Here is a 72089-nt window from a genome sequence, read left to right on the forward strand (position 1 = left end):
TTGGTTAGATCACCCTGGATCATATGTGATCTAACCTTCCACACCAGCCTACCATGCATGACTATGTCAAAGGCCTTGCTAAAGATCATGTAGACATCTGCCACTCTTCCCTCATCAATCATCTCGGTCACCTCTTCAAAAAACTCAATCAAGTTCATGAGACTAAACTTCTCATGCACAAAGCTATGCTGACTATCCCTAAATAGTTTTTGCCTTGCCAAATACAGGTAGATCCTGTCCCTCAGAATCCCGTCCAGTAACTTCCCCACCACTGATGTTAAGCTCACCGGCCTGTAGTTCCCTGCCTTGTCCTTGCAGACCTTCTTAAAGGCACAACATTAGCCACCTTCCAGTATTCCAGTACCTCACCCGTGGCTAATTATGATACAAGTATCTCAGCCAGGGCCCCAGCAATTTCTCCCCTAATTTTCCCACAATGTTCTCGGATACACTTGGTCAGGGCCCAGGGATTTATCCAGCTGACCGCCAGCGCCTCCTCTTTTGTAATGTATTGTTTCAAGGCATCACTGTTCTCTTCCCTAAATTCTCTAGGCTTCCATGGCCTTCTCCACGGTAAATACAGACAAGAAATATTCATTTAAATTTCGCCCATCTCCCGTGGCTCCACGCATATATGACCACAATAATCCTTATGGGGACCTATCCTCTCCCTAGTTACCTTTTTGCTCATAGTATACCCATAGAATCTCATGAGAGTACCAATCTACCAAAGCTATCTCATGTCCTCTTTTTGCCCTCCTGATTTCCCTCTCAAGTGTACTCCTACATCCCTTATACTTCTCAAGCGATTCTCTTAGTACCAACTGCCAATCATGCCTCCTTTATCCTGACCAGAACCTCAGTATCCCTCGTCAGCCAGGTTCCCTAATCTTGCCAGCCTTGCCCTTCATTCTAATGACTTGGATGGGTGCATAGAGTGCAATTTCCAAACTTGCCAATAACACAAAACTTGGAAGCATAGTGAACTGTGAAGACAGTAATGGATTTCAAGAAGATACAGATGGATTGGTAAACTGATGGATAGGTGGCAGATGAAATGCAAATATTAAATGTTACATTTCGGTAGGAAGAATCAGAAGAGGCAGAATAAACGAGAGGCCAAACAACTAAAAAGGGAATGGGAAATGAAAGATCTGGAGTATGTGTGCATTGTTCATTGGGAGTGTAAGGGTATGTTTAGAAAGTGCTTAATCAAATGAGGTCCTCACCTTTCTGTAAAAAAGCACAAGAGTACTAGAGCAAGAAAGACATGACGAACCTGCATAAAGCACTGGTTTAGCCAGAACTACACTATTATGTCTAGTTCTAGGTGCCATATTTTGGGACAGACGGGAAGTCTTTGGAGAGGGCACAGAAAAGATTTACCACCAGAGATGATGGACTTTAGTCATAGATGGAGAAGTTGAAGCTGTTCTTGTATAAGAAATATTTAAAATCATTAAAGTTACAGACTTAGAGAAGCTGTTCTCTTTGATAGGAGGGTCAAGAATAAGGAGAGTCATAATGAGGGTGATTGGTAAATGATCCTAAAGTGACATGAGAAATAGTCTTTTTAGTTAGTGAGGGTAGGAGGGTGAGACTAACTAGATTTCTCTTACATCGAGCTGCAGTGGACTGTAAGGACCAATTGTCCACCTGTGCTATAATCATCTGATTCTTTTCAGATGCCAGCAGTCTTGCTGTGCATTTTCCTTCATTTCTGACCCCTTTTATCAACAGTCTTTCACATTTAACTGACAAAACAGCAACAAATGGGCTTCAAAGAGAATTAGTTGGTTGTAAAACATTCATTAGATGTCAGCAAGACATAATATAAACACAGTCATTTATATCAGTAGCAAATTATTCAATTTGATCAGAGATTAAATGTATAAAAAATCAAATCCCTTTGAACAGTATAAAGAAGCAGTCTCGTATAATTTTCCCTTAATACATGGTTTTCTGTAGTAAAATATTTCATTTTTAAAAAATACAAGTACTTTCTTAAATGGGTTGTTTTTGAATACAGCTTCACAAACTTCATTTTCATATTTTTTTCATTTCTGCTTATACAGTAGGATACTTCTTCATCGGTACTTTAAATACAAGGCAACAGTGGCACAGCAGCAACATATTTCATTAAACACGTGAAAACATAAAATTTAAGGCGTAACTATTCCCTCATACTATCAGTATGTATCTGTAATATACAAAAATTGAATCCTGTCCTCCTTTACTTGATTTGTAAAGTATTAAGGTGCTGCGTTGGCAGAGAAACGTTGCACAGCTTGCACTTCACACCTCTTGGGTTTCATGGTCAGTCCATACTGTGGTGTCATATCAATGTCCTGCCCCGGCTTTTTCTCAAAACGCAAATGTTGGATAAGAGTGGTGAGAAACAAGAAGACTTCTATGCGGGCAATAGACTCTCCAATGCATCTCCTTTTGCCCATGCCAAACATCAACACCTTTTCGCACTCCACTTTGTTGATACTTTTTCCGTCAGCATTTAGGAACCGCTCTGGGCGGAAAGCAAATGGGTCCTTCCAGAGTGTTCTGAAATAAGCAATAGCACAAAACAAAATTTGTTGTGACTTAAGCAGAAAATAACATGAAAGTAAATCACTTCAACTTCTTCACACTAAACATTGCAAAGACCTTAAGCCTCTTTCAACAACAAGAGAATAACGACTGTTTAAAGAACTAGAAGCAAGGATTGTTATTGAAGGCTCAATGTTGTTCAGAAGAGAAAAGAAATCATTAATACTGAGGTTGGAAACCTATCAGTTCTGAAACCTATCAAGTCTTTGCTCAAAACTATGACCTGTCCTTTTCCGACATCAGAAAGTACTCACTTCCCATAATTTTCAGTCTTCTAATGTTTTACAGTTAGCATATAAATAACATTAGTACATGGGATAAACACGACAGAAGCAGGCCATTCAGGCCAATGAGTTCATGCCAGTGGTTTTGCACCACTCAAGTATCCTCCCATATTGCTTCTATCAAACAAAAATATCCAATTTGCTTCAACCACTCCCTATGGTAGCCAGTAGTATAATCTGACCACATTTTGGTAAAATTGTTCTTCTGAATTCCTCATTGGATTTCTTGGCAACTATCTTAAATTGATGTCTCTAGTTATACTTCTTCCCACAAATGGAAATATTCTGGAAATACTCAATGAAAACATTTCATAAATTTAAAGATCTCAGTTAGGTCACCCCTCAGTTTCTCTTTTTATTTGTATATAATTCTTTTAAATCTTCTCTTCATCCTCTCTAGTACATCTATATCCTTATTAGGATATGGCAACCAGATTCTATGCAGCATCCTAGGTATACTCCAACCAAAGTTTGATAGACGTATAGTATAACTTTCCTACCTTTCACTTCTTTCCTCCAAAGATACGCCCTAGTGCTTGGTTGGTTTCCTTTAACAACTTTGCTAACCTGTGGCACAACCTTTAGTGATGGGAATATTTGTATTCAAGATCCCTTTCTCCCCCCTCAATTCTGTCCAGACTGCACCTTCCAAGTGACCCCCCCCCCCATTCTTCTGTCTTCACATTTAACTGTATTGAAATTCATTTGCTAATCAGAACTTCTTTTAAACAGAAAGTCACATTTGGCAAATTTGAAAATCAATGCTTATTGCAGGAGAGCTTTTTGCTTTGATTTTGAGCGTAATTATATAACTTTTCTCACTATTGGCACTGTTAATTAATCTTTTAATATCAAACTAAAATTGAATAAAGACAAAGATAATACTTCACTGGTCACTTGCAAGGTTGAATTCTGCTGACAATATCAGAATCCATAAGAGATATCCAGCTTTAGTATATGATCCATAGAAAATGTCTCATGTTTTTAGTTGATGGTCCGCCTTTCAAATCCCTACCCCTAAATTAAAGGTTCACATCCCCACCAAAACACAATAAAAAGACTACAACCAAAATTTACTCAACACCTGTTGTAACTAACTTTATCTTTGGGCTAGTACTATATTGAAGTGGTTACTCTTATACACTTCACCCAATTACACTGAAAGCAGTAGAAGGAAAAGTATCTATAATAAATGCCTCTGTGAAAATCACCATTGCTCTTTATCCTATCTGACCCTTTCATTCTGTTTCCGTTCTAACGCCTTGCTAAAACACCTTGGCATGTTGTTAATCCAATTCTTCTTGCAACTTTCACTTTAGAATAATGAAGTAAACTGATAAATAAATGAATATTGCCATTAATTTAAGGCCTGTCATATCTGTAAAGGGTAAGTGTCTATTGCTACTGCATCTGCAGAGGGAGCTCTGTCTGCACAGGATCTGGTGGAAGAGGTTGGCACATACTTCCATTAATGTGACCCTGCTTTACAAGATTAAAGTTTGATACTTTATCAGCCCGACATAAAAAAATATTTAACCTTTTGCACAACAAATAGATGTTTCACCAACTGTAAATAAACTGAATGAAACAATTTTGATCCAGATACCACAGCAAATAGAAGAATCCAATGTCTGTCAGTTTTGATGTTGGGAACTCTGAAGGTCCCTTTAAAGTTTACAACTAATGCCTTGCCAGCTTGTGCTTGCAGCAATTTAAAATAATGATATATAGAACATAGAACAGTACAGCACAGAACAGGCCCTTCGGTCCACAATATAGAATTTGCTTAACTGACTGTTTCCAAAAAGAAACAAGGGGACACCAATCTGTACCACAGAATCACAGAATGATTGCAGCGTGGAAGTAGGCTATTCGACCCATAAAGCCGATACCAATTATACCAGAGCAATCAATTCCTCCCACTCCCAGACCTTCTCTGCATACCCCTGCAAATTCGTTCATTCCTTATCCAAATCACTAATGAATGCTAATGACTCTCGCTCTACATTACCTCTGGCTGTACATTCCAGACCCTAGTCACTTAGTGTAATTTTATTTTCCTCTTTTCACTTCGGTTCTTTTGCTACTCAACTTCATTCTACGTGACCTATTCTTGATTACTCAGCCAATGGGAACAATTTCTCTCAATTGACTTTTTATACCCTTCAGGATTTTAAATACCTCAGATCCCCTCACAATCGCTTGTGTTCCAAGGAAAACAACCCCTGTTTCTCCCCATAATGAAGTCTCTTATCCCTGGAATCATTTTGGTAAATTTCTTTTGCACCCTTTCCAAAGCCTTCACATCTCCTAAAATACGGTGCCCAGAAATGGACATAATACTCTAGTTGCAGCTGAACCAGTCTTTTATAAGAGTTTGTCATGAATCCTTTAATCTTGTATTGTGTTTATGAAGGCCAGGATCCCATATGCTTTTTAATAACATTTTCAACCTGCCTTGCCACTTTCAATGAACTATACACGTATACCCCCCAGATCTCTCCGTTCTTGCATCCTTTTTAGAATTGTACCCTCTATATTGCCATTTCTCATTCTTCCTACCAAAATGTAACACTTAATAGTTCCCAATTAAAATTCATCTGCCATCTATCTTGCCCATTCCACAACTGTCTGTATTTCCTTGAAATCTATTACTATCCTCCTCACAGTTCACTACACCTCTAAATTTTGTGTGTTATGCAAGCTTGGAAATTATGCCCTACACACACAAGTCAAAGTCATTTGTATATTCTTTAAGTTTCAATTAAAAAAAGCAGTGGTTCCAGTACTGACCCCTGGGGAACTCCACTGAAAACCAGCTTTTCACTATTACTCTCCTTCCTGTTTCTTAGCCAATTTTCCATCCACGCTACAACAGATTCTTGCATTTTTTTTACCTTCTGTCCAAGTGGCTGCTAATCCAGTCCCTGATTGTTGTTTCTGGAACTTCCCTACCACCAAGGTTAAACAGTGTGATCTGTAGTTACTTAATATTTCCCTATACCCTTTTTGATCAAGTGTATAACATTGCAATTTTCCAATTCTCATGCATCACCCATGAATCTATAGATATTTGGAAGATTATGGTCAGTCCTCTGTAATATCCTCCTTTACTTCCATCAACAGCGAAGGATGCATCCCATCTACACTGGGTGATTTATCCACTAAATACAGATAGCGATTCTAGTAGCTTTTTATTTTTATCCCATCCAGGATCTCAATTACATTTTCCTTTGCTTATGTAAAGCACTCATTCTGTCCCTCAGCTCTGCCTTGTTCTCTGCCTCCAGGATTAAATTACCTTCTTGGTCTCTAATCAGCTGCACGTTTCATCATCACGTGAGTAAATACTTTGGACTCCCTTCCTTCCAGTCTTTTCTCATGTTCTCTCTTTCCCTCTTAGTTCCTTTTAAATTCCCCTCTGAATTCAATCCAGTTCTCATTTTTGTTAACATTCTGCTATCTGTCACAAGCTCTTTTCCATTCTATTTTACTCTTTGTCTTATCTCTCATCCACTGAACATTAGCTTTAATTTTTCTGCACTACTCCTTCATGGGAACATACCTAGTCTATAACAGAAACATTTCCACTTTAAAGGTCTCCATTGTTCAATTATAGTTCTGTCTGCCAAGCTTTGATACTAATTTACCCCACCCAGATCTGTTCTCATCCTATTGGAATTAGCTCTTCTCAAATTGACTATTTTAATTTTGAAAAGGTGTATATCCTCTTCCATAGCTATTATACACCGTAAGATGTTATGATTGCTTTTCCTAGATGTTCCCCTATTCTTACTTGGACTGGCTGATTTCCCAAAACTAAGTTTAGTAATGCGACATTCCTTGTTAAGAAACATACTGATCAAGAAAGTTCTTCTGAACACATTCAGAAATTCCTCATTTCCCATCACACACACACACACACACTTTCTCTCTTGTTATTCCAGACAATATGGAGAGTTGAAGTCTCTCATTATCACTACTCTACGGCTTTTGAAAATTTGCTCTTGAACCTCCTGCCTTACTACCTGGTGGTCAGAAGAATAGTCCTAGCTGAGTAATTGTTTCTCAATTCTAATCAGATGGATTCTGTCCTTGATCATTCAAGGATATTCTTTTCCTTCCACCACAGCAATATTCTCCCTAATCAATAGTCAGTCCCCCTCCTTACTTACCTACCCTTTTTCCCTGAACACATATCCACGAATAATGAGAACCTATTTCTACTCTTTTTTAGCTAGAGCTCCGTTACTGCCACAAGATCCTAATTCCATTGCACTAATTGCACCTGCAATTCACCAACCTTGTTTAATATACCTCTTGTGTTTACGTATGTGCACCATAGAACTATCTTAGACTTTCATGTACATTCTTTGCCTGGTCCCATCTAAAAACATTGTTTCTGTCCTGGTGCTAATAATCCCTCCAAATATTTTGAACCTTTTTCCTCCTTTCCAACAGCACCTTCCTGTTCCCAAACCTCAGCTAAAATAATTTAAACTTTTCCCCAACAGCATCATCAAGCCTTCATGCAAGAATATTGGTCACATCTCTGTAGAGGTACAATTCATCCAAACAATACAGATTCCAATGCCTCAAAAATCTAAAGCCCTGCTTCTTACACCATCTTACCAGCCATATATTTATTGTGATATCCTCCTATTTCTGTCATCACTGGCACATGGCACAGGGAGTAATCCAGAAATTACTACCTTTGAGACCCTGTTTCTTAATCCTTAAAATCTGCCTGCAGGACCTCACCCTTTTTTCTACCTTTGTCATAGGTATTGATATGGGCTATGCCAGAATGGCCTATAATTATTGCCCTCTTGATTTTCGTTCTCCCCCCCCCCCCCCCCCCCCATACATTGAAGCTGCCCATGGTGCTATAGTCTTGGCTGTGGCTGCAATCTCCAGGGTCCACTGTCATCAGAACTCAGAAATGAATACCGGTTAGACAGTCAGGTAACCTCAGACACCTTGAACTACTAGCTTGCTTATTTTTGTCCATCTAGAAGTCACCCATTCTCTCTGTGTCCGTGCTATCTTGATCTGTCATATGTCCACCTCCTGAAACATGCTGTCCACAAAACAGCCTCTTAGTTGGAATGTGGTGATATCAACTATTGCTCAAGTTCTAAAACCCAGAACTTGAGCTCCTCCAGTTGATGCCATCCCTTGCACCTGTGGTTGTCTAGGAGGCAGGAGGCATCCTGGAGTTCTCGCATAACACAGCCCAGGTCTGAGGTGGCCTGCCATGTTTCTATTTACTGGATTCACTCAACTAACAGAAAGAATATACTTTTACTATCAGATACTTGCTGTTCAACTTACTCCAAAGGAACTTCATTGATTTTCCAATCCTTTGCTTAGACCAACATTTATTTAAATTCACTCTTTTGAGCCTCCTTTTAAAGTCCCTGGGAATCTGCTTCCTACACCCCTTTTAAAGAAATTGAACTCTGCTTCCTGCTCTCCTTTAAAACATCATTTACGGTATTGGTTATAAAATCTGTTTGGATTGTCTTAATTGCCAAGCTGTAATAACAAATGAATTGGGAACTTCCTGAGAATATTATTCAATTTACCGCTTGTTATTTTTGTAATTCATAATCATTTTTGTTGTTAAAAGGTCATCTGTACTTCCACCCTTAGTATTTAATCAACTTTTAAATAAATAGTCAAATATAAAATGTAGTTCCCTAAAGACCCCCTGGGGAAATGTGCTTTTTTTGATCACCTTCATAGAAAGGTGAAAGGTGACTAATACCACAGGAATGTTGGGGAGAGAATGATTTTTCACACATTCCACTGATTTAAGTCACAGTGTGTAACTGCAGTAAAACTCTGCTGAACTAATGCCAATCCATTAAGAAGTACTTTCACATTGCCTGTGATTATGTATCCGGAACACTAATGCAATATTGAACCACACAGCAAGGGATAAAAACAAACAGCTGCCAAGCAGCCAATGCAAACAAATTGGTGTAAGAATATCTCATGTAACATCAAAAAGAGGTCATCATCTTAAGTTGGTGCCAAGGATTTTTGGATAGTTGCTGGTGGCAGTGTGCATAAATGGTAATGTGAAAAGTTAGTAGGATAATGAAGAAGTCACAACTGAACTGTTGGATGCATGAAAGTCTTGGATTCATGAGGATTTTTGAGTTTACACTTTTTAATGTTTTTAAAGCCACAAGAGCTGCTCAGACCTGTTCCCATGGTGCTAACAATTAATTGCTTGGGATAAATAGCACCATACACATTACACATGCAAAACACCTCTATCAGCAATCTCTGTGACCCACAGGGAACACTGATTGGTTTCTACAGACTGCATATTAAGCTCCATAGGGGACTGTAATATGTGTTCGAGGCTGCAATCAATAAAACTTAGAATGAATAAAGAGTAATTGGTCTAAATTAAAGTAGTTGGAATAGCAATACAAGAGTTGCATACATTCAGCTGCATGGGTTGCATGATGGCATGGTGGGTTGTGTCTGGTGTCCATATGTAAGTCCTGGAAATCTGACTGCCAACTTTATTGAGTTTATTGCAAATGGGGCACAATATTTTCACTTATAATTATGTAACTCCATCAATCCAAGAGCATTAGAGAACTTCAGAAAATCCTCAAACACATACTTCAGCAGGAGTTATCAAAGAAGTTACAGCATAAAATCACCCAATTTGCGGCCAGCAGAACTACTCACCCTAAAAAAAAGGACTTTGTTTTATTTTTCCATTTTATGGTTAAGGCTATTTAGACAAGCACATGGGAGGAGAGAAACTATAGGCTAGCAAGGCCCACATGATGCAACAGGAAGATGCCTTTCAAATTATCTGCTTACCTTATTGACCAGGAATTTTAACGGGAACCTTATTCATTGCCACTTCCCATTGCTTGCTTCATATATTAACCTCTCACCTCCCCCTACTTTATATGTGCAGATGACCTTTACAGGGGACAGGATACTATCTGCAGCATGTTTACAGTTTTTAAATAAAGTAAATTAAAAATGGTTAATCAGATTAAAACATATGAAAGCTCTATTAAACTCAGAAATTCACCTCAAGACTACTTTTATGATGAATTTCACAAACCACTTTGGATGAAGGCAAATAGAGTCCAGCTAAAATTAAATAGGACAATAATGCAACTCCTAATTTGCAATGGAAAAGTAATCAATTACTGCTGTTCAAGTACCAATCTCAACAAGTTGGGGTTTCCAAACTCCTTTCTAAAGTCTCACCACTGGAAAATGTTTAGAAAGCAAACACGAGAAGGTACTGAAGCAGTCAATTCAAATTCCATAACTAACTCCAGGAAAGGTATACTTACAAATCATGATTCACTTGCCATTGGTTCACAAAAACACACGTGTTTTTTGAGATAAAATATCCATTTAATTCTGTATCTTTTGTTGTGCTGAAATGTAAAATGGATTCATTTTAGTACTGCTGAGAACTCAATGCATCTTACTTTTCTTGGGTTAATATGCTACATTGTGAAAGTCAGTGAGGGTACTAGTGAAACCCATATGAAACCTCATCAGGACAACCTAGGTAATAGAAAGTCAAGCAAAGTGACCCTTCTCACATATCCCGGAATTATGAATGGAGGCTTTGGGCAGTCACAGAAGCAGCTCCTAACTGCCTTGCACATTTTCTTGCACAAAATAATCATAGATGAAGAGCATTGCACCAGAATTCAACCAGACATTGATTTTTTTCGCTCCTTAAATAGCAGAAGAAGAGGTGCAGACTCAGACATAAACAAATTAATGTTTAAAATATTTTGCTACAGGCTCCAGAATATAAGACTTTACATTGTGTGCCTACATGGACTGGCATGTTACATTGATAGTGCTCTGGAGCACCATGCAAAACTGTGAATCTGATTCGCAACAATCATTGCAGTTACTGAAAGCTAGCACCACAATTTTACTTACATCTTGCAAAAATACTAATCTAGCAGCATGAAAATAATCCCCAAGCATATAGTGAATTGCCAATGAAGTTACAGTAGCAACTCTCCCATCCTTTAGGCCAGTAGAACTTGTTCTATCCATAAAACAAGGATTTTATTTTATTGAAGTAATAACCTGTGTAGAATAGAATACCATTGGAGGGAACAACTCCAAACAACACTGCCAGCCACACCAATAGACCAGAGTAGTCACTTGCTGGAACATCTGGCACCAATGTGCATGCAAAAAGATCCCATAAATAGCAGTGAGGCATGTGATCATAGTATTAGTTTTAATGCTGCAGATTGAGCAAGAAATATTGATCAGGATGCCAGGAAGAACTCCACTGCTCATCTCTGAGATAGCACCACAGAGGATGAGCAGCACCGCAGCTTAAAGGCTCATCCGAAAGATGGAAGACTGAAGTTGTGGACTGGGGATTTTAGAGGGGAGTTCCAGACTGTGTGTGTCTGGGGGTGGGGAAGGGAACTGTTGGGGAGTTGGCAGGATGGTGTGGTTACAGATATAAAGAGTCTCAGTGATTGGAGTCTTCTGGACACATCCAAACACATCATCTTTCTACATCTCACCTGCAATATATTTTTGAAGAATTCTGCTGCAGGCCTGAGTTACCAGAATGCAGTGTCTAAATGAGCAGGGGAAGCAGTTTCAATAGCAATGTTTAAAAAGGAATTAGACATATACTTCCAAAGGAAGGGAGGGAAACTAACAGGCTGGCATTAATTGGAGCAACACCCACAAAATGCTGGAACTCAGCCAGTCAGGCAGCATCTATGGAGGGAAATTATCAGTTGATGTTTCAGCCCAAGACCCTTCATCAGGACTGTCCATTTCCCTCCATAGGTGCTGCCTGACCTGCTGAGTTCCTCTAACATTTTGTGGGTGTTGCTGCAGATTCCAGCATCTGCAGAATCTCTTGTGTCTGGCATTAATTGGACATTTCTTTCAAGGAGATACAATGGGCCAAATGTTGATTGTAGTTCATGCAAGAAGCTGTCTTACCAGTGAGGAATGGTGAATGGTAGGAAAGATGAGTGTCGGAAGGTCTCCATGATGAAAGCTTCAGTGTAGGGCAAAAATGGCTTGTCTGCTATCCTTGGGTTTCTGTCTTTCCCAATGTTCTCATCTAAAAGGGGGATAAAAGTCAATTGTAGCAAATGTTGAAACCAGGATGAAAAATGTCACCCCAGGGATAAAAATCAAACACCCTCAGACACACCTATTTCCTCGTGCAATTTCTTCTGAATGTCAGGATAACAGACCAGGTACATAACAGACCAGGAGAGACCAGTAGTTATGGTGTCGAAACCTACCAAGAGAAAGGGAACAAAGGCTTTTAAGTAATAGACCCTCGAGTTAGTCATTGCAGAAACCTTTAAAGGGGGTTGATTAAACTCCTATGATGTAAAGGGGTTCAGAATTGTACGCCATAATTTACCTGGGAATTAGAGGGTTGAGGATAGCCTATCATTCAAGTGAAATTAAACTGATCTGCACAAGAGATCAACTGAGCTCGGCGAAGCTGCAATCCTGAACTTCCGGCGAGCAATTTATTTCTCGGTAAGATCCTCGCTGTTCCTCCCACATCCAATCCAAAAATATGGTTCAGCACTTTCAAGAACTGAACAATCACCCCCACCCCCCCCCCCCCCCCCCGTCGGATGCAATTTCCAAAAATGCCACTCTTACCAGCTCCAAATAAATCATTCACGATGCTGACAATTTTTTCATCGGATACTTGGATATTAGCATTTTCGTCCACTTTTTTGTCCTGGCAATGTCCAATCAGCGAATCGGTTATATCCCGAATGTTGTCCTGGAGGAGAAGAAAAGAGGAAGTGCCCAGGTTAGTTGCGGTTGGAGGGACACACTTTTCACAAAGGGAACGTTTAACACTTCTAAAACGTGACCGCCAGTGTGGTCTTACCTTGTCAAAAGTGCGGTAATGCTCCGTGACAATGCTCTCAACGAAAGTCATGAATCTTTTGTTTATGGCGATAAACTTGTTCATGGTATAGTTCGGGAGGAATCTCAGGATTGGGATGAAATCGGCGGGGTTGCCCGAGGCTGCAACTTTCCCGAACTCGTCGCTCACGTCGATGATGTCGAGGAGCTCCTGGTTATCGTGGCTGTATCGCTTGCCAAAGCACAGAGCGCAGATGACATTGGCTACCGACACCACGAGGTACCTCGCTGGGTCGAAGCCGCCCCTTGTCTTCATCTGGTCGGCGAAGATCTCGACCAGGTTCTGCGCCTCGCCGCAGACATGCTCCTCTAACAGGCACGAGTGGGTGGAATTTTTACACTCCTCGGCTGAAAAGGTGCGCAGCGCATTTTGCGCCAGTTTACGGCGCAGTCTCCAGACTTCGCTGGAATCGCTGCTGAAAGTCAAGCTTTTGCCGTCGTTTATAAACTTGAAGCTATAGAGGTCTGGGCGTCCAGCAAAATCGTCCCCTTGCTTGACCAGTGCTTGCTTCAAGGTGCTCAGCCCGCTGAGGACCAGCACCGGCCGGGTACCGATCTGAATCTGGAAGATGTCTCCGTACTGCTCGGTCAGCGAGGTGAGAGTCAGGTGGGGATTTTCTCCCAACGACAGGGAGTGCCCAATGATCGGCAGGGTCGGCGGACCCGGGAGTTTCTTCAGACCCTTGGGAACTTTACTTCTGTAGGCGCGGATCAGCAGGAATACCACAGAGAAGACCGCGAACCCGATGAATACTTCGGTGACGGACACCGCCATCAGATTGGCCACCGCTAGGCTGCCAACGCTCCGCATCGTGCTACCTGTGTGAGAGCAGTGTGAGCTTCAAAAAACAAAGTACCAAGAAACACTTCCATTGCTAGTTCCCAAGTCTGCGGCATGCCGGTGCCTCCTGAATGAAACGCCCCGACTTCCCTCCCCTAACCTCTCCACCTTCTTTTAAGATGCTCGAGCTTTCGGTGATCTGTCCTGCTGTATGGTTCGACGTCAGTTTTTCTTTAATAATATTCTGTAAATGATTTGGGACGATTTTGCAAAGTTAAAGACACTATGTAATTGGAGCTATTGTTTGAGTTAGCCTGCTCCTAAACCGTGCGCATGAGCAACCAAGACCAATTCTGCAAATACTTGATTTTGTTTTTCGCACACAATAATTTCGCTGCTGTATTTTGACGTGCTGTTTCAACCAGGCGACTCAAAAAGGTGGAGGCTGGTGTCACTAACATAAGAGCAAGAAACATTTAGTACTGATGTGCGTGCACTTAAATCAATATAAGTGTTAAAATTCTTGGTAGTATCAATTATATAACATGTCTCTGTGCGTCTGCAACTGTGCGCTAGGCGTTCTGCTTCCAAACGCGACGCATCTTAGAACAACATATAAACAACATGCCAGCGGAAATTTCTGCAGAACCAGGACACCAGTCGCCTACATACAATCAGCTCGTGCCTACCTTTCCCCCTTCACAACAGAGCCACCTTGCTGGCAAAGTCTTGGCAATTGCAAGTTTGCAGCTAACGGCCAACACTGTAAGACGCTGGCACAAGTGTGAGGCATACAGTAAACGCGTGTCTTTTATATGCATCCCCCGTGCGCCTGATTGGTTGCAGGTCACATGTAGAAGTGTGATCGGACTAATTCTCTGCCAGCCCTAAGTAACTTTCGCAATTGCCAGAAAAGAAATGTATACAATTCAAAAAAGAAATAAATAACTCAGATTAACCTGAGATAATTAATGACAAGAAACAAATCAACATTTTCATTGTAACTTCGTGACCGTCCAACCTAGGTCGCTGGTCTACTTTTATATCTAAGTACCATATTCTAGGCAGTTCACATTACATTCCTTAACCAAATCATAAATTTACGGTTAATTAATCCTTAAGGTTTTCATGAGTCTGAATTAATAGTAAACCCCGGCGATCCGCAACTGGATAACGAGCAAAACTTTGGTTGTTACTCAACCTTAACCTGTCGTTCTTTCTGTTACATGCTCACTAGGTAGTTATATATTTCCAGTATTATCTACTTGTGTGGGAGATTTACATCTTCCTCGGTGTTGTCTTAAAGTCAACAGCTGTGAATAGATGAAGTATTCCCTTTACAGAATTCCCATCCTGCGTGGGCGCAGTTTAAAATCGAAAAGAAAACGGATTGAGATGAGACACAAGAGATTCTGCAGATACTGGAATCTGGAGCAACACACAAAAAAATGTTGGAGGAACTCAGCAGGTCGACGTTTCGGATCGAGACCCTTCATCAGGACTGGCAGTGGACTGTTTATTTCCCTCCATAGATGCTGCCTGACCTGCTGAGTTCCTCCACCATTTTCTGTGGATTGAGATGAGATTTTGTTTTTCACCCAGAGGATAGCGAATCTTTAGAATTTTCAACCCAAGAGGGTTCTGGAGTTTCAGTCGCTGAGTATAGTCGTGACAGAGATCGGTAGAATTTTGGATATTCGGAGAATCAAGAGATTCTTGTGGAGTGGCAGACAAGGTGCGAGGGGTGGCTTGGTCTCTCCTGTTTCCATTGCTTATGTTGTTACATTCTAGCCTTGTAGGAAATACTAAATTATACAATAGTTTCATCAAATGTAAATATATTGTATATATTACATATCTATGTACGTATATGCTGTATATCTACAGTATATAAAACTATAAATGTATAAGCAATGTTTTTACATGATCTACATCTATCTTTTATGAACCTGTTACAAAACATTATCTATATTTGTTTACAACTCTGTATTTATATGTATATATGCCTGTACAGACAATTATTCTTCACTGATGGTCCCTTGAGTTTGAGGATAACTTGCATCCAGTCAGTGGATCCTGAGGTGGCCCATGAGTCCCATATGAAATCTACAGATTCTGCCACAGGAGAGGCTGGTGTGCTTGGCAAGGCAGGTGAGTGGATGGTTTGAGCTGCTGGATGTTCCTTCTGCTGTTTGTGCTTGGTTTCCACATGCTCTCGTTGAAGGGCCTTGAAGTGCGTAGCACCTTCTGAATGCTTCACCTCCAGTTTGAGAAGTCTTGGGCCAAAGACTCCCAGAAGTTCATGATAATATCGCATTTATCAACAAGGTTTTGGGCATATCCTTGAAGTGTTTTCTCTGTCCTGGTGATCACTTGCCTGAAGAGAGGACTTGTTTTGAGAGTCTTGTTTCACCCAGATGGACAATGTGGCCCAGCTAGAGGAGATGACTAGTGTGATCTGTAGCTCAATGGCTGGAACAGTTGGCCTGAGAGACAAAACTGGCATTGGATCACTGTCTTCCCAATGGATTTGGAAGACTTTTCTGGTGGTAATTTTCTGGTCCATTAAATGTGCGCGCACGCACACACACACACACACACACACACACACACACGCACGCACATTTATACCAACAAATACAAAAGGGTTGTGGTGGAGGGAGTGCATTCAGATTGGAGAGCTGTGACTAGTGGTGTCCCACAAGGATCGGTTCTGGGACCTCTACTTTTCATGATATTTATTAATGACTTGGATGAGGGGGTAGAAGGGTGGGTTAGCAAGTTTGCAAATGACACAAATGTCGGTGGTGTTGTGGATAGTGTGGAGGACTGTCGAAGCTTGCAGAGGGATGTTGATAGGATGCAGAGCTGGGCTGAGAAGTGGCAGATAGAGTTCGATCCGGAGAAATGTGAGATGGTACATTTTGGAAGGACAAACTCCAAGGTGGAGTACAAAGTTAATGGCAGGATTCTGGGCGGTGTGGAGGAGCAGAGGGATCTGGGGGTTCATATCCACAGATCACTGAAAGTTGCCTCACAGGTGGGTAGGGTAGTTAAGAAAGCTTATGGGATGTTAGCTTTCATAAGTCGTGGATCGAGTTTAAGAGCCGCGAGGTAATGATGCAGCTCTACAAAACTCTGGTTAGACCACACTTGGAGTACTGTGTCCAGTTCTGGTCGCCTCATTATAGGAAGGATGTGGAAGCATTGGAAAGGGTGCAGAGAAGATTTACCAGCATGTTGCCTGGATTGGAGAGTATGGATTATGAGGAGAGACTAAGGGAGCTAGGGCTTTACTCTTTGGAGAGAAGGAGGATGAGGGGAGACATGATAGAGGTATACAAAATATTGAGGAATAGAGTAGACAGCCAACGCCTCTTTCCCAGGGCACCAATGCTCAATACAAAAGGGCATGGCTTTAAAGTAATGGGTGGGAAGTTCAAGGGAGATATCAGAGGAAGGTTTTTCACCCAGAGAGTGGTTGGTGCATGGAATGCACTGCCTGGGGTAGTGGTGGAGGCAGATATGTTGGTCAAGTTCAAGAGATTGTTAGATAAGCATATGGAGGAATTTAAAATAGGGGGATATATGGGAGGAAGGGGTTAGATAGTCTTAGGTGAGGTTTAAAGGTCGGCACAACATGGTGGGCCAAAGGGCCTGTATTGTGCTGTATTGTCCTATGGTTCTATGGTTCTAAATACAAATGCCTACACGTGCATACATATCAATATACATGCATCTGCAAACATATATGAGGTGATATAAAATAAGTGGAAAAATTTCTAAAATGAATACAAAAACAGAAAAATGTGGGGGTATATGTAAATAGTTCATTCAAAGTGGCAGTGCTGGTTTAGAGAGTGGTTCAAAAGGCTTTGGGGTTACTGGGCTTTAGAAACAGAAGCAGTAAGTCCAAGAACTAGGAAAACAGGATGAACCTTTATAAAACGTTGGTTTGGCTGCTACCTGTTGAGCCCAGTCTGGGCAACAAATTTTGGGAAGGATAGAACATAGAACAGGAACAGGCCCTTCAACCTGCAATGTCTGTGTCAAACATGATGCCAAATTAAACTACATCTCTTCTGCCTGCACATGATCCATATCCCTCCATTCCCTATCTAAAAGCCTCTTAAATGCCACTATCGTATCTGCTTCCACCACCAACCCCGGCAGCTGTTCCAGGCACTCACCACTCAAGTAAAAAACTCGCCCCGCACATCTCCCTTAAACTTCTCCCCCCCCCCCCCCCCCCCCCACCTTAAATGAATGTCCTCTAGTATTTGGCATTGGCATTTCTTCCCTGGGAAAAAGGTTCTAACTGTCTACCCCATCTATATCTTTTATAGTTTTATAAAGATATGAAGACTTTGGGAAGTGATTTACCAAAACGATTCCAGGGATGATGGACTATAGTTACATGGATAGACTGGAGAAACTGGCAGAGGGGAGGTTGCAACGAAATCTGGTTGAGGTCATGAAGGACTTAGACAGAGTGAATGTGTAAAAACTGTTCCCATTAACCAAGGGTCCAGAACATGGAATGAAGGTGATTGGTAAAAGAAGCACATGTAACATGGGGAGATTTTCAAGTAGCGAATGGTATGGGTCTAGAAAGCACTGTCAGGAGTATCAGTGAGGCAGATTCAACTGCAAGGTTTAGAAGGGAACAGGATAGATGTCAGAATTTGCAGGGGAGGAGGACAAGCTGGAATGAGCCGGTACAAACTCCACAGGGCGAGTGGCCTCTTCTGTCCTAGAACCGTTCCGAGATTCTGTTATTAAATGTGAATCGACCATTTCACGAGACTGCTTTAAATGCAGTGTTTAGTAACGCGTATACGGATACCAGGAGGTGGATGGGAATGGGTGGAGTGCATGCGGAGGTAAGGGCCTGGTCTGTTGCCGGGGCAGTGACCTGTAATTCTTTCCAATTTGATTTCGCACGCTGAGTCAGTTACCACCAATTAGCATCAGGTACCTGAGCAGAGCAGTGTGGAGGTTATTTGGGGCTAATTATGGTTGGGAATTTTAAACTTTTGTACGTCCCTTGTTCACAAAATTTAATTGCACTCCTCTTGCCCTCGGGATCTCACCGTGTTATATCAGTAAGACCATCATTTTATCATAAGGGTTCTCGATTAGTTGTGGTGGGGGCAGATTGTGTGAGAGGAATTGCCCCGGGAAAAGCTGGAGCAGACAAATTCAGGGCGAGGGTGGTGAGTTCAATGCAATCAATAAATGCCATATTCCAACTCCATAGAGTTACTCTTCGTGCATCATTCATACAACTTGCATATTATTCGCATCAAGTCAAATTGTATTAAAGGAATCTGCTCAATCTCTAATACGGATATTTACGTTGCCTCTCCCCTTCCCTTGGACCGAAAGTATTATTATCTCTGCCAACATAATTAAAACCTATTCATTGCGGACGTTAACTAAAACAATTCCGCTTCATATGTGAAAATCGAACTTAATTATGCAATAAAGTTACATTTCTTTACTTGTGCAGTTTACATTTGCCTTCGGAAGTCCTCTTTAATGCTAATTTTGAGAAGATTTCCGTTCATAATGCTATATTTTTTTTAATCTATTGGACATTCGCAAAATGTACACCTGTTCGCCCGGAGTAATCGCGTGACTGCCATTATGTGTAACCACACATGAGTTTTAAAAGAGGCGGGGGCTTGGCACGGTGAACGATCATTACAAGTTTCAGCACTGGAGAGGGTGAAAGGTTAACATAGTTCTGCTGACCCCGGTGAGATGGTATGTTACGTGCGGCTGAGAGGCAGAATACACTTGCGTGCGAAATGGAGATGAAGATACGGGATGTCATAGGAGCGGGGAAGGACAGCTTCAGGTCTCTTGCGTCCAGTCACGCAATAGACCAAGGCTAACACAGTTGAGTCCCATGAGATCAAAACACAAAGGGGTTTGGAATGTATTACAGAACAAGAACGGTTATTACTTTCAAACTACATTTCATTTTAAATCAATTCTATTATCATTTCCAAACACATTACTTTAAATGCTGAATGTTTGCGTACTGCCCATTTAAAAAAAATATTTTGATCTAGGTAATGAATCAAGTCTAAATTTGAGGTATTTTCGTGTGAAAGTATACACTAAAAGTTGAAAGAAAATACTAGCTTCCCTCGGTGACAGCAGTGAGCTGCTGTTAGATTCACATTTTACTGGACTGTTAAAAGCTAGCGGGCGGGTTTTCAATAAAGAGAACTCGGATAGTAGCGGCGGTGGGGGGTGCTTAATTAATTTGTAGAAAGCTACTTATTCCAAATGATTTAAAGCCAGTTAAGTATGCACTGGCCGAACCGTGCAAACCTTTATATTTCCATTCAGTTTAATTGGTCTTTTAAAAAAGTGCACCGGGACATTTATTTTCTTTACAAGATTGCGTGGCGAGCGTTAGAACTACGAAGATTTTCCCTCTGCTTGACCCATGGAAAACATTCCGTGTCTTTTGTGCAAAGATAATGTGTCATCGGGCTGTTCACGCGCTTAACTGGTGTCTATCCTCATAACCTTTCAATCAATCCTCGGGTCAGGAGGTTACCGTTAATATCCAGGTAGCGAGTGTGCAGTCACGCAAGGGAGAGACTAATTAACGTCTCATCCACGAAAGACAAGAGGAGTTAGACTTTATAAAAATTCCCCTGAGATTGTGGTGTTGCCGTCTTAAACTGCGCAAGGGGACAGGCGGGCACAGGGCAGACCAAAGTACTATTTTATTTTTAAAAGAATACACTTTTCACGCCATTCGCTTGTTTAAACAACTACTCTACCTTTGAGAACGAACAGTACTTAGGTAAGGGACCACTCTCGTCCAAACAGTTTAGCTCCCGCTCCCCTTTTTGTTGCACGAGTTTAATTAATTCATAAATAAATAAATAGATTTGTTTTCGGGACCATTTTAATACCCAGGAGAGAAAAAAAGAACAGATCCCAACACTATTAGAAATGCGTGAGAAATGTAAATAAACAGATTTTGTTTTAACAATCCAAGAGTCTTAAACCTTAGCAAATCATTAGCTTTGCATGCGATGTTCAAGTAATCACAACAGCAACCCTATATTACTTCACGCAAAGTGAGGCATCTCACGACTTCGCTCGACAAGATGTTTACTGCAAATTCCAGTCAAGCCAAAGATTGGCGCTTTCATTCTGCACGAAGAGCAGGCCGGTCGAAACGATGCCACAATAACAATTAAACAAGAAGAACAGCGACGGGAAAATTAATTGCAAAAAAAAATGCAATGCTGGAAATTTAAACCAAAACAGAAAATACCGAAAAGACTATATTTGTATGTGTGTTATGTGCGTTGCTTATCCAGGTGGGCAGCACCTGGCAGGTTCTGACACACTTGAAATAAGGTTACCCTGGAGATATTAAGTTTGAAGGGGGTCCCTTGACATAGACTGACATTGTTTAATAAGGGGCGCCTTGACAGATACTGACGCATACGAAAGAGGTCTTGGCAGACGAATTTAAGCTTAAACCCTGAAGATTCTGGAAGTCTGCAACAAAAACTGAAATTATTGGAAGCAGTCAGCAGGTCAGGCAGTTTCTGTGGAAAGAGAAAGCGCGTTGACCTTTCAGATCGAAGTATCTTCATTAGAACCTTTATCAACATTTTTAATCGAGCTCCCTGGTAAATATTGATACAGTTTAAATCGAGTTTCCTTGGCAGATATTAACACGCATGCATTTATAGTGGAGACAGTTTAAAGAGAATGACTCTTGAAATGGAGCTCAGGGGATTTTAGAAGAACGAGAGGTGATCTTATTGATAAATGTGCGATTCTGAAGGGGCTGAACAGGGTAGATGCTCAGAGATTTCAGAATTAGTGGTCGCCCATTTAAGGTAGAGGCGAAGAGCAATTTTTGCCTTCCATTTCTAGCCGACTCCTGCTCCCATTCCTTATAATCTCATGAAAAGGAATTCCTTGGTAAATATTGCCAACTCCGAGAAAACGTGGTCTACCTATACAGATACGTATTTAAGTCCTCCTTAGTCTCTTGAAAGAAATCTGTACCACAATTGCAGACCATGTTGTGCAAAGAAATTACTAGAAAGTCACCCTTGGAGATATTTCTGGTTGTCAGGTTGATAGACTTCTGACACCTTGCGTGTGTTTGGGGTCCAGTTGGAAAGTCTTTCCATCAGTGGGATGTAATACGGTTTAAGTTTTCCTTTACCTGAAAACAATACGGAGATCCCAAATGTACTGTAAACACCGGTACCATGAGTATAAATACTTTATTTATAAAATACTATATTTATAAAATACTTTATAAATACTTTATATAAATAAATTACTTTATTGGACCATGTTGTGAAAGGATTTAAAAGTTTACTGTGTTGCGAGCATATATAACCTACATTAAATGATGTCCCACGATTGCGTGCAAAACGGCAATCTGCTCAGCTAGGGCGAGGTGTTAAGGAAGAGAAAAAAAAGCATCTACCCGCTGAGGACGTGTCGAATGTAACGTATAGAGATTGCGTGAGAACCAACTATAAATCGTGCAAGCCTCCCTCGCCGAGCACTGATATGGTAATAGTCAGTCTGAAGACGTTTGCACGCTTGCCTGCAAGGGGTTTAGCGGAACCTGGAAAAGACACGCAGCTGAGTTCCGCCTTTCAGTTTTCAGTCTGATGTCCTGAGATTAAACACATTGAAATAGTTCTAAAAGGTGAGAGGAGAAACATAAAGGCAGATAACTATGGTAGCCTCTAATCTTATTAAGGTACAATGAAAATGTAGGTTTCAACAGAGCTGTGCTCCTTTGACCCAACAAAGTCTGGTTGTGGTGATTCATTTTCCCCATTCCCATACCAACAATTTCTCTTCAAAATAAAAATAGATTGCACGGGAAATAATTCTGCGCGTCTTTCTCGTGCAGGGGGCTTTATATGAAGGATGAGTTTGAATTCCAAATGATACTTTAACATAAGGAGCAAGAAATGGCTACACATCCCCTTGAGTCTTCTTCGCCTTTCAGTAAGATCATGGATGTCCTTCCAGCTCAACGCCATGTTTCCACTCGATCCAACATCCATTAATTCCAAAATTCTGTTGAAAAGAAAACTGAACCTTTGAACATCTACAACTCTCTGCGGCAGAAAGTTCCAGATTCACAATTCCCTGAATGTACTTCCCTCGATCTGAGTGCCAAATGACCGCTCCCTCAACTTGAATTTATTCCCTCTGGTTAAACACTCAAACCAAGGAGAACGTTTTGCCAGCATAGGGAATTAAAACAAAAACTGCTGGAAATATTCAGAAGTCATGCAACATCTGTGGAGAAAGAACAATTAAAGTTTCCAGTCAATGACCTTTCATTAGAACTAGGAAAAGTTTTCAAAGTCAATGTCGAGTGTACTGTCAGATACACAAGTACATGTACGCACAGGTGTAATGAAAAACTTGCAGCGGCATCACAGGCACACGGCATCATATATGCAGCATTCACAAAAACATAAACTGTACATAAATTAAACAATTTAGAACAAAAAAAACAACGAAGTCCACTTTAGTGCAAGGTGGTCAGTGGTCATAGTGTTGCTAAACTTATAGTGATTAGGGTTGTGCTGGCTGGTTCAAGAACCGAATGGTTGAAGGGAAGTAGCTGTCCCTGAACCTGGTGGTGTAGGACTTCAGGCTTCTGTACCTCCTGCCCGATGGGAGCTGCGAGAAGATGGCATGGCCCTAATGGTGGGGATCTTTGATGATGGATGTTGCCTTCTTGAGGCAGCACCTCCTGTAGATACTACTGATGGTGGGGAGGGATGTGCCTGTGATGTATTGGGCAGAGTCCGCTACCCTCTGCAGCTTCTTATGTTCCTACACATTCAAATTGCCGTACCAGACCATGATGCAACCAGCCATGATACTCTCAACAGTATATCTTGGCCACATACAGCTGTGGAGGCCCGATCATTGGGGGTGTTTAAGGAGGAGATTGATAGGTATCTAATTAGTCAGGGTATCAAGGGATATGGGGAAAAGGCCGGAAATTGGGGCTAGATAGGAATAGTTTAGCTCATGGAGCAGACTCGATGGGCCGAATAGCCTACTTCTGCTCCTTTGTCTTGTGATCTTGTGAAACCTGTTAGAGTGTTCGGTGACATGCTGAACCTCCTTAACCTCCTAAGAAAGTAGAGACGCTGCCGCTCATTCCTTGTGATTGTGAGTTAGAAAGAATGTCTTAACTTGTAGAGAAGGGGAAGGTGTGGCAGGAACAAGGGGGGGGGTGTTTGCGATCAGATGGAAACCAAGAGAAACTGAATGACACAAGTGGTGCTGGTGCAAGCTGGAAGAGGGTGGTGAGGTTTGTTAATCACAGGTGATCTGCTGGAGGAGATGGATGAGGATGGGGAATGGGTGGATGGGGAGAGAAAGTTATAGTGCTGGACCTGTGAGATACAAAATACTACACTTCCTGCTCATCTGAAATACAAGAGAATGCTGGAAGTACACAGCAGATCAGACAGCATCTGATGAGAGAGAGAACAGAGTTAAGATTACTGGTTAATGACCTTCCATCACAACCAGCCTTTCTGATACAAATTGAAAAGGCTAGTTATCAGAAACAGTTGGATTCAATGTTAAGTCCTGAAGGCTATAACATGTCTAGTTGGAAGATCAGATGCTGTCCCTTAAGCTTATGTTGGGCTTCACTGGAGCAGTGTCAAAGCCCAAAGACAGAGAAGTAATAATGGGAATGAAGTAGAAAATTAAAGTGTCAGCAAGCTCAGGGCCACCCTTGTAAGTTGAAAGGACATATTGTGCAATGCAGTCACCCAATCTGAATTTGTTTTCTACAGTGTAGTGAAGACCACATTATGAGCACAAAATACAGGGCACTATACTGGAAGAAATGAATTGCTGCTTCACATGGAAGGATTGTTTGGATCCCAGAACAAAGAGAAATAAGAGCAAAAAAAAAGGCAGCTGCATAGGAAGGTGTCTCGAAAAAGAAAGTAGTTGGTGGAAAAAATAAGCCATGGGATTAGGTAGTGAACAGTCCCTTTGGAAAGTGAGAGGGGATGGGTGGAGAAAGTGTGTCTGATGGTGGCATTGCATTGAAGATGGTGGAAATTAAGGATGATGATCCATTGTATGTGGAAGCTGTTGGTGTGGAAGGTGAGGACAAGAGAACCATCTACTTGCAGTGGATGAGAGGAGAGTATAGAGAGCAGAGGTGTGGGAACTGGGATGGACAAGATTGAGACAAAATGCTGGAGGAACTCAGCAGGTCAGGCAGCATCTTTGGAGGGAAATAAACAGTCGGTGTTTGGGGTCATGACCCTTCAAAAGGACTGGAAAGAAAGAGGGCAGAAGCCAGAATAAAAAGGTCAGGGGAGGGGGAGGAGCACAAGCTGGCAGGTGACGGGGGAAGGTAGGTGGCTGGTTGATTGAGAGCCTGAACGTCTATGGTGGGGAGCAAGCCAAGGTTAAGGAGAAAAGGAGACATCTCAGAAGTGCTGATGTTGGAAGTGTCATCAAGACAATCTGGATGGAGCCACTGAAACTGGAAGAACAGAATGGAGTCCTTATTCGAAGCGGCTAAGAGGAGGTGTAGTCAAGATACTTCTGGGTGTCTGTGGAATTGTAATGGATATGGGTCACCAACGTTTCCCATGAGGAGGAGACAGAGAAGTCAAGAAAAGGAAGAATTAGAGATGGGCTATGTGAAATGAAGAACACAGAGACATTTGCAGAGATGAAATTCTTGCATTTTGTCCAAAAGCAGGAAGCATTATCAATACAGTTATCATTCTACTGTAAACAGATGAGGGAGTAGGACTGAATCAAGAGACAGAACACCTTGGACTCGTGTGTTCTCAAAGCTATGCTTTTCATTTGGAAGAAGTGAATGAAATTTTATAAAAAGTTTTCAATGTGGAAAAGAATTCAGCCGCGTGAAGGAAGGAGTGGACAGGTTGGGTCTCTGTTCAAAGAAAAAAGATCAGAGGACACTCAGACTATCCTAGTGTGGGATTGGACGTCCGTGTTGAAAATGAAACTGCTGGACCAGGAAACTAGAAACAGTTAAAGTGGTGGAGGGCATTAGAGGGACTAATTAGGAAGAGACTGAAGAAGCATAAAATAGGGTGAAGGTAAGAAGGATAAGTTCTATGCAACAAGAACTTACAACCTGAAGCAACAGGTCTACTAGGACAGTCCTGCTTGAGAACATCAGGGAGGAGATAGAGAAGGGCTGTCAGTGAGTGAGGAACCTTGAGCATGCAGTCTATCGAGTATGTGGTCTATCAAACTCGCTCCATCAACATGTTTCAATGAGAGCACTTCAGATGAAGAAGGGTGATCCCATTTAATCGTTTTGGTCATTTCAGAGATGGGATTGTGCCTTCCGGGTAAGGGGATGAAGGGGAGCTGGAATATTAACGTACTCTTCCCGCCCTTCCGCCATTACAAGATGACACCACTGAGGAGATACTTCCCTTTCCCGGGAAGAGAAATTGGGTCGAGAGTCTATAGTCAAGTTTTGCCGTTCAGACCTTTACTCTCATATCAACAAGAGAAAATAAAATACCGGCTAAAGACAAGAAGATAGATAAGATGTATCACGTCCTTGCAATTCTGCAATATCTCTACCCTTTGCACGTATTTATTACCTTTGTAAACTATCTTCAGTTTTGATCCCGTTACCCGATAGTTCTGTGTACATAGTTTTTTTTTCTATCAATTAATGTAGTCTAACTCAAAAAACTTGCTTGGTTTTCACGAAAGATCTACTGCACTATCCTTCAAATTTTCACTAATTGCTAAACAGTTTTAACTACCATATTAAAATACATTTTCTACACGCCACGTGGGTGTATTAGAAATTCTTCCACCTGCCCGCAGAGTCCTTCATTTAACAAGTGTAATTTACTGATCATCAACGTTCTAGCTCAATAATAGCGAACCTGCATTTATTTGCGACAACACGAAGAGCGAAAATAATTACAGGTGCAATCAATTTTTTGACGGGAAAAGAGACGAGCTTAAATTCTGAAATATAAATCCGACTTCGTTTCTCCAGTGGGTTTTGAACACTTTCAATTACATCAAATGATTATTCTCAAGCGGTCAATAGTTGATCGAATTTTTACTCAATTTGCTTGTTTTCAGGTGATTTTATGTTTTAAAACAATGAAACCTGTTTAACTAGCAGGGCCCAGTCACGTTCACATTTGGGTGTTCGCTGCTAATTTCAATATATAGGTAAGAGATCAATATTTTTCCATCTACGCCCAGTCATTTGTGATTCTTCCTTTCTCGCCAGCTTTGAGATGAAATGGTTGACTGTTATTACGTCGTGTAATTTTCAAGTCACCTCAGAGTATCCACGCCTAGTTGAAGTCCATTTATCAAATTTTCAGGTGAGTGGAATATCTCAGTGTGTGCATCAAACAACACAAATTAATAGCTCAGTGATATAATTACGCCAATCTGTAACTTGTACAAAGATTTCAATATTGATGAAAATGTCGCGCGAAGATGAATTTCGGTCACCTAAGATTGTTCTCTACAGAGTTTTGACAAGCACTAGAAGTCCGTAAATCATTTAGACTACCTCCGCAAAATATGTTTACAAATTTATTTTATTTTTGGGGGCCTTCTGGATAAAAAAAAATTGAAGAAATAAGTGACAATAAGATATACCAAACTTCTGACAAGTGTCTCCATTTTTACGTCGTTCTTCTTGGTCACAAGTTCCTCGCAATTAAACTCCCGTGCGGGTTTGCAAATTATTCTCTCAGTTAAACGAAATGTGATTATCTCTAGGTGTGCGCGATATTTTTTCACTCGTTTTAAACTTGGGGACTGGTGGATTCCTGTTAAATGACCCATTTTCTTAGTAATCTTTTGTCGGAGTGATTTATTTTACACAAGTCTCTATCCCTGCACATGTAAGCTCTACAGAGTAGGCATATAACAGAGGTTGTAATAGGAGAAATTCACTACCTCCTGTACTCAGAGCATTAAAGAAAATGATATCAACTTCGGTTGCCCTCGAGAAAGTGGTGATGAGCTGTCTTATTAAACCGCTACAGTCTGTCCCGTTGCCTAGTTGGGTGGAGAGTTCCAGGATTTTAACCCAGCCATTATGAAGGAAAATAATGATGTGTTTCCAATTGCCTGACTTGGACGAGGTCATGGAGGTGCTGGTGCTTCCATACACCCGTTGCCCTTGTCCTTCAAGATGGTGGAGGTTGACAGTTTAGGAGGTGCTGTCAAAGGAGCTACAGCAAGTTGCTTCAGTATATGGAACACATTGCAGTGCACAGTACGACAAGGTAGGAGGAAGTGGGCTTCTTTTTCCTGGATGGTGTGATGTCTCTCAAGAATTATTGGAACTACATTCATCCAGGTAACATGAGAGTGAGAGTATTTCATTGCATCCTTGACTTGTGAAAACCAGATGAGATGGAAAAACTTTAGGAGTGAAGAGGTGAATCATTCAATGCAAAATAGCCAGGCTCTGACCCAGTCTGATGGTGACAATATTTATGAGGCTGGTTGAATTATGGTTCTGGCCAAAGCTGTGGCCCACACCACGTCACTCCACAAAACATTGGTACTGGGGGATTTGATGTAATGTTGGAAGGGGGGTAGATAGTTTCTGTTGTTGGCAATGGTATTTGCCTGCTACTACTTCAGTATGAATGTTACTTGCCACCTTTCAGGGCAGGCCTATATACTGTCTGGGTCTTGTTACATCTGGTCATGGCCTGCTTCATTTGAATCTTAATTTCATTATCATTAATGATGTAATGTCACAATTGTCTGCATTGTTTGGTTCATAAGGGTAGTGTAAAAAGAGCCACAGTTGAGTTTGTTCCATTTTGGTTTCACTTAGGCAACACAACATTGTATCCTACGCATGACTGGGGGAGGTCCCAGCCCATTGAGAGCACCTGTGATAGCTGGGTACCATGGAGTCCGGATTCCAGAGATACCGGAGAAAATTGACTTGGTTGGAAAGATTTTATTTTGCTTCCGTTTAGTATATTTTCCACTAAGCTTCAATTAGCCATTCTCATATCAGCAGTGCCCAAAAAAGTTTGTTTTGCTGATTCATATTTGGTGATCCTAGAGCAACCAAGTTGGATCTTCATTCTTCAATCAATTAAGGCTTAGTCTATTAAGACTGTATATTAGCAAGGCACATTTGAGTTGGGGGGAAATAAAAGACAGGAAAAGTAAAAATATAACTGCAATTGAAAATCTGTTGGGGATACCCCACTCGTATCTAGTCCTACACATGTATTGCATATTTATAGCCACTGTGACTGGGTGTAATTGGAGCCTCACTGCTGGCAATGTTGGTCTGGGAGAGGATACTGACATTGGTTTGCTTATCCTGCCAGTGGATTTGGAGGTCTTTGCAGGCACAGCTGCAGTGATATCCTTCTGATACTTGGTGATGTCTGCTGTAAGAAGTCTCTCTGAACACTACGGAAGGGCAAGGCTTTGTGCCAGCCTTGATCCTCAAGCACTCTTTTCCTCAGACTCTGGCACAATGAAATCAAAGGTGAATTTCATCATCAATGTCTGTTTTCACTGAGAGGCAGCTCCAAAGTGGTGAAGTAATTAGTGTTTTCCAGTGTCTCTTCTTGGACTTTTATTGTTTGAGAGCAATGTTGTACTGTGGGGGCTGGTTGATTGAGGACCTTTTGTTTTGCAGACCCATCCTCCTGTGCATTGGTGAATGAATTGTTGAAGACTCAGAGCTTTGTCTCCAAATGTGTCCATTAGCAAGCATCTTGTGTGCATTGCAGCTCTCTTAGAGTGACCTTGATTCTAGAGTGGAGATAACATAGATTGAATAGCCTCCCATTTGTCCTGTCTATTAAGTGTACTTCAGTGAGAAACTTGGAGGGTGAGGCAAAGATTTATGGCAAGGAAGACTGAGGAAAAATGTTGGAGTGATGATGTAGTCTTGCTTGATCTCAGTCTGCACTGAGATCAGGTCTGTTGTGGACTCAGTTAAGACACAGTGGACAGGCTGTGTCATTCTCATTGCCTGACACCAGTCTCCTGAAGCAACCACTCTATACTGTGCTCCATCACAATAAGAAAATATCAGATTAGCAGAGGAAAGGATTCAAGGACTTCTCAAAACTTTGAAAAGATGTAACAATTTATAGGAATCTCAGGCCCATGACTGTTATATGCTGAGGGACTTCCTGGGGGAAGAAGGGGAGCATCTTGAACCAACATGTTTGTTTTCATCAAAATGCTTTTGGACAAGAGATGCTGAATACCAAATCTGGGAATGTAACCGCGTGGAAATGTTGGGTTTTGAATGGTTCATGTTAATGAAGTGGTGGATAAAGTCAGAGAAATTGAAAGGAATGCTTGAACATTCTGCCAGTCGTAATAATGCAATGCATGTAAATGGCCTGACATCAACTGGATCCTTGACTTCCTTATTGGGAGACCACATTCAGTGCGGATCAGTAATAACATCTCCTCACAGACTATCAACACAGATGCACCTCAAGGTTGTGTGCTTAGACCACTACTCTACTCTCTACACTCATGACTGTGTGGCTAGGCACAGAACAAACACCATCTATAATTTTGCCAATGACACTGTTGGCAGAATCTCAGATGACAATGAGAAGGCGGACAGGAGTGAGGTAGATCGGCTGGTTGAGTGGTGTCACAACAACCTCACTCAATGTCAGCAAGGCCAAGGAACTGATTGTGGACTTCGGGAAGGGGAGATCTGGAGACCACACACCAGTCCTCATTGAGGGGGTCAGTGGTGGAAAGGGTGAGCAGCTTCATGTTCCTGGGTGTCAACATCTCAGGATCTTTCTAGGGTCAAACACATTGATGCAATCACAAAGAAGGCAGGCCGGCATTTGAGGACATTTGGTATGTCACCAAAGACTCTTGCAAATTTCTATTGGTGTATGGCAGAGAACATTCTGACTGGTTGCATCACAGCCTGGTATGGAGGCTCCAATGCACAGGATTGAAAGAGGCTGCAGAGGGTTGCACTGCCTCTGCTGCACCTACTCCCATGTTGAGGCTTTCCATTCTAGGACATCTGAGATGTCCAACTTCATTTCTAACTGGGGCTTCCCCCTGACTGATCGAGGGAGCTCACACCCATATCTCTGTCATTTCCCACACCACTGCTCTAACCCCCACCGTCCCAGACCCAACAGGGATAGCGTCCCCTTTGTCCGCTCATTTCACCCCACCAGCCTATGTATCCAACATATCATTCTCCACCACTTCTGCCATCTCCAACAGGGCCCAACCACCAAGCATATCTTTCCCCTCTCCACCCCTTTTGCAGGGACTGCTCTCTCTGCAACTCCCTCATTCACTCCTCCATCCCCACCCGCCATCACCATCCTGTGCCCACCCCACCTCCCTTTTTTTGTCCGCCTATCATTGCTCTGCTTTTCTCTCCTATGTGTTGGGCTTCCCCTTTTCCTATCTTCAGTCCTGAAGAAGGGTCCTGACCCGAAATATTGACCACCTGCTTTTCTCCACGGATGCTGCCTGGCCTGCTGAGTTCCTCCAGTATCATTGTGTTTTTCATCTAGATTCCAGCATCTGCAGTCCTTTGTTTCTCTGCAGAGGGTTGTAGAGGCCAGCTCCATTATGGACACAACCCTCCATGCCATTGAGGACATCTTCAAGAAGGCAGCATCCATTATTAAGGACCCTCACCATTTGGGACATGCCCACTTCATGTTGCTACCATCAAGGACAAGGTACAGGAGCCTGAAGACCCACACTCAACATTTTAGGAACAGCTTCTTCCCCTCCACCATCAGGTTTCTGAATGGTTCATGAACACTACCTTGTTTTTTTTTGCACTTTTTAAATTTATTTTTGTAACTTGCAGTATTTTTTGTCTTGCACTGCACTGTTGCTGTAAAACAACAAATTTCATGACATGTCAGTGATAATAAATCTGATTCTGAACATCCATTAAGAAGCTAATTGTATTTGCCAACAATGCAAATCAATTTCACTGATTCTTCCCTGTGTTCTATTGATAACGGCCCAAGCATTCATAATTGGGTAAAAATGTGGTTTAAATGGTGAATAGCTTTTTGAGTTTTAGTTCTTGTACAACTCAATAACTTACAATAATCCCATATTTGTAGAAAATGGAAAAATCTTCAATACTATGACATTGTAAAGTTATAGTATTTATAAGCAATATCTAACCACCATGTAAAATAACAATGGGACTGAGTTGATGGTGGTGAATAATTTCATAGATGCTGTACACAGATTGAGGTGTATTCTATCCACCTGTTAAGAACTGTGAAATACTTTTTTGTGATTTCAACACCGGGGAAACTTGATCTGCATCAAAACTGTCACCAAGTCTATTAGTTACTTAGCTGATATAATTCCTTTTGAATGTAAGTGCTGGGATTGTTTATGCTCTGTCATCACATCTGCCAGTGTCAGAATAATTTCAATACCTTATTTGTAATCTCTGCAGAAGCTGTGAAACTTTGTACTTCTATACTTCCAGAAAGTAAAGATTTCTTTTTACTTTAATGTCATTTGTAAATGTTCTTCACATGAGAAATGAAATGCAGAAGAAAGCTATGTACCCATTGAACTATGTTTAATAGATTGTGGATGTTCAGGTCATTATGCATGCAGCATAAGGTAAAATCAGTAGACATGTTGCTGGCAGATATATTTAGTATTTTAAGGCTGAATTATGACATATTATTGAAGTTTCAGGTCCCGATTAGATTCTGAAACAACAGATCAGAATATTGCCAGAGCATGGATTGTTTTCTTGCCTTTTTGACTAAGGTCTCATACTTCACTACAACATTGTGATTGGCAGAGCTTTGTGCACAGAGGGTCTTGTCTCAGGAACTTCCACTTAATACGTTTTTGGCTTTACCCCCTACCCCTTTAAAATTTAGCAGCATAACATGTAACTTTTCTATCCCATTATATTCCATGATTTTACATTCATTATCTTGTGTATTTTCTCACCATGCATTGAAATTTTGATCAAAGATGCTATTTAAAAACTTGGTCTACACAATATTTTAGTGGATATCATTAATATCCCCCATTAGATTTACAATTGTACCAGTTTGTTTAAATGTTTCCCACAATTGCTAGAAATGCAAACTGAGAGCAATGGGTCAATTGAGAGCTTAGTAATTGAAGAGACAAAGGCTTTCTTAATCTTTTGATTGGAGAAACAAATTTGAAATTCATGTCAAACTAGGCACAAACAGAAGGATAGAATGATGGTTCATCTGAGCTGCACATTGATATTGATCCAGACAAGTGGGAAATAGAACCTTTTGGTGGATGGCAGCTGATTAAAACACATGCTCAATAAATGAAGTAGCGAGAAGTACAGGACCTTTTCAAGAGCCTGTCTGTAGGTGCATAAAAGTAACTGGATGGATAGTTGAAGGTAAATAGGTACTTGCACTTATTGGCTGAAGAATGGAATGCAAGAACAATGATGTCATCCACTCAAACTATAAATGGGGGACCGAGGTAGAGACTGAAGGAGGGAGGGAACCAAGGTAGAATGGTACAGAGGAAGAGGCCAAGGGAAAAGATGTTGGCAAGATTATCTGTAGGTATCTGCATAAGAGTGGACTGAGCCTGTGCAATAGAGCTTGGTCTCTAATTATCTTGGACTTCCTTGCCATTAGACCAAGACCTCACTCTGTCTATGGAGCTGGAGTCCAACAGCTACACCACCTATAAAATAATTCATGCACAGGTATGTTCCATTGGCTCTTAAACTGAATGCCTTGTCTTGACAATTTCTCTTCAATCCCCCACCCCCCAATGAATCAATATTTTCAATGGTGGTGAAGCGCAAAATAACTCCATTCATAAATCTGAGTTGATAATGAGGCAACATCAATTAAAGCTCAAATGAGTACAGTGGCAATCTTCAATTGCATCTCCTGCAATATAATTCGTGAAGTCATAAAGTGTTCTGACAGTTACAGAAGCAGAGTGAGAATGCTTCTGAAGGGAAGGAAAGAAATCTACAGAAAAATACATCTTTTAAAGGAAAATGGAAGGGAATGAAATTAATTGATGGCTGTTTCAGAGAGCAGATGATTTTAAATACTTTGAAAAGTTTATGAACAGCAGCTTGACACCACTATGTGCAGTGTGAAATATGAAGATTTGGCCAATGTAAGTACTGAATTCAAACTGCATATGGAGAAATTGGTAGTTTGATGCATTTCATGTGAAGTAGAATTGACGTGTGTGATATGCCATGTCCTGATGATAACTGAAGTACTTTTATCTACATTTTTTCAGAAGCAGTTCACATGCTTCACTTTGTAACACAATGTTATTTCTATGTTAGAACTCAGTAAATGTTTCCTTTTTGGACGACAGCCTCGGCTAATAATGACAAAAAGGGTTTGTTGTGAGTTAAGGCAATCCCAAAAAAAATTACAAATGACCCAGTGATGAGTTAACTGTTAAATATATCACCATGTCCAAAACAAACACAGATTTGTAGTAGGCAGCCAAGTAAAAACTTCTGAAAACAAGTCCGAAGGTAATGAAGGCTGGCACTTTCACTAGCAGATGAGCTGAGGCTGAGTTGGCATTGGGTATTATGAGGGGGAAAGAATTCTTTAAATTCACTCTTAAGCCTGATCACTGGGGATGTGAGGATGGGCCTCTACAACATTAAAAACAACTTTATTTGGCAGTTGGTGTTCAGGTTCACTTTATAGCAAGAACAACATAAGCCAGCACTGTGATGAGCCAAGATCATGCTTCAACCCCTTTTAGCACAAACAGACTGTTGCTTGTCCACTGTGGACTAGAAATTAAACTGCACATAAAAATAAATAAATAAATTTGTGCCAACATGGTGTGTTTCATATGGGACTGAAGGGAGTGATTCATGGACAAGGAAGATCTAAATATTAGGCCCCTACTGTGCTGGGTCATCTGACTCACTCTTGCTGCTTTGGGTATTCATCTCAGCCATTCCTGGGGCCTGCCCTCTGCACCCTACAGCCCCCCAGACTCTCTGCATAGACACCCCACCACCCAAACTAATCACATCATGGATTGGACCAAAGAACTGCAAGGCACTAAGAAACATGCACAAAAAAAATTAGGATTCAATTGTATGACACAATCAGATTTTAAGCTGTTTGTCCCACCCCTGAATAAATATGCCCACTGACTTTTGCTAATTAAATCAAGTAATTATTAATTCTGCAATTTTGTCCATTTTGCCTGCAATGTGGTCACTTTAAGTTTGCCTCTCATTATAGGTAGGTCCTTCTTCATGGGCTTCCCATGCAGTAGGACCAGGTATAATTTTGAGTTCCAAACTTGTATTCACAGCTGCAGGTTTTAAACCAGTAGTTTTACTTTGGAATTGCTGCCTTGGGTTGAAGAGTACCAGCATGGACATTAGAGCCGGCAACTCATTTCTCTGACCCTCAAATGGACCTTGTGCCAGCAGAGGTGCATAGATGTTGAGAGGACTGTGCTGGAGTTGACACAGAAATGGGGTCTTTGGAGTGTCGATCATCAAGCACTCATTCACACTTAAGCCCATTCTGCCCATGTTCCCATCAACTTTGCCACTCACCTGCACATCAGGAGCAACTTACAGTGGCTGACTAACATACCAATCTCCACTTTGGGAGGTGGAAGGAAACCCACATGGTCACAGGAAGAACATGCAAACTCCACACAAACAGCACTGGAGGTAGGGATTGAACCCAGGACTCATGGGCTGTGATACTGCAGCTCTAGCACCTGCACCACTGCCTTGCATCCACCTCAATAAAGTAGGTCTCTCCCTTAACACATAAAGAGCTGGTCTATTGCACTATCAGAGCTGAATAACTTGGAGCACATAACATCTGTCCCTTAAGGTGTGCTCCAATGGATCTGCTTCCTTCTGTTATTTTTCTATTTGAGGCCCACACTGTTTCCTGATTTGGAAGTGTGCAATCCAAAGTCATAACACATTTCATCAATGATTTTTTTTCACTTGGGTGTTTGCAGTGTAACTGAATTTCCCGGGTCGTATGTTGGCCATGGGTGACTATTTTCCCACTTGGCACAATGTACTTCTACCAATAACACCAAATTATTGTTTAGTATCAGGCAGGTGATGGGAAAAACATCTTGGAATAAGCTGTTACAATCTGAAATGTGAAAATAAATTTAAAAGGTGCATTTTAAACAAGAAACTTTAATGTAGACGTCTATGCGAAATTGGACAAATTGAATACCTCTTTGAAAGAGCCAGCACAGGCACAGTGGGCTGAAGAGAATCCTTTTGTTCTACATGTATTAGTTATTAATCATAATAACATTAGAACTGAAACTATGAATCGTGCCCCATCCAGCCTCATTGTGGAACTGTCAGAAGGTGCCATTGATTCCAAACTTGTCTAACAGGGTGCAGATAAAATGTAAGCTTAATGCTTACAAGTGCAAAAACAACACCAAGCATTTGTATAGCATCCTTAACATAGTAAAGCATACCAAGACACTTCAGCAGTAGGATCAAACAGAATTTGCACTCAACCGCCAAAGGAAATAGAAGCCGAGGTGGCCAAGAGATCTGCCTCAGAGTAAGAGGAGAGAAAGGAATTTTAAGCTTGTTTGCTGAAAGCTCTGCCTCCATAGGATAGGCAAAGCAAATTGTAGATGCACAGGTTGTGCACCAAAGGGCCTGTTCTGTCCTTGTGACTCTATGATTCTAATGAGAATTGGAGAAATACAGAATCTTCAGAGAGTGCAGGGCTGGAGGTGGTTACATTATAGAGAGGGGCAAGGCTATGGAGGGATTTGAGCAAACAAATGACTATTTTTAAATCAAGGTGTTGCTGGACCATTGCAGCCAGCTGGCGTTTACTCATGAAGTTGCCAGAAAAAGCAACTGTTTACACTGTACTTCTTGTAGGATGGAATGTTTCCTACTCCAGAGGCATCAGCTTGCAGAGCTCATTTGAACTGGTGCTGATTTTTTTTCCTGAAGCGATTCCAAACTCATGTCGTTCAAACTCCCACTGATTTGTGGTTTGCTACCAGCTTGTGGGGAAAACAGTTGCAGCAAAGCACCAGATTCTTTTCCTACAGTGATTTGCAGGGCATGCAAATGAGCACAATTCAAAATCTGGGCAAAGTAGAGGTTTTCTTTTCCCTGAAAATACTAAAACACCCCTCAAAACAACAAACAGTTTCTTGTCATTCAACAACAATATGCATCCCACTTTCACATGCAGTGTGATCACATGCAAGTTGGAAGCAAGGTTTGTTTGTTTTTCTTTCCCCTTTCTGAAAAAGACTGGCATTTTATATTGCCTTTTACTGTATATCTTTTATTAGCAAGTTCCAAAATGTTTTTGAGCCAATGGAGAACTTCTGACTTGTAGTCGCTGATGTAATGTAGCAAATGTATCACTGCAGGTTCCTGCAAGCAAAAGAATGTGACAGTGGCCAGATAATCGGTATCAGATATGTTGGTTGAGACACTTCCAGGACACTGAGGATAACTACTGTTCTTATTAATGATGGTGCCATGGAATCTTTTGGATTCACCTGGGATTCGTGATGTTTCATCCAAAAAAAGTATTTCCAACAAGGTAGCACTCCCTTGGTGTCACCCTAAATATTTATGCTGGGGAATTTTGGCAGGGGATTTGAACCCATAGTCTTGTGCTATAAATTGAGCCATATTTGACAAAACTCACATTTGTTCCGGTTAGCATTTGGTTAATTCTTCACAAGCTGGGGATTAAATGTGGAATTAATTGCATTAGGGTCAAGCAACAGAGGGGCAATGAAGAAAATTAAATTAATGTGATTAAATCAAATCTGGCCACTGTCTGTAAGGAGTTTGTACGTTCTCCCCATGTCTGTGTGGGTTTCCTCCAGATGCTCCAGTTTCCTCCCGCATTCCAAAGACGTACAGGTTAGGAAGTTGTGGACATGCTATGTTGGCACTGGAAGCATAGTGACACTTGCAGGCTGCCTCCAGAACACTTTACGCAAAAAGATGTATGTCACTGTGTTTCGATGTACATGTGATTAATAAAGATATCTTCCCTTACAAATTGGCTTCTGCAAGACATTTGACAAGGTGTCAGATCAAAGTCTTGTCATCAGGAATGAAGGCCATGAAATAAAAGAGCAGCAAAGATTTTTTTTAAAAAAAGGGTAGAGAACAGGAAACAGTAAGTAATAATGAAAGAGCAGCAATCTGCAAGAGGAGCTTAGTGGGTCGGGCAGCATATGTGGGGGGTGGGGGGAGGCCTAAGTGAAGAAGGGAGATCTCTAGTATAAGGAGTCAGAGTGGTGAGATGGGCCAGAGGTGATTGGTGGACCGAGGAGGGGTGAAGGATGACGGGTGGAGTTGGGAGACAGAGGTAGGTGGATGATAGATGGAGGCAGACATGAAAAAAAGATGGAGGGGAGTAGTAGTGAAAGATTTTGTTTATACTGGAAGCAAGTGTAAAGTGAAGTTCTCTGCGATGGTGTTGGGACCACTGTTTTTCTTATTGAGTTGGATGTGGGTGTACAGGGTGCAGTTTCCAATTTTACAGATGACACAAAGCTAGGAAGCATAGTAAGCTGTGAGGATGATGGGAATAGACCAAGGAGATATCAACAGATGGGTAAAATGGGCAGATTGGTGACAGATGAAATTAAATGCTGAAAGATAAGTGCCATACCAGATCTGTGGGAGTACATATATAAGTTGAGAAAGTGGTTGTAAAAACATAATTGGATCCTGGGCTTTATCAATTGAGGCAGAGAGTGCAGGAGCAGGCAAGTCACGATGAACCTTTACAAAATACTGACTCAGTTACAAATGCAGCACTACATCCTGTCTTCAAAGTGTGAAGACTTTGGAGAGGGGACCGATAAGATTCGGGAGAATCATTTATGAGGTAAAGGACTTCAGTTATGTGGATAGACTGGAAGAACTGGGGTTGCTCTCCTGCCAACAGAAGAGGTTGTGTATGGATCTGAGAGATATTTAAAATCATGAAGGGTATGGACAATAGGTAGAAACTATTCCCATTAGTGCAGGGTTCAAGAACCAGAATAAAGTTGACTGGCAAAAGAACCAAAAGTGACATGAGGAAAACTTGTCAGGATTTGGAAGGCACTGGGGTAGTAGTGGTGAAAATTTAACTGTAGCTTTCAAAATGGAGCTGGATAAGTATTTGAGAGTTTGTCATCTGCACAAGTACATGTATGCACAAATGCAATGAAAAACTTATTTGCAGCAGCATCACAGGCACATAGCATCATAGAAGCAACATCCACAAGAAAAACAAATACTCAATTTTTACAAGAAAGGACACAATTAGAACAAAAGAAAACAAAGTCCATTTTAGTGCAAAGTGGTCATAGTGTTGCTAAACTGTAGTGATTAGGGTTGTGCCGGCTGGTTCAAGAACTGAATGGTTGAAGGGAAGTAGCTGTTCTTGAACCTGGTGGTGTGGGACTTCAGGCTTCTGTACCTCCTGCCTGATGGTAACTGCAAGAAGATGGTGTGGCCTGGATGGTGGGGGTCTTTGATAGATGTTGCCTTCTTGAGGCAGTGCCTCCTATAGATGCTACCGATGGTGGGGAGTGATATTCCCGTGATGTATTGAGCAGAGTCCATGACTCTGCAGCTTCTTGTGTTCCTGTGCATTTGAATTGCCGTATCATCTATTATGCAACTGGTTGGGATACTTTCAAAACCAATGAATTTGTAGGGCTATAGGGAGAGGGCAGACTAGTGGGTCCAGCTGAATGCTCTTGTGCAGACCAGTTTGGACTCAATAGGCTGAATGGCCTCCTTCCATGCTGTAACCATCTTGTGATTCTGTTGAATGACCTCTGTGTCCCCACTGAATAGTTTATGGTTGTTTAAGAAAGCGCAGAGTCAAGTGGGGGAATAAAGCATATAATACAGATAAATCTTCAACTTGTGTTTGGTAATGTTATCACGAAGCACTTGGGAATGTTTTAATACTTTAATGGTGCTATGGGATTGTGGTGTTAGGAACACAAAACTGAATTTATGGCTAGAATGCTGGAGGCAAGAAGCTTCAAATAATGAAGCAAGAGTAAGGAGGCTGTTAGACCAAGGGGAATGACGGAAGCAAACGCAGTGCTCTAATCTGATTAGTCCTGACCTGAAACATTGACTGCCTGCTTTTCGCCACAGATGCTGCCTGGCCTGCTGAGTTCCTCCAGCATCATTGTTTTTCATCTAGTGCTCTAATTACTGAGTAATTTGCCAAGTAAAGTTGATCAATTATTTAAAATGTGGGGCAAAATTATATATTTTCTGGAATGCCACAGGGGAACATTTTAAATTTTATTTAGTAATGGTCCTGTGAAGCACTTGAGGGTGTTTTGATACAGAAAGAATTATTGCTTCCTGATGAGTGAATGAGGGTGGGGCAGGAAAGAACAAGATGAAACAGCAGTTTAGATATACATTTGAGGAATCAAGTGATATGGGGAATGTAAACTTGAGACACAAGATCACCCGTGATGGTGGAACATGCTTAAGGGACTATATGACTTAGTTCTGCTTTTACTTGCGTAGCTGCAAATCTAGGATCAAAGCTGGAATGTCTTGAGTAGAAATTTTTCTCTACAGTCAAAATATTAATTGAAGCAACATTTGCATTGCTGCCAAGAACATACATTGTTGTTGTTGCTCTTGAACCACAGTGGTTTTGCATAGAGATGCTCCCATAGTACGGGTAAATAGGAAATCCCAGGATTTTGACCCAGTGTTGATGAATAACGACTTCTATTTAAAAGCCATAATGATTTATTGAGCTGGGGCATTCCCATGTCTGTTGTTCTTGTCTTTCTAGGTGGTAGAGATCAATCTTTGGAAGGTGCTTTCAAAGAAGCTTTGGCAAGTTGTACGAGTATGACTGGCACATCAAATTCACTAAAGTGTTTGGGAGAGAAATTTGTTGTCTTAACCCGTGATTTTGTACCAGCTAAATGCCCCACACTTGGTCATGCTGGATTATGAATCAACACAGAGCTGAGACTTCCCTAAATAGAGGAAAGATCAGAAAATAGTGAAACTGAAATGCTCTTGCAGCTCCTTAGCATCTGCTGCAGTCATTGGCCTAACTATTTTTGTTTCCTTTTTGCAATCAGTCCGGATATTTCTGATAAACTTCTCTTTCTTCCTTTCTGTCATCAACTTTGTTGCCAATGCTTAAAGTGAAAGCACAAATCTTACACCTCAACCATCCCCACTGGAAACCATTATACTGAGAATCTAGATGATGCTTGGGGACTATCCAGGCTGTTATTTCAGCACTTTCTCTTCTCAGCCCCCACCCACTCATACACAGTAGTGCTAATAGTGGTGCTGCTGCCTTCCAGCTCCAGCAGTCCTGGTTCAATCCTGATATCTGGTGCTGTTTATGTGGAGTTTGCATGTTCTCCTTCTAACTGCATGGGTTTCCTCCAGGTACACTGGTTTCCTCCCACATCCTGAAAGTCGTACAGTTTGTCAGGTTAACTTGCTACTGTAAATTGCCCCTTGTGCTTAGATGAGAGGTAGAATCAGAAGAGTTTAGGGGGAAAGTAGGGAGAATAAAGTAAGATTAGTGTCAGTGGGTAATTCATGGTTAGCATAGACTCATTGGGCTAAAAGGCCCGTTTCCATGGTGTGCGACTCTATGATGAAATTTCTATGACAAAGGTGCGATAATTATTTACATTCTGCACTTTATTTCAAAAATTGTTCTTATGAATACAAAAATGGTGCATGGCTTTCATAGTGTTGTTCAGTGTGTACAGTCATAGTGTATTCAGGTCAATACATGGACGGTGTTAGCATATTCTATGTACAAGGCATCATTGTGGCCTCCTTGGATAATATAAGCTTCAAGTGTTGGAAGGCTTTTATATAGGGCCTCAATGTCGAGTGGCAGCAGTCCTTTCCCACAGAGCTTCATATTGGCTGCACCAAGCTTCAGTGCATCCCTTGGCATGTACTCCTGCAACATAGGATGTGTCAGTTGGCTGCATTCCCTTTTCAGACACTTCGTTGTACTGGAAGATCAGTAAGTTTCCAGCAGACCAAAGTGCGTCTTTCTGAGTTGGTGGTCGTCCAGCAGCACTTGATGTTTATCTTGGTATGTGGCCCTGGGAACAGTCCATAGATCGGAGAGTCCTCTGTTACACAGCTGCGAGAGGTGTACCTCGACAAGGAGCCTTCCATTCTTTTACAGACTTTCTTTGCAAACCTAGCCTCATTGCCGTGCAATGATCCATTCAGCTGCACTTTGCCACACTACCTGTCCTTGGTGGAAGAGTTCCTTCAGGAAAACACCTTTGACCACAAGCCCATCAGGCAGTGGTCAGCATGGAATCCTCATTGCAGCTGTCTCAAGGGCAATGTACATTGGAGGTGAGATGGTGATTGTGTAGGAAGGATGTGATAGTGAGAGCTCCTCTCACTGCCAGCCAGATAAGGTCTTGGTGTTTGTTGATGAGTTCTGCCAATGAGGAGTTTTGATGATCTGCTGAGGGAACCATCCCCCAGCACCCAGTGTGTCCTTCCCCTGCAAGGCCTCCATGAGGTTCCATGCTGACCACTGCCTGATGGGCTTGTGGTCAAAGGTGTTTTCCTGAAGGAACTCTTCCACCAAGGACGGGTAGTGTGGCGAGGTGTAGCTGAATGGAGCATTGCGTGGCAATGAGGCTAGGGGACAGGTCGAACCTCAGCACATAATGACACTTGGTGCTTGCATACTTTGCTTCTTTGCACAGCTTGATGCAGTCATGTTTAAAGGTGGCCATCAGGATGAGGATATGATTCCCACCCACCCCACCACCCTTCCACTTTGTATTCAGGGACTTGTTCATCATGGCCCATTGGACACGTTCCATCTAGAATTCCCAGATAAAACAAGTTGGCTTGGATGACTGCCATGGCAGAGGAGCAGTTTATGAACCTGGATCCATCCCAGTTATGCAGCTGAATTTGGTGCTGTTTTGTACCATCTTTCAGTACAGATAAGTGATGATAATCTTTCATAATTGACCTAGAAGGAAAACTGCCGCGTTACAATCAGACTTCATTGAATGGGAGAGTTTATGGTTTGGAAGTACATAATCAATTTCTCCATTTTTAATGATAATAAGCAGCAAGCAATGTTAACTCCCTCATTGTTTTTAACAAGTATATTGCAGCAGCAAAAATATATTGTATCATAATCTGTAACCTCATGGCCCATATACCTCGGTCTGTCATTACTTTTGAACTAGGGGATCAATTGTGGTTCAGGAGAAGTGTAGAAGAACAAGATGGATGCAGAACCATGCTGTAAATGGATGAGACTTCAACACAGTGAAGCTGCAATATAGGACTACATGTGTGTTAAACAGTGTGCAATAGACAACTTACCAATCTCACAATCAAAGTTCTACACTCCATCACACCTGGATTTGAAGGGTGGTGGAGAATTAAATAGCTAACATGAGAAGGAAGCTCCAAGAACATCCCCATTCCCAGTGATGATGGGGCCCAGAATGTGAGGGCTAAGGAAGTCTGCAGCAATTGTAACTATGTTCAGCCAGACGTGTCAAATAGAGGATCCATTTTGACTGCTTGCTGAGAATCCCACCATCGCAAATAGCAGTCTCCAGCCAATTTTATTCACTTCATGTGATTATTATGAAGTGGCTGAGAGCATTGGATACAGCAAAGACTCTGGGCCCAGACAACATCCCACCTGTAACACTCAGACAACTGCCAGACCTCTAGCCTTGCTGTTCTGGTACAGTTGCAATATTAGCATTTATCCAACAATATGGAAAATTGCCTACATATGTCCTGTTAACAAAAAGCAAGACAAATCCATTCTGGCTAATTACTACCCAAACATCAGCAAAATAATAGTGCTGTCGATGTCAGTTTCTATCACGTCACATTTACTCACCAGTTCCTTGCTCGCCAATGCTCTCTTTGGGTTTGCCAGGATCTCTTGGCTCCAGACCTTATCACACCCTTGATCCAAAAGTGGACCAAAGAGATGAATTTCAGAGGTAAGAGTGACTGACCTTGCTGAAACTGAAATCAATAGGAATCAAATGGTAAACTGGAGAAGAGCCTCACACAAAGGAAGGTGATTGACAAAAGTCAGTCAACCCGGCCACAGGATGTCACAGCAGAAGCTTCTCGGAGCAGTGACTTGGGCTGTTTCATTGACCTGCATTTCATCATAAGAACAGAAATAGTGATGTCTGCAGATGATTTTAAGTGTTCAATTTCATTTGCAATTCCTTCAGGATTCAAGGGTGTGATGGAACATTATCCACTTGTGCAGATGAGTACAGCTCCAGCAAAACTCAAGCTCAACACTGCCTAGGACACAGTGGCCTGCTTGATACGGCACCACACCCACCACAATGTTTGTTCTTTCCACTGCCAGCTCAGTGTCTACCATCTACAAAATACACTGCAGCTACATCCCCAGGATACCGTGATAGCACCTGCCACCCCTACCACCAAGAAGTCGAGGACTGCAATACATGGGCAGGCACCACCGACAGGGTCCCCTCCATATTACAGACCTTTCTGACTTGGATACCTTATCAGTCCATTGTTGTTGCTTGATTTAAATCCTGGAACTACATACCCAACAGAATAGAGGAGTATCTTTCCAAGAAAGAAAGACACAGCAGCATTTCAAGAAAGCAGCTCACCATGTTCTTCAGAATAATTAGGGTTGTAAAATAAATGGTGACATTGCTGGTAATACCTAGATCCCGAAAGTGAATCTTGTGACTCGTCTTCGTGAGAGCCCAAACAACAACAACGATCCAACAGTATTTGTGGTCATTGTTATTGGTTTTATTTTTCCAGATTACTACCTGAATTTAAATTCCACAGCTGCCATGGTGAAATTTAAACTCTGGTCTCTGAATTGGGTCCAGGCCTCCATATGATTAGTCCAGTAATTTAACCACTGCACCACCACCATGTCCTATGAGACTAAAACCTGGCAAGTCCCTTGGACTTGATGGTCTGCAGAGATAGTAGATTTTTTTTTGAAGTGATTGTAGAAATAAAGACATGTTAGTTGTGATTTTTTTTTTCCCAGAATCAAAGGAATTTTGTAAGGTCCCAACAGATTGGAAAACCCCAAATGTAATGCCCCTGTTCAAGAAAGAAGGAAGACAAAGCAGGAAACCATAGAGCAAAAGGTCTGAATTCTGTCATTGGGGAAAATGCTGGGAATCCATTATTAAGGAAGTAGTTCCAAGACGGTAATCGCATATTCAAGTAGAGTTAATATGATTTGATGGAAGGAAATTCATTGAATTTATTGGTGTTTGCTTGTGAGCCAAGTAGATAATGAATCTTGTGGCTTTTTGACCTCTTACAGCTCCTGTGTTAATGAATAGACCCTTTTGCCCTGCTGGTATTTGTACTACCCGTGAGCCTCCTCCCATGCTGGTTCATTTCCTTTTCACTTCCTTATTCCTTTTGAGATGAACAGCAAAATAGTATTCTAATTCAATGTGGTTGTGAGTTTCTTTTGCACGGCCAGAAATTTCTCCTGAATTCCCAGTTAAGTTTATTTGTAACTTATGATACTTGGTTTTGGATTCCCCTTTCTCCCCACCCCCTCCACCCAACAATCTCCTCTGGCCACTCTATAAAATACCTTTTAATTTCTTTAGATGCCTCCTAGAAAAGGAGACCAAATCTGTTTGGCATTTACTGACAAGTATAATCTCAAACCATGGATTATAGAAATGCTGAATTTTCAGTGCAATGTTAAACTGAGACTTGAGCTGCTCATATTTTAAATAGTGCAACAGGATTTTTTAGCACAACTGATCCAAGATTTAAAATACAAACGGATGCTATTTGCAACCGAGAGCAATCCCCTCAAAATCACCTGAAACAGAATATCTGTCATTATCAGATTATTGTTTGCAGGCACTTGCTGTGTACAAGTTGACTGCAGTATTTCCTATAGTACAAATGTGACATTACAAGTCTCTGTGTGAGAGAGGTACTTATTAAACACATACTGTAAGTGTTCCCACTTCAACTGTTTTCACCACTACTTGTGTAAATATTCTCTCCTGGTTTTCTTCCCCATGATGCTGTTTGCTAGCATCAGTATATTCTTTTATGTGGACTTTTGTTTGAAACATTCCAAGGTATTTCAGGGAGCATTGTTTTATTTTTAAGTTTTGATACCAAGCCACCAGGAAATACTGAGATGGGTGATTGAAAGATCTACCAGAGATTTTTCTGAGAGAGAGGAAAAAGGTGAGAGGTTTGATGGAAGCTAACGTCTTAGGGCCTTGGCAGCTGATTGTTTGGCCACCAATAAGGAGTGTAAAATTTGGAGATGATCAAGAGGCTGCAATTGGAGCTGTTCTGATAATGGGAAGAGTTTGAGAAAAGGAACAACTAGGTCCTGGAGAACATTTAAACACCTGGTTTTAAGTCCATCTTAACCAAGAGGCAATGCATTTTGTACGTAGGAAGTACAAATAATGAATGGGACTGTAACATTTAGAACACATTAATTCTGAATAATCTTGTTTCGAGGTCAAAGGTGGCTGGTCAAGAGGCAAGTCTAGAGGTGCCCAAAAGCATGAGTGAGAATCTTAAGTGGTTGAGCAGAGCCAGGAATGGGGAGCTGGCTGTTTTTTTTAATGGAGATAGAAATGGGGCATCTTGGTGATTGTGCAAATAGGTGGTTCAAGGCTAATTTTGTGATTTAAATACTCCCAAGTTGCAAACACCATGGAGCCATTCCACTCAATACCATATTTTTCTTTTTCCTTTTAAATTTTTTATTTAATTACTTTAAATGGGAATTTGCCCACTGCAAACCTGATTTTTTTTTAAACTAGATTACTATGTTATCTTTGTTGGGGATCTTTCTACTTCAGTCCTTCACTGAGGTCTTAAGCAGTCCCTTGGGATTAAGGATGATTTGCATCCACTCCAGTTTTGTGGGGTCATATTGACGAGGTCAGTATGGGGAAAGCAGACACTTCTGCAGATGGAACAGGATGTTCCTGATTAGGTAGGAGGAGGGGTTATTTATGAGGTGCTGCACTGTTTTAGCAGGAATTCTGTCTGTCCCCAATATATGGTTCACAATGTCATCCTGAATTTTCTACTTTATGTGATCATGGACTAAAGATTTACAGTAGTCACTGGGGATGTTAATTATTTTTCAAAAAGACTTTAAGCAGATCTTTGAATCTCTTTTGCCATCAGCCTGATAAACCCTTCCTATGACAGAGCTCAGAATAGAGTGTCAGTTTTGAGAAGCTACAATTGGATGTGCAAACAATGTGGCTTGCCCAACAAAGGTAACTGAGTGCAAGTAGAAGGCTCCATGCAGGGAGTATAGAACTACATCCCCAGCACTGGTGATGTTGGTTCACTTACCCTTACAGTGAATTTCATAGATTTTTGTGGAGACAGTGTTAGTGGGTTTGCTAAAATATTGTTTTCTAATTGTGTTCTTTCTTGTAAAATTTGTGTATAATTTACGTTTAATGTTTTTCTTGTGAATGCTGCTTATCTGATGCCATGTGCCTGCAGTGCTGCTGCAGGTAAGTTTATCATTGCACCTGTGCATACATGTACTTGTGCATATAACAATAAACTCACCTTTAGACTTTAAACACTGAACAATAGCTACACTTCTTGCTCGGGTCCAAACCAGAAGTGTTTCTGGCTGTCTAAAGCAATGCAAATGAGCACTTTGGAGCTACTATAATTTATGATATTTCTTTGCTTTCTGCAGTGTTACTGAATCCCATGTGGCCTTGCATCATTAGAATTGCAGGAAATTCTGATCCATAATTATACCGCAATTATACCAAGAGTTATTCAGCTAGATTTGAACTTGGTTCTAATAAATTTTAGTCCTAAAGGAACTGTGTGCACGTGCTGGGATACATGTACACAGATTTTGGCTGCTGATGATGTAAGAATATTTAACAATAAAGATTTCATACCATTTTTAAGATGTACCCATCGAGATCAACAGAGGGCATTATCTAATATGTAACTTCACACCAGATGGGAGTTATACTGCAACTAGTACAAACTTGCAATTGGTGCAAGGGGGCTGTTGCATCTCTGTTCAGTTTCAAAGCATTTGGATGTCCTCCCTCTGAACATGGCTATTTAAAGGCACTCTCTCTTCCTCTGTTTTTTCTGCTATCCATTCACAAGAGATCATCTAGAATTCTATTACTACTCATGTTCAAACTGGCATCAAGTCCCAACCATCCAACACTGACACCCCCTCCCCACCTCCTGTGGGTTTAGTCCTGCACTGCCTATCAGTTAAGCAATGGCTTTGTTTTTAACTTGTCATCTTTAATCTTCTCCAGCCCTGCTCACCTCTGAGATCTTCACTCTTTCAATTCTGTCCTCGCTCATTCCTGAAATTAATTATTCCACCATTGGTTTCTGCTCCCTGACACAAAGTTCTGGAAATCCCTCTCTAAATCTGCTGCCTCTCTACCTTGTAAGGAGTTTAACACTTTTATGGAGATTTCTTTGATCTGATATGTACCCCCAGCTTAGATTCTGTGTATTTGAGAACACTCCTATGAAGCACCTGGAAAGTTTTTAATACAATAGAGGTTCCAGAAATGGATCTTACTGTTGAGGTGTGCGATCAGGAACTGATTCATGAATTATACAGCAATTAGGTTTGGATGCAGTTCCCAGAGTCCTTGCATGTGGATAGGAACATAACTCCCAAAACAAGATTATACAGGGTGCATGCAGGCAATATAACTGCACATGGGACAAGCCTTAAGCTGTATGGACTCGAGATCCAGTTCACTGCCAGTGATCAATAACAAACGATTTTTTTTAAAAAAGGTGTATTTACATATTTATGTAACTTTCAGGATATTTACATAAAACCTGACCATCCTTGTTCAGGATGCACTCCAGCCCCTGCGGTGTCCAACAGTCCCAGAAGACCTCCAAAGAGCCAGTGGACACTGCATGCTCCCTCTCCAAGGACGACCAGGTACAGATGTATCCTCCAGAAGAGGAGCAGGCTGTTGAATTGATGCAAACCCTCAATGGCTGGCAGCCTAGACCTGTGAATGACCATGGTGGCCAAGTCCAGGAGCAGACTAACCAGGAGATCCTCTTTTCAATATTTTTTTTATTAATTCCAAATAGAAAATACAAAGTACATAAAACAAAAGAAAAGACAAAATATTACAAAATACATAGTATTAGATCATAACTTGAAATCACAATACATTGATAAACAGAAATGATAACTAATATTAATAAATTGGAATAACTTCATTATAAAAAAATCTAAACCCACTACCAAAACCAAAGCTGTTTGGTAAGGAAAAAAGACCAAAAAAAGCCCTGAAGCCATAATAGTATTAGCCAGTATCTGTATTTTAAACACCAAATCAATGGTTTTGAAAGTAGTTCAAAAAAGGTCCCCATAATAGTTGGAGATCCTCCAACCAACTCTTCCATGCACCCACCCCCAAAAGATCAGCAGAGAGGGAGTGAAGTGCAACCAGAATTTGAGGAGCAGCCTCTTGAAATACTCAGAGGGGCTGCAACCAACCACATTCAAAATACACATGGCAAATGGACTTTCCCAGGACACCACAATAGCAGGTGGCCTGAAACCAACGTGGAACCTGTTGCGTGGCACAGCCCCGTGCAACACTCTCCACCCCAGGTCCCCGATGTAATCTCCTCCTCCTGACTTGACTGGGAAACGTTTAAGTGTCTTTTTTTTTGGGGGGGGGGGGGGGAAGGAGTGCGTTTCAGGACGAAGTAATTGATCGTGACATCTGACGTGTGGGAGTAACACATATGTTCGCGTCGGGACTGCGTGCATTCCTGGTAACCTCACAGGATGAAAAATGGGTTAATAATTATCTATCGGCCGCGGGACCAGGTGACTGGGATCTGCTTGGAGCCTGTGACCAGCATTAGAGATGATAAACTTGGAGGAATTTGGTGTACAGTGCAGCTTGCACGCTATGCAACTTTATTTATCCTTTGGCAAGTTTGCTTTGCAAAAATCAATGTATATCTTTTAAAAGCCACGCCATCTCTTTCTCTCTCTCTGGGCACGTCAATTTGATGGTTTACATTGAGGAAATTTAAAAGGCGTACAATTTTATATTTATAACTTCCGCTCTTTTTTTGGAGTGGACTGCAAAGTTGACTCTGGGTTTTTTTTTCTCCCATTTATAAAACTTGTATAAACTGACGTCGCCGCAGGGTGAAGAAAGCTCTTGGCACTTTAGTTCCTTGGCCCTTTTACAAGTTGGGTAATGGAATGTGTTCAAGGAGGAACAACAGTGGTAGGAGGTGTATAATGACTACTAACAAGCAAACTATTTCTTTCTCCGTCTCCTTCCCTCCCTCCGGCCATTCTCCCCAGTGTTGCGTGCAACCAGTTTTATCTCTGTATTCATCTCGCTCGCTCTCGCTATCAATTGTAGGTTCGGACAAAAAAATGACCTTCAGCAGAATACTGTTTTGAGCACGTTGCCTGGTTTCTGCAGACTTTGTTATGTGCGCGTAGTGTTGCAGCAATTTAACGTTACAGCTCAATTTTGAAAGAGCGTGATCGATTTGGAAATCCTACTGTGCGCAAGGGAAAAGTCCTGCACTCGTAAAGGCCATTTACAGCGGCGCGGGATTAACGCCGCTAATTTGTGCACGGCACGAACGCTATTGGGATGAGTGAGGGGGGTGGGGTTATCGGAAGTTAGAGAAATCGATGTTGAAGTCATCAGGTTGGAGACTGCCAAGGCGGAATGAGGTGGTGTTCCTCCAACCTGCATCTGGCTTCAACGTGGCAGCAGAGGAGACCGTGGATAGACACGTCAGTATGGAAGTGGGATCAGTCTGCAGATACTGGAATCTGGAGCAACACACAAGGTGCTTGAGGAACTCAGCGAGTCAGGCGCCATGTGTGGAGGGAAATAGACTAGTCCAGATAAAGGGACTGGACCCAAAACGTCGACTGTCATTTCCCTCCACAGATGCTGCCCGACCCACTGAGTTCCTCCAGCAGCTTGTTTATTGCATTGGGATGTGGCCTGTTTTTTAAAAGGATAAATATGGCAAGACACCAAGGGAAGAGTCCTTCACTATAAACAGCACCAAAGTTTTTTGTTTTCATCAACCAAGGGTGAAATGGTGAAAACTTGCTCCTCTGATAGTGTTGCATTCAACCTGCAATGTGGGTGTGTTTCCACGCAGGAGCACAAACCTCATTAATTATCTAAAAGATATAATTGCACAGTTACAGGCACATGTGCACCTTCTCCCATCACGCACTCCGTACTCCAAATGGTGAGGCTGCACCTGGAGTATTGTGGAGACGCAAGAAATTCCGCAGCTGCTGGAATCTGGAGCAATACGTGACAAGTGCTGGAGGAACTCAGCGGGTCAGGCAGCCTCCAAAACAAACAGTCGATGTTTCGGGCCGAGACCCTTCATCAGGACTGGAAAGGAAGAGGGCAGAAGCCAGAATAAGGTAGGGAGGGGGAGGAGCACATGCAGGCAGGGGATGGGTGAGTTCAGGTGAGAGGGGGTAGGTGGGTGGGGGAAGGGGGAAGATTTGATAAGCTGAGAGGTGATAGGTAGAAGAGGCAAAGGGCTGAATAAGAAGGAATCCGGTGGGAGAGGGCAGTGGACCATGGAATAAAGGATGGAGGAGGGGAGATGGGCAGGTCATCAAGGAGGAGGAAGGGAGCCACAGGAATAAAGGATGACAAAGGATTGGGGGGAAGAAAAAGAAGGGGTGGGGTTATCAGAAGTTAGAGAAATCGATGTTAAAGCCATCAGGTTGGAGACTGCCAAGGTGGAATATGAGGTGTTGTTCCTCCAACGTGCGTCTGGCCTCAATGTGGCAGTAGAGGAGGCCATGGATAGACATGTCAGTATGGGAGTGGGATGTGGAATTGAAGTGGGTGGCCATCGGGAGGTCCTGGCTGATGCGGCGGACGGAGCGAAGGTGCTCGATGAAGCGGTCGCCCAATCTATACATTTGGAGAATTGTGTACAGCTTTGGACACCCTGTTATTGGAAAGGTGTCATTAAACTAGGCAGAATGCAGAAAAGATTTACCAGGATGTTGCCTGGACTTCGAGGCCTGAGTTACAAGGAGAGGTTGTGTAGACTAGGACTTTATTCCCTGGAACGTAGGAGATTGAGGGGTGATCTGATGGGCATAGATCGGGTGCAAGCGCATGGTCATTTTCCCAGGGAGGGGGTGCTTAAAAACTCTAAGATCAGAGGTGAGAGATTTGAAAGGGGCAGCAGGGTGGTGATTATTTGGAATGAGCTGTCAGAAACAGTGGTTGAGGCACGCACATTAGCAACATTTAAAAGCCATCTAGTTAAGTACATGGATTGGAGAGGTTTAGAGGGCTATGGGCCAAATGCAGGCAAATAGGACCAGCTCGCTGGGCAACACAGTTGGCATGGACGAGTTGGGCCAAAAGGCCTGTTTCCATGGTGTATGACTCTATTTACATGCCTGTCCCTCCCAACATGAGCAAATTCAATTTCCTACACTTCTCTATCAGTCCTGCATAAAACACAAGACTTGAACTTCTGAGCTGGGCAGCACAGCAGCAGAGCCAATAGAACTGCTGCCTCACTGCTTCAGCAACCCAAGTGCAGTCTTGACCTGTGGAGTCAGCACATTCACCCATGACTGCATGGGTTCCCCCCCCCCCCCCCCGGTGTTCTGATTTCTTCCCATTTCCCAAAGATGTACAAGATGGTAGGTTAATTGACCATTGTAAATTGCTCCTAATGTGTAGGTGAGTGATGGAAGTTGGGGGTAGTTGATGGGAATGTAAGGAGAATAAAGTAGGATTAGTGTAAATGGGTGATCGTCAGCGAGCACTTGGTTGGCTGAAGCTAAATTGGTTTATTATTGTCTCATGTGCCAAGGTACAGTGAAAAACTTGCATACAGTTTATACAGATCAATTCATTACAACAGTGCATTGAGGTAGTACAATAATAACAATGCAGAATAAAGTGTCACAGCTACAGAGAAAGTGCAGTGCAGGCAGACAATAAAGTACAAGGTCATAATGAAGTAGATTGTGAGGTCAAGAGTCCATCTTATCGTATTAGGGGACTGTTGAATAGTCTTGTAACAACTGTGCGATAGAAGCTGTCCTTGAGCCTGGTGGTACGTGCTTTCAGGCTTTTGTATCTTCTGCCTGATGGGAGGGGGGAGAAAAGAGAATGTCTGGGGTGGGTGGGGTTATGCTGGCTGCTTTACCGAGGCAGTGAGAAGTGTGGATAGAGTCTATGGAGGGGAGGCTGGTTTCCGTGATGTGCTGAGCTGTGTCCACAACTCTCTGCAGTTTCTTGCTGTCATGGGCGGAGCATTTGCCATACCAAGCCATGATGTATCCGGATAGGATGCTTTTTATGGTGCATCGATAAAAGTTGGTGAGTGTTAAAGGGGACATGCCAAATTTCTTCACCCTCCTGAGGAAGCAAAGGCGCTGGTGAGCTTTCTTGTCTGTGGCGCATATGTGGTTGACTCTGACTTGATGACTTCTACTAAAACTCCTTTGCATGTCCCAAGACACTCTATAGCCAATGAAGTATTATTGATAAGAAGCCTCCTTTGCAATATAGGAAACATGGTGTCCAATTTTTGCCCAGTCAGCTTCCAGACACAGATAGTCATAATAATTAGTAGATGATAAATAAAATTATTTTCAAAGGATATTGATTGATAAGTTTTGGACCCAGACACTGGAGTGCAAGCCCAGATTGTATTGAAGTACCTGTGATTGGACTTGAACCCGTAACAATCTAACTCGGATAAGACCTCCACCCACTGCTCACTCGGTGCACTATCGATGAAGTACTGACTTGAAGAGGCAGTAAAGTAATCTATGGTACTATTGCAAGCAAGGCAGAGGTTTATTCCCTGGTGACCTTGATAATGTTTATTCCCCAGCCAATTAGTGATCTGGCCATTTATCACATTGCTGTTTCTGGGACCTAGCTATACACAATTTTGCAGTGTTCCTTATTGTAGTGGCTACACTACAATAAGTATTTGAATGGCTATTAAGACATAGAACCATAGAGATCTGCAGCACAGAAATGGGCTGTTTGGCCGATCAAATCTACGACAAACATCAACCATTCATTTTTATACTAATCTTACCCGAACCCACATTCACATTCGTTCCTGCCCTCATTCTACCTCTCACCTTTGCGCATAGGTCAATTTACAGTAGCCAATTAACTTACCAATCTCCACATTTTTGAGCTATGAGAGGAAACTGGAACACCCAGAGGAAACCCATGGAGAATGTGCAAACTCCCACAGACATCGTCGTGGGTCGGGATAGAACCCAGGCTGCTGGAACTGTGAGGTAACAGCTCTATTTACTGCACCACTCTGCTGTTTGGGATGGCTGGCTGTGGAATGTGCTCCATATATGCAAGTCTACCTTTTTATAATGCAGTGTGTTGCTCTAAAGTGTTTGCGAAAGCTAAACGTATTACAGCAACACACTGCTTTATAAAAGTTTTTTTTATAAAAAGTGATATCCGGTGGAATGCCCAAGTTTATCCAATTTTATGTCCAAAGCTACAAGTCCTAGAACAAGAGATAAAGACTGATAATCTGTACATGGGCAGCATTTGGAGATATGACCAGGAGTGAGTGAAACTGAGAATGAAATACCTGTTTACTTGCACATTTTTTTGGATGTGCTGCTCGTTGGAATGTGGCAGATCGTTTCAGCCGAATCTGACTGTTAGAGGATCCCATGGCAACTTACTCGGGGCAAACAGACATCATCCCTTCCCCAGCCAGTGCCACTAAAAAAAATTGGGTTAATTTGATATCGATTTCATCCGGTTTTTGTGAGATCTTGTATGCCACCTGTCTGGTTCCCATGTAACTTTTAAATGTCCCTTTCAGAAGTTGTGGGTAATTGGTTTATTATTGTCACATGTACTGAAGTACAGTGGAAAACTTTGTTTTGCATGCCATCCATACAGATCACTTCATTACAACAGTACATCAAGGTAGTACAAGGAAAAAGCAACAACAGAATGCAGAATATAGTGTTACAGTTATAGAGAGTGCAGTGCAGGTAGACAATAAGGTGCAAGGGCCATGATGAGGTAGACTTTGAGATCAAGAGTTCATCTTATAATATTAGGGGACTGTTCAATAGTCTTATGTAGTGGTGATAGAAGCTGTCCTTGAGCTTGGTGGTACGTGCTTTCAGGCTTTTGTATCTTCTGCCCGATTGGGGGGGGAGAAGAGAGAATGTCCAGGGCAGGGGGGTCTTTAACCATGTTGGCTGCTTTACTGAGGCAGCAAGAAGTGTAGGATTGGCTTAGAATGGAATCACTTGAATAAGTGGCTTACTGAGGAGAACAGCCTTCCTTATCCATGTGTTTCCACGTGTATGCCCTGCTCACTCCCCACACCTATTATCTATGGAGTTGTGGAGAACGACATGTTATCAGATCTGAACTTGCCTTTCAATTATTTGAATCTGCTACTTCTTGCCAATCAATTAGGTTTAACTTGCAATACTTTCTTTATACTCTCGGAAGCAGGTAGCTGCAGTTTGGTTTCCAGCCAGGCAGAACCTTGTTTACATAACTTGGCTCCTGCTTGACTGGGATTCCAATGGTCCGGCCCAGGGTTGAGCTGTTGCATGCGTGCATCTCGCCAGATAATTGGAAGTTTAAATATTTAAAGAGAGCAAAACATGTAAATTGAGGTTGGGTAGATTTAAAAAGTATCTTGGACCCAACTGAAGAGAACTTGCAAACCAGATATGAACTGTTCTACATGGTGTCAAGCTGAAGAGGTGAGGGACCGTCGCCCCTGGGAGTCTTGATCCTGACCCTGATTCTGGGTTCATGCTGGAAATGGTGAAACAGGTTGCAAGTAAATAAACATACGGAGTCACGCAAAGGTGAATTTATAACTTCAGCTTTGTCACTGAGAAGCTCATTATTCCATCATTTTGATTTTATTCCCTTGAGAAAGGAAGGCCGAGTAGTGACCTAATCAGAGGTGTCTTTAAAATGAGAACTTCTGATAGAGTGGAGATGGAGAGAATATCTCCACTTGTAGAGACAAACATAAGTACAGACCATTAGTGTAAGATGGACACCAGGACATCCAACAGGGAATTCAAATAAAAGTTCTTTACCCAAAGAAAGCTGAGAATATGGAACTTGCTTCCACAGGGAGTGGCTGAAATGAACAACATGTAGATACATTTGAGGGAGGCTGGACAAACATGCAAGAGAGAAGGAAGTAGAGGCTTGCCCAAATAAATTTTGATGAAGAAAGAGGAGGGGAGGCTCAGGTGGAATATAAACGCTGGCACGGACTGTTTGGGCCAAACGCCCTGTTTCTGTGCCAGACGGTTCAAACAAAACTAAAGAAAACAAGGCAGAAAAAGGACCCCTCCTTGGTCCACCTATCACCTACTGGCCACTGTCTCACCCCTACCCCTCTCCTCTTTGTACAGATCCTCACAAGGTTATGGATGCTGGACCTATGTACAGTCTGTTCCTACGAACAAGCATTTGGGAGACTGGCGGGATGGAGTTGCAGGCTGCTTTCAGACTACAGACACCTTCTGCCTCCTGGGAACATGGTTTGCAGCCACATTTCTGATTTGCAAACTACCCCAGTTACAAACAGTTCATGGGAGTGGAACCCTGCCAGGACCTGTACCAGTTATCTTCCCTCTCTACTCTCAGTCCTGATGCAGGATCTCGACCCGAAAAGTTGACAATTCTTTTCCTCCTCAGATGCTGCTTGGCCTGCTAAGTTCCTCCAGTAGTTGTTTTTTTTTGCTCAGGATTCCAGTGCCTGCAATCTCTTGTCCTCGTAAGAACAATGATTTGAGCACACTTTTTTAATTGAATCCAGTCTTCCCTTTGATAAAGCAACCCTCAGGTTCTGAAACAGCAATTTCAAGAAATGATCATCTTGAAAAATATGAAATGGGTTCACTTGACATGAGCTGAGGTAGTTGCACATTGATGCTATTTTTGAAATTTAAGGGAAAGTTAATGATTGTCGGCTTCCTGAAAAATTGCGTGTGGACTTGGTTGCACTGGATTGGCTTCTCATGCAATAGGGCACCCATTCAAGGGCAGCACTGAAGTAACCTGCCTAACTGGTAGTTTTTTGTAAATAAAGCAATTTCATAATGACCTTTGTATGTCACTGTCCTTTTTCCTTCGTGACGCTGATGTGATGTGCTTGTTCCAGTGTGGACAGGTTAAACTGCCGTTCAAGTAAGTTGTGATGTTCAACCGCAGTGATTGGGAAAAATCTTGTCAAACTGGAATCCAAAATCAATGTTGCATTACATGCATGTAAAGGAAAAAAGTATCAACTGATGCACTCCCCATTCAGTGACAAGTAGAGCTTCTTAGTGCTTGTTATAATGAATTTAACATATACTTAAATTACGTGGAAAATTGCAGCTGCGACTAAGATCCTTTATGCCATTCATAATGCATTGACCATTAATGGATAGCTACACAAAGTTTTATTTTCTAATATTCAGAATCAGATTTTTTATCACTGATTTGTATGATGTGAAATTTGTTTTGCGGCAGCAGTACAGTGCAAATTACAAAAATAAATAGTGCAAAAAAAAATGAGGTATTCAGAGGTAGGAAATCAGTGGTTTACAGAAATTTAAGCATTCCCCTATACCCATTGGAATAACATAGGGGTTTATAAAAGTGGTGAGAACTGGCTGGCAGTGTGAACTGGACAATATTGTGGAAATGTGCAATAAGGTGAGTATTTTGATTTCAATATTTAGTGGGTATTCAATGCTACTCCAATAATGAATAATTCTGTTAGCTTTCCAAATTATTTGCTGTACCTGCCGTCTAACCTTTTGCAAACCATGCACAGGGACACCAGATCCCTCTGCATCTCTGAGCTCTGCAGTCTCACTCCATTTAGATAGTAGGCTTCTTTTATATTTTTTTTGCTTGCCAAAATGGTTAACTTCACATTTTCCCACATTTATGTTCCATTTGTTTGATCTTTGTCCACTAATAATCTACCTGTATCCCTTTTGTAGACTCTATAAATCCTCTTTACAGCTTGTTTTCCTTTCTTTCTTTGTGTCATCAGCAAATTTAGCAACCGTACAGTTTCATACTTCCATCCAAGTCATTCATATAAATTATAAAAGGTTGTGGCCCCAATACAGATCCCTGTGCCACAGCACTTATTCCAGCTTGCTATTTACACAATGATTCATTTATGCCTACTTTCCGTTTCCAATCTTCCATTCACACTTGTACATTACCTATCATGTCATGAGCTTCTATTTTCTGCAATAATCTTTTATTGCTGCACCTTATCAAATGCTCTGTGGAGATCAAAGTATGGTACATTAATTGTTCCCCTTTATCCACAACATGTTACTTCAAAGAACTCCAATAAACTGGTTTAAACATAATTTCCTTTTCACAAAACCTCATTTGCTTTGTCTGATTACCTTGAATTTTTTTCTCAGTGCCCTGCTATAATGTCTTTAACAGCTTCTAATATTCCCTAAGACAGCTGTTAAGCTAATTGGCTTGTAGTTTTGTACTTTGTCTCACTTTTGTTTTGAATAGGAGTTACATTTGCTATTTTCCAGTCTGGTAAATCTTTCCCGAATGTAGAAAATGTCAGAAACCAAATTCAGTGCATAAACTATCTCACTAGCCACTTCTTTTGAGGATGGAAGTCCAGCAAAAGCTGAGGATTTGTCAGCCCACAATTTGCTGGTGATTAAAATTTTCTCCGAGTTCCTCTCTCCCATCCAGTTCCCAATTTTAAATCTATTTCTAAGATCTAATGTACTGTATATCCTGTGTAGCGGGGCAGATGAATTAAACTGGTTTATTTATCTGCCAATCTACTTATTTCTTGTTGTTAATTTCCCAGACTTGCGACCGACAGGGCCAATGCTCACTGTGTTCATTCTGTTTAAATTATCTTAAGAAACTTGCTGTCTATATTTGCATCTCTAGTTGGCTTTTTCTTGTACTTCTGACCTGCCACCTATCTTTGTGCAGTTAAATGAAACTATTATTGTTTTAGTGAACCTTCTTCATTGGAAAGTTGCTATTCTCCGTATTGGGAAAGATCCTCTTAAATCTCTTCCATTGTGTCTTGATTGTCTGACTCCTCCTTAACCTTATTTTCCAGTACTCTTTTGATAACTCTGTTTTCTGACCTTCTTAATTGGCCTTCTTTTAAGTTTTAAATACTAGCCTTGTCTCTCTCACTCAATTAAAACAAAATCAGTAATATTATGCCACATTCATGAAGGTCATTAATTAACAGCTCCATCACGGGCACAACCCTCTCTCCACCACTGAGGACATCTTCAAGAGGCAGTGCCTCAAGAGGGTGGCATCCATCACTAAGGACATTCACTATCCAGGACATGCCCTCTTCTTGTTACTACCATCGGGAAGAAGGTACAGAAGCCTGAAGAACAACACTGCCATGCCCTCAAGAACCTTCACTCGCTATGGTTGGTAAGCTCAAATGCCATCTATAAATTTGCCGATGACACCACTGTTGTCGGCAGAATCTCTGGCGATGAGGAGGCATACAGGAGTGAGATAGATCGGCTGGTTGAGTGGTGTCACAAAAACAACCTTACACTCAACGTCAGCAAGACCAAGGAATTGATTGTGGACTTCAGGAAGGGGAGGTCGGGAGGACACACACCAGTCCTTATTGAGAGGTAAGTGGTGAAAAGCTTCCTGGGCATCACCATCTCAGGATCTATCCTGGGACCAACCAATTGATGCAATCATGCAGGTATGCCAGGGGTTCTACTTTATTAGGAGTTCGAGGAGATTCTTACAAATTTCTGTAGATGTATGGTGCAGAACATTCTGACTGGTTGCATCACAGCCTGGTATGGAGACTCCAATGCATAGGATTGCAAGAGGATCTACAAAAGGGTTGTAGCCTCAGCCAGCTCCATCATGGGCACAACCCTCCCCACCATCGAGGACATCTTCAAGAAGACAGCATCCATCACTCAACATTCTCAACATCAGGACCCTCGACATCTGGGACATGCCCTCTTCTTGTTACTACCATTGGGAAGGAGATACAGGAGCCTGAAGACCCACACTCAGTGATTCAGCAGCATCTTTTTATCCTCTGCCATCACATTTTTTAGCAGTCTATGACCCCATGAACACTTTTTTACATTATTTTTGTGATTTATAGTAATTGTATGTCTTTACACTGTACTGCTGTCACTAAACAACAAATTTCATGACATACAAGTCAGCGATAATAAACCTGATTCTGATTAATATTTTGTTGCACAAATCCACATATAGTACTGACTTCAGTCTGGCTCCAGTAATGCTATTCTAAGAAACCATCTGTAAAACTCTCTGAACTCCTCACCATGAATACCTTCTGATAAATGTTTCAGTTTCAGTTAGAATCCTCTGTTCTGAGGAGTTCATTTTAATCTAAACTTCAATTATGTTGTTCATCCTTCAGATATAGAATGAGGAAACTGTATTGTCCTCTGCTCAATGCAGTGGTGTGCTGAAGGGGTTCATTATTATCTGTTTGGATCTGCTGTGGCACTTCTGAAAATGTGTTAGAGCACCTGCATATGATACTGATACAAAAACATTGACTTGGGTATTCAAGATCCATTTGATTCTAGATTGGCAATCCAATGCAGTAATGTTGTTGAGCGTATCATCTCCTGGCAATCTTTTGCAAACTGCTTCATTCCCACATTTCCTCAGTTTTCCTTTCTTTTGCTCATCAGATGCAAACCAGTCAGTTACTGAGATGAAATCTGCACTTCATTTTCCTGCTGTTTTGTAAATGTTAAATGTAGTAAGACAGCTGTAGTGGGTCTCAAGGCAGTCACACATATCAGTGTTCACATGATGATAAAACACATTCAAGGCTCCAGTTTTGCACTTTGTTAGATTACCTGGCACAAACCTTCTTAGTACCTTGCAATTCAGATCAGATGCCTATGAGTTGCTGTGTGAACTTAAGTTTTTGTACTGTTCATTTAACCAGGTAATTGAAGAACTATTGCTGACACTATCCCTCCCAGTGGGATGTAGAGGATGATGCTCGCTCATTGACATTCAGATCTACATGACTCCAAAGTGATTTACCTTATCACTTACAATGTGCCTTGTGCATTAGGCAGTACGAGCACTGGATGGTGTCACATTACCGTCAGATAAATATAGCGTGCATTAGTTCAGTGAAGGAGGAGGAAGGGTGGGAGCTGGTGGGCAGCAAGGACTTTGAAGTAATCTGTTCAACAAATAGACTATTTTAATTTGAACAAGACAAAAGTGCCTTACTTCAGAAGGAAGGAGCAATTAAAGTAATCCAGTTAACGCAGTGGAAGTTAACTGTGTGTAGTTTGAGCATTATTAAAAAACAGTCTGGAAGCTCCTGTTATAAGAAGGCATACTTAAATGTTTCATGTCTGCAAAGATCATATTCTGCTGAGTCAGTATGATACAAAAATTAAAGCAATGCTCGGTTCTGTTCCTGTCTGTGTGGGGGGAACTGTCCAAAATTGCCAGTCGGAGATGTGCTGATCAAGACAAAGTAATCGTGAGTCACATCTGGAACTTGTGCCAGTACCTCTCTCACTGCAGCGATGAGACTTTTTATGTTGTATTTCCAAATTTCATCACCCTGTTTACACTGTTCCTGGCATTCAAAATTATTATCTTGGGTGCCAAAACAGATGCCAAAGTAAAGTATAAAACTGGAAATGCAATGCTGAAACAGCAGGAGATTGCTTAAGATAGGTGGCCTCCTACTGATAAGTTGGTCTCATGCTGATAACAGCCGAGCTAATCAGAAACATTACTCATCTGGCGCCACTGGGAATGTGATGGTGGGTAGTTCTGACTCTGTCACTACCATAGGTAAAACTGAGCCATGCTAGGGGTTCCTGCTGACCTGTACGGACTGGGAATCATCTTCACTGTGTAAGTGAAAGTAACATTCGTCTTCTCTGTTCTCAGAGTTGGCTCCATGGAATCCTTTCAGATGCCATCTCTGGAGTGAGACAAAAATTGATACGGGGATAAAGCACATTAGGGCAGGGTCTGAAACTTGGTGAGGGAGATTTATGTCTCAAGAAGCATCTTGCAGGACGTAAAAAGGCAGGAGGTTCAGGGAGGAAATTTTAGAGCTTCAGGTTTAGCCTGCTGGAAGCACAGACAAAAGGAAGGTTGAATCAGAATTTGTTGTTTAGCGGCAGCAGTACAGTGCAAAGATATAAAATTACTATGATTTACAAAATAAATAGTGCAAAAAGAAGGAATAACGAAGTAGCGTTCATGGACCGTTCAGAAATCTGATGACTGGGAAGGAGCTGTTCCTAAATCATTGAGTGTGGGTCTTTAGGGTCCTGTACCACCTCCCCAATGGTAGTAACGAGAAGAGGGCATGTCCCGGATGATGAGGGTCCTTAATAATGGATACCACCTCTGGAAGATGTGTTCGGTGGTGGAGAGAGTTGGATGGAGCTGGCTGAGTCTTCAACCCTCTACAGCTTCGTTTGATCCTGCGCATTGGAGCCTCCATACCAGGCGGTGATGCAACCGGTCAGAATGCTCTCCACTGCATGCCTATAGAAATTTTCAAGAGTCTTCGGTGACGTACCAAATATCCTCAAACTCCTAAGGAAGCAGAGTTGCTGGCGTGCCTTCTTCGTGATTGCATCAATGTGTGTTGGGCCCAGGATAGATCCTCTGAGATGTTGATGCCCAGGAACTTGAAGCTGCTCACCCTTTCCACCGCTGACCCCTCAATGAGGACTGGTGTGTATTCTCCTGACTTCCCCTTCCTGAAGTCCACAATAAATTCCTTGGTCTTGCTGACACTGAGTGTGAGGTTGTTGTTGCAACACCGCTCGACCAGCTGATTTATCTCACTCCTGTACACCACCTCATCGCCATCTGAGATTCTACCAACAACAGTGGTGTCATTGGTGAACTTATAGATGGCGTTTGACCTTTGCTTAGCCACACAGTCATGAGTGTAGAGAGTAGAGCAGTGGGCTAAGCACAGATCCTTGAGGTGTGCCTGTGTTGATTGTCAGCGAGGAAATGGTATTACTGATCTGTACTGACTGGTCTCTCGATAAGGAAGTCGAAGATCCAGTTGCAGAGGGAGGTACAGAAGCCCAGGTTTTGAAGTTTGTTGATTAACACTAAGGGCATGATGAGGGATTGAAGGAACACTCTGAGTTATGAAGACACGAGACTGCAGATGCTGGAATCTGGAGCAACACACAAAGCGCTGGAGGAACACAGCGGGTCAGGCAGCATCTGTGGAGGGAAATGGACAGTCGACGTTTTGGATCAAGACATTGAATACAGATTCAGTCCAGATGAAGGGTCTCGACCAGAAATGTCAGCTGTCCATTTCCCTGCATGGATGCTGCCTGACCTCCTGAGTTCCTCCAGTGCTTTGTGTCTTGCACTCAGAGTTACAGACCTGAAAGATATTCCACTGAGGACACGGGCATTTATTTTTATGAAGGAGTACACCAACCAGCACCCTTTCCAAGGAAGTATACCATGGTGCTTTTGATAGTTATGCCTAAAATCAGTGGTAATTAGCCCAATATGAAAGCAGCTTATTGTGGAAACACAGGAAGAATTGCTAAGAATCCTGGGAATTTTATTTTAACTAACATTGCTCGTGGAAAGAGAAACGTTGAGGTTCTTTCTATACAGGCTATTATTGCAGGTGATGGGAAATGGAAATTGCTGTAAAGCTGAAAACGTTTCAATGGAATTTGTATTTCAGCAGGATGTATCGTGCAAAAGACAATTGAAGTGGTGAGAAAATCATATATTTAGGAGCTAATTGACCTTGGCTGTAATGTGTATTTTCAGATTAAAATATGATAAAGTTGCATAACAATTGCAATGTTCACTGGTTCCTACAGCAGGAAAGCCTTTGAGCTATTGTCTTTCCTCAGTTTTTCGTGTGGCTGGACCAAGTTTCAATGGGCCCTTAGCAGGTAATTCTGGATGTTGGAAAATGCTGTCTGCGCAAACAGATTGTTTCCCACATTCAAGAGGAAGCACCACTCCCACATTCCCAATTTCAGTGTCCCATTGGTGGTACACTGCACCCAGTTTACAAAATGCACTCCAGTGCCTCTGAACCAAACTCCTAGGTACCCTCAGGCAATCTGCAGCAAAGAACAGCCCAGTTATCAAAGATCCAGTGAGGTGATCACTCTGCTGATTGTCCAGCCACATTGATATTGCAGCTGAAGATGTTATCCGGATTGATCTGCTGATACATTTTCGGTAGCAGCTGGAATAGGATATTTTTGTACAATGCATTGGCTACAATCGACCACGACTTCCTTTTTGCTTCAGTGGTGGTGAAGTTACTTCACAGCAACAGATTACCCAGACCAGAAGAATGAAGATCAGCCCTTCCAGAACAAGTTGGTGGGGCCATCACAGTGACTACTGACAATGATCACAAAGGTGCGAACCAGCCAGATGAATTGGTTGGCCTTGGTCTGTGCCAAGTTTCCTGTGGGGACAATGCATTACATTGAGTCTTTTGCAGTATGTGTATTGGTGGATGTAACCTTTAAATCCATATGTGGATTTAACAAGGTTAACAAAGTCACAAGAAAGTGATCATTTATGCTGGTGCATACAATTTGTTGTGCTCAAGACGCGTGCCCTAGCTCGCCAATGGGTTGTCATTTGCTGTGTGTACTGATGTGCCGTGACAAAATTAAAGTTTGGATGATCCATGCTGGACATTCACTTCTGTTTCATTGTCTGCAGTTTTTATTGCTCTAGACTTTCCCAAGTTCAGATGCATTGGGTGGCTAGCAGCATCTGGATGATCTTTGCACCCTGGTCAGCTGATTTCTGTGTGTCAATATTGTATTACCAAATTGTCCAGTGAGACCAGAATCATTTGTCATGTGATTAGCACATCCCGGCAACAGCAGCCTTTCAATATGGTTATTTGAAGTCCTCTTGCTTTCGGTCACACTTTAGCTGTGATTGCAGATTAAATAAAGGAATGGCAATTATAGTAAGTGAGGATGATGTGTGACTTGGAGAGAAATCTACAGGTTGTGGTTTGTCATGCACCTGCTGCTTTTCCCCTTAGTGGCAGATGTTGCAGGTTTGGCAAGTGCTTCTGGAGTAGCCGAGGTGAGTGACAACACTGTGTTTTGTAGATGGTTCGCAGTGCAACCACTGTGTGCTAATGGCAGAAGGAATAAATAGCTATCATGCAGACTGGTTAGTCCAGGATAGTGTTGAACTTTTTGTTCTTGGAGCTTCATATTGCCAAGAAAGAAATTGCTGCAAAGACCACCAGGGCTGCCAATAAAGTATTAAACAAGAAGTGAATATCACCACTGGCCACCAAGATTCAGCAAACCCTGAGACTGACACCATAATGCAAGTGGAAGGTGTTCCAAAACTCTCCTGATTTGTGTCTTGGTGGAAAGGCTTGGGGATATTAGGAGCTGAATCACTTGCTGGAGGATTTCCAGCTCTGACCTACTCTCATAGTCACAGTTAGTTATGTGACTGGTCAGGTTTCAGTTTAATGTTGGCCCCCAGGAGATGATGGGACATTTGCCAATGATGATGCCATTGAATATCAAGGGTAGGTGGTTAGACTCTCTTGTTGGAGATGCTCATTGCCTGGCATACCTATGGCATGACTGGTGCTTGCCGGTTGCCAGCCCATGCTTGAACATTGCCGAGGTGTGTTGTGGAACTGATTCATTTCCTAAGAAGTTGTCAATAAATTAAACATTGTACAATCATCAGTGAATATCCCCACTTCTGCCCTCATTGCTTTATGTGCAACCATCTTCAGCTGCTGTGCCTGAGGAACTTGTGTAGTTATGCCCTGAGGCTGGATTGCTGGGCCTCCAACAACTACAACCATCTTTCTTTGGGTGAGCTATGACTTTATGCCATTGGACTGTTTCCCCTTGAAGCCCATTAACCTTATTGTTACCAAGGCTTCTTGATGCCGCACTTGGATAAATACTGTTTTAATATCAAAGGCAGTCACTCTCACCTCTTATCTCAATTATGGAATTTGGCTTTTTGGTTGTGATGAGATATGAAGCTAAATGGTCCTGGCAAAACCTAAACGGAGACCGGTGAACTGCTTATTAGTGAGTATCACGTGACGCCATTGTTGATAACGCCTTCATCAATTTGCTAATGTTTGAGTGAAGATTACTTGGACAATAATTAACTTGAATGGATTTGTCCTTTTATATTAAACAAGACCTATCTGGACAATGTTTCACACCGTTGGGTCGATGCCAGAGTTGTAGATGGCCTGGAACAGTTTGGGTAGAAGTATGGCTAGTTCAGGAGCAGAGATTGTTCAATACCACAGCTGGGATGTTGTTTGGTTCCATAAACTTTGTTGTATCCAGTGCACTTGATATCACGTGGGTGAGAGGAGTTGGCAGAAGTTGGCTTCTGTGATGATGGGGATCTCAGGGGAAAGACTAGATAAATCATTTGGTCCTTCAGGCTGAAGTTGGTTGTAGGTGTTTCAGTTTTGTCTTTAGCACCCATTGGCTGGGCTTTGTATGTTTAAGGGTGGGTGTGTTCTTGCAGCAGCCTTCCCCTGTTAGCTCTTCAATTCATAAATGGATATAGCAGGACTGCAAAGATTTGATTTAATCCATTGGCTGTGGGATTATTTAGCTTTGACTATTGAGTGCTCTTTATGCAGTTTAGCATGCATGTTGTTCTGTGTTGCAGCTTCTTTCGTAAGGCACTTTATTTTTTGGTATACCTGGTGCTGTTTCCAACATGCCATTCTGTGCTCCTCACTGGACCAGGGGTGATCTCCTGGCTTGGTTGTAATGGTAGACTGATAGATCAGTAGTTTCCAGTTTGCACTTTCTTGCCTTTCTTAAATAATGGGGTCACATTCTTCAGGGACTATTCCAAAGTTTATTGAATTTTGGAACTTGATAACCAGAGCTTCCACTATTGCTTTCACCACCTCTGTCCACGCTATTAAATTTAGATCATCAGGTCCTTGGAATTTCAGTTTTCAGGCTCATTAATTTCTTTATTTTTTAAAAAAAATTAATGCCAATTACTTTTGTTTCCTCATTTGCATTGGGTCCTTGGCTCTTCAGTGTTTCTGAAGGTTTTTCCGTCTTCCAGGAAGACAGATACAAAATATTCATTTAATTTCTCTGCCATTTCTTTATCCCCATAATAAATTCTCCAATATCAGGAAGTGCACACTTACCCCTTGCTAGTTTTTACATGCCTATAGAAGCTCTTGCAGTCTGTTCTTATGTTCTCAGCAGTTTACTCTCATTCTGTATTCTTTAAAACAATCTCTTATTAATTCTTTGCCAAATTCTAAAACCCTGTACTCAGGCTTGCTGCTTTTCCAAGCAAATGTATGTCTTTCTCTTTGATTTTAATACTGTATTTAATTTCTGCTTAATCCATGTTTGGACCACTTTACCTGTTATGATTTTTTCCTGCCTGAAGGAATTTATTCCAAAATAATTCTGTAGTAGTTTTAGCAGTGGCTATTATTTTTCAATTGTGATTTACTTTAATGTAGTTTCCAAATCTACCACAGCCAACCTGCCCCTCATACTTTCATGTTTGCCCTTGTTTAGATTGAAAGTACCAATGTTAGATTGAATTATGTCACTTTCAAACTTAGTGTCCTATTTATAGCAATATTTCAAACATTTTCCGATTGAAAACCTTCATGAGACCTGGGAAATAGAGATTTAATTATGGTAGTTGTATGTTACAGAGAAGGTAGTAGTTAGAGGAATGTGTAGGACGAAGGGAATATCTGTATTAGGTTGAGACCAAAGTTGCTGGGGGGAATAGATTTTAAACCACCCTTATGGATAGGACGAGGTCCAAAAAGGTTGGTTTCCTAGTCAGTTTCCTTAGCATACTGATTTAGAAATCATCTCTCGTACATTCAAGGAAGTTTTTTTAAAATTCCAAAATAGACTTTATTCATAATAAAAAAAAAGTGCAAAAACAAAACTTTAACATTCATGGTTGTTATATTTAAAGAAGTTATCCTCGGCATCGTTGGTACTAATTTGATTTGCTGAGTCAAAAAAGTCAAGAAATACTGTGTTTACCCCTGTTGCATACACCTCTAATTCACTTATACTGTTCTCAACATCACAACCACTACAGAGGAATATAATCAACGCTCAGCAATTTTTTGTCTACGCCTCCCGCTGCTTGGTTCTGTCCAACCTGATTTCTAATTCTGTACCACGATCTGCTGAGCCAAGTTCCTTTCCAACTGTCCCGATGTCATCCTCTCTTGACGGTATTGCCCCACCTCCTTTTCCTTTTCCTTCCTAAATGTTCCAGTACCCTGCAGTTTAATTCCCAGCTTTGGTCACCCTGCAGTCACATTTCTGTAAATACAGTAAGATCCTGTATCTTCGCTCTTGGCACCATTTTCTCCAGGCAATCATTCATTTTCTCTATCCTCCTCAGTGCTTTTTGCTCAATGTGGATGACGACTGAGAGGAGATTGTAGGTGGTAATCAGCAAGAGGCTTCCTTGTTCATGTTTGACCTGACGGCATGAAACATAATAGGGCCAATGATGAGTCTATGACTACTACACTTTCCTCATTGTATGCCGCTCTCACAAGTTCACCTGTCCTGCTGGTAGGACACAATGTCCCCAGGAATTGCAGAGGAGTCAGGCATTTTGTATGGAAGGTATGACTCTGAGTACAACTACATCAGTCTGTTGCTTCACCTGTCTATGCAATAATTAATCACAATTTAGACACCTGTTGTTTGTGAGGAGCATGTTACAGGGCTGAATGGGCTGGGGACAACTGAACTTTGTCCAAATTCTCTGCCTAGGTCAGTGCCAAGCTGTCCATCCAGTTTTCTGTTTTAGTATACAACTGGATGGCTTGCAGGGTCACTTCAAGGTTAACCACATTCTGTAAGTCTGATGTCTCAAGTAAGGATAGCAGATTTCCTCCCCTCAAGGGCTCTAGTCAACCAGATGGATAGTGACCCTTTGCTTTTTCTTTCCCCAGTCTTGCTCACCACAATGCAACATCTCGCCTCCAACAAGCTACCTGCTGGAGTAGAACTAATCTACGGAACAAATGGGTAACTGCTCAACATACGTTATCTCCAATCCAGAACCAAGGTCATTGCGACTTCCGTTTTCAAGCTACAGTTCCCAAACTATAACCTGCACATAAGGAGGTTTTAGAGGCTGATCTCCAGGTCACTGCCAACTGGCATGTAAGAAAATACGTCTTAGAATTTAGCCCATTAAACAAAGGTCCTTTACCAACCTACCTCCACTGTACAAAAACATCCTCTGGAAGTTGTTTATTGTCATATGCACAAGTACATGTTTGCACAGGTGCAGTGAAAAAACTTACTTGCAGCAGCATCACAACCACATAGCATTAGAAACACCACATTCACAAGAAAACGTAAATGATACAAAGGACACCATTAGAACAAAAAAAAAGTCCATTGTAGTGCAAAGTAGTCACAGTGCTGCTATACTGAGGTAGTGATCAGGGTTGTGCAGATTGGTTCAAGAATCGAATGTTTGAAGGGAAGTAGCTGTTCTTGAATCTGATGGTGTGGGACTTCGGGCTTCTGTGCCTCCTGCGAGAAGAATAAAGGACTCTGACAATACAATGCTATGAGAAACATGGGCCAGACTTTTATTAGATTCCTAGCATCTGCAGGATTTTGCTTATGAGCCTGGAAGTGATTCTAGTTTCCAAATTTGTGAACTTGTCAAATTTTTGTCTAACTAATTAATTGTGACTGCCAATTTGTAACTCGACCTGTGTTAGCTTACTGTTACCATGTCGTACATGCTGGTCTGCCTAGGTGCAATTGATTGTAGTCAGAACTCTGGGATCTCGTGTTGGGTTAGCACTCTTTCTTGCATGTAGGAAAGTATTTATATAGGTGAGGGCCAATCTGTTTATTAAGAACAGTCCTTGTTGAAGCCCAATAGATTTACGAGTAATTAGGTTTTCTTCTTAAGAGTACTGCCATTGTTTTCTGTCTTGTATTTCTATTGGCTTTGTGTCATTTCTCTTTATCTCATCTGCAATATAAGAAGGCCATTGTTGTATTCCAAGTGAAAAGAAATTGCTATAAATATAGGGCGCAAATTTATAGATCAACTTGGCTTGGGTTTCTAAATCACTTACTGAACACATCATAGAGAGCAATGTCATTGCAAAAGTAGAATTTTCAGCAAGATTTTTGATAAGATGTGACTTCGTTGACAATTTATTCTTTTTAACAAGCGTCAATGAGAAAACAATATTTTTGTTCTTTTTGTAGTGCAAGTGGCCTGGATCCAAGATGCCATTCTTATAGAATTGAAATGACCAGCAAGTTTAAGTCCAATAATATTTGCTGTTCCCATTCAGTTGTGCTGTATTAGTGATCAGTCGAACTGAGGCATTTTCTGTCCAGCTCAATTCCCATTTATACATCTATTCTAATGGAAGTAACTGAACAATGCTTGGCAAAATTTAACCCTTGACCAACATCACCAAAAATTAATTCCTTTTGTCACTTACCTATTTTGATTTGCAGTTCTTGCCCTGGATAAAAGTTGGCTGTGGTAGTCCTCCTGCAATGCAACAGTAGCTACTTTAAAATGTTTAATTGGCTGTGAAACACTTTGGGAATGTTTGCAGAAGTGAACAAGTCCATACAATTGGAACTTCTTTCTGTTAATTTTGTTGAGAGTTCACATGCAATGGGGCACCTTTGTGATTCTTACAGAACAGTGGTAAAGCAAATTGCAACGAAATTCTGGGCAGAATTTGCAGATTTGTTTGTTTTATTCTGTCCACTCCTGTGTGAATATCTGATTACTGATTTTGTTCCCAACTCTTTCCTGTGGAAAACACTGCTATCCCTGGAGATGAAGGTGCAGGGCGGCAATACTGCTCGCATGTTGGCAAACACTTGTTCACTGATTGAGCCAATAAGGTCAGCTGGGATAAATTACCATTGATGTCTGCTGCTGGAGGAGAGAAGAGGCCTTTTGAAGTCTGCAACTAGGAACATTGCATGCTTATAATAGAACTGAATGATTTTGCCCTTCCTTGCTAATGTGAGCATAAAAGTCCTGCATCAGTAGTCTTCCTTGCCTGCATCTATATTCCCTTGTAAGTCTTTTACACAATACTTCCCATTAGTTCAAACCTTCAATATATTAAGACAATGGGTTCAACACCATCCACTTACCTCGTCACTTCCTCCCAAATAGTCCTTCCAGGTGAAGTTGTGATTCACTTACACTTCCAATCTAGTGTACTGCATTCAGTTGTCATTAATGTAGTCTCCTCCATATTGAGAAGCCAAACATAGATTGGGTGACCGCTTTGCAGATGCCTGTATTCATTCCATAGATGGGCCTTCCTGAGGATTCTGTTGCCCGGCACTTTAGTTCTTCAATTCCATTCTCACTCTGACCTATCTGTCTGTGGCACCCTGTGCTGTTATAACCAGGCTCAACAGAAGCCTGAGGAACATCACCTGTCCTCCATTTGGGCATGTTGCTGCTTTCCACATTTGAATCCTACAACCATTCCTCTGTTTTGTTGGGACTAGCCAGCCCTGCTGTAGGTCATCCATCCGCAATGTTGTTTGCTTTCTCGCTCCGCCAACACAACCTGAGCTGCTGAGCATTTCCTGCAGCTCTGCATTTTGCTTTTTTTTATATTCCTTTGTGTTCTTTCCCTTTTGTTTTAGCTTCCTTCATTTCACTGAATTTTATATTTCTTTGTAAATATCCACCTTTTTTCCACTAACTTTAATACAGCGATCATTTTATTTCATCAGCTGCTTATCCCCACAGCAACCCTCAACATCTCCTACCAGTGATGTTCTTTGTTCTATCTATCCCATCCCCATCCTCCCTGCAACTTAAAACTAATTTCTCAGTTCTGACAAAGGATTTCGACGTGAAATGTTAATTCTTTCTCTTTCCACCAATGCTGCCTGACCTGCTGAGCATTTGCTGCTTTTTTGTTTACTTCAGATTTCATATGACTGCTGTTTTTTTTATTATCAGTACCCTTCTGTGATTTGATCATGCTAATACGGAAGAGATAGAAGATATTTAAATACAACAGATTGGTAGAACTGTTTGCCCATCTATACTATCTGCCCAGAAGCCAGGGTCATTTTCATAAGTTCCTCTGCTGACTATAAGAAGCAGTAATTAGCTAGGCATATCTTTAGTTC

At 41.6% G+C, this 72089-nt stretch overlaps 1 protein-coding gene across 1 annotated transcript; it reads right to left on the reverse strand.

The window, feature by feature from the left end:
- Positions 1-1799: 1799 nt before the first annotated feature.
- Positions 1800-14409, reverse strand: LOC127585218 (cytochrome P450 1A1). The gene is made up of 7 exons (XM_052042488.1): positions 14313-14409; positions 12805-13661; positions 12567-12693; positions 12097-12186; positions 11880-12003; positions 10229-10315; positions 1800-2556 (listed from the first exon to the last, which is right to left on the reverse strand). The coding sequence occupies exons 2-7, from the start codon at positions 13651-13653 to the stop codon at positions 2253-2255; spliced, it is 1581 nt and encodes a 526-aa protein (XP_051898448.1). The 5' UTR covers positions 13654-13661; positions 14313-14409; the 3' UTR covers positions 1800-2252.
- Between the last annotated feature and the right edge of the window lie 57680 nt (positions 14410-72089).

Source organism: Pristis pectinata, chromosome 32 (assembly GCF_009764475.1).
Source record: "Pristis pectinata isolate sPriPec2 chromosome 32, sPriPec2.1.pri, whole genome shotgun sequence".
Taxonomy (NCBI): domain Eukaryota; kingdom Metazoa; phylum Chordata; class Chondrichthyes; order Rhinopristiformes; family Pristidae; genus Pristis; species Pristis pectinata.

Excerpts from the sequence above, each read along its gene's own strand:
- LOC127585218 (XM_052042488.1), bottom strand. The coding sequence starts at position 13,653 with ATGCGGAGCGTTGGCAGCCTAGCGGTGGCCAATCTGATGGCGGTGTCC. Across the intron at positions 10,316-11,879 it reads CCATTCACCATTCCTCACTG|CACAACAAAAGATACAGAAT; the intron begins GTAAGACAGCTT and ends TTTACATTTCAG. Across the intron at positions 2,557-10,228 it reads TGGCAAGTGAATCATGATTT|AACACTCTGGAAGGACCCAT; the intron begins GTAAGTATACCT and ends TGCTTATTTCAG.